Below are 60,948 nucleotides of genomic sequence, written 5' to 3'. Positions count from 1 at the left end.
GCAGTGCACACACCTGTTCCTAAGGCAGTTATTTTAATCCAGTAATGAATGATTAGACATTTGTGATGAAAATAAAAAGTATTTATTTATTGAAATTCTGTTGTAAAATCATAATCATAATCTGGTCTGTAATATTGGTCACAGCCTTCTCAAATTCAATATAACTGAAGGCAGAGAAAAAGAATTCCATGCCCATCTTCCCACCATAATATAACTTCAAACAGGAAAGTGCATACAGATGAACTTTTCTCAAAAGAAATTAGACGAGTTGTTTCAAAGGCTAAAATGCTTTCAGAAGACTATTAGAGGTATTAGCAAAAACTTCAGTTTTGGAACTTCTGTCCAAATGAGAACATAGAAAATTCTAGGAAAAGAAACATAGAAAAAATGAGAACATAGAAAATTAATTTTTAACTGTTATGAAACAAGCCCAAAATGTTGTTGAACATTGACTTGCTAAAAGCATTGACACAACTAATTACAGAATTTAAAATACAAAAGGAGGAAGGCTGACTGTAGTTCTGACAAAGTATCAAAGAAGCATTCAAGAAAGATTTAAACTAAAGAAAAAAAATCTTTTTCAAAGAACCTGAACTGAAGAGTGTGAGACTGAAATTCATTAGTGTATCTCAATTCTCTAGTGAGCAGATTAGCTGAAATGTAAAAAAAGACCAGAACAAGTATGTGACAGTGTTTTAATGTGTAATGATGGGGAAAAATCAGCAAAACTTGGCATTACATACTTGGATATTTAATAGTTGTCTTAACAACGATTAATAAAAAATAACCATTTTGGATATAAGTGGACATAAGTTTCTTCCTGAATTAGTAATATGTTAAAGAAAAGAGAAATAAAAAAGAATACGACAGGTGGTCATTTTCCAAAAGGTTTAGTAGGGGGATGAATGGAGCTGTCTGCTATTCAACATCTTAACATCTCTAAAAAAAGGGAGGAGATTAGGAAACAATTTTTCACTGATATAAAATTTCTCAAGATAGCCAAAACTTTCTGCAAAGAACTGCAGAAGGATTTTACTGCATAGAATGATTGGGTGAGAAATTAATGCAAAGCAATACTCCTGAGAAAAAAAACAATTGCAATTATGAAGCTCACAGTGGTGGATTCTAAATTAGCAAAGAAGATCTTGGAGCTATTCTGATTAATTCCCTAAAAACATCATCCCAGTTCTCAGCAGCTATCAAGAGACAAACAATATTCAGAAGTATTAGGAAAAGAGTAATAATAATAAAAAAGAAACAGAAAGCTTGATTATGTCCCTGCATATACAGATGAGAGTGCCACACAGTGAATGCTTTGTGGAACTGCTGGAGGATATGTAGACTCGGAAAGGGCAGAACAGCAGAGGGGAAGGTTGGAGGTATGAGGCAGCTTCTGTATCAGAATTGTACTTGTACTCTTCATCCTGGAAAGACACAACAAAAGGTGGGTGTGATAGAGGAATGTAAAATTATGAATGACACGAAGAAACTGAATAGGGAATGATTACTCACTGTGGGGTACCCAAGGAAACTATTAGGCAGCAGGTTTAAAACAAACATAAGAAAGACCTTTTCTGCTTAAGAATATTATATTTGAATATTATATTTTGAAATTCAATTTCATGGGATGCCAAAATTACAAAAAAGTTCCAAAGTGATTAAACAGTTCTATAAAGGAAAGACCATGAAAAGCTATTAAATACGAGGTCGATGATTTTAAACAGGAGTAGCTGGCAACTAGCACTCTACTTTCCCTCTTTCATATGTTCTTTTTTCTAAATATCAGCTTCTGGCCACTGGCTGAGAAAAATCTTTTAGTTTGATCTAGCATGTCTGTTTTTATGGAAAACAGCACAGAAAATAGGGTTTATTCAATAATAAATATGTAAGCTCGAATTCTGCTATCCTTTCCACCGGCCTATTCTTAGCATAAAAGCTAGCCAGGTATTCATTGGGGTTGCATGATTAAATTTCATGTAGCTTCCAATCAAAACCTTCAATCAAATGTTCCTTTTATGCATTTATCATATATCTAAGAACATACAAATATTTTAAATATTACTTTGAATAAGGAATGAAACAGAACACATAGATTGAGATTCAAAACAGTAAGTACAGTGTGGGTGAAGGGCAAATGAGAGACGTACCTACATGATCTAGCAAAAGATGTTAATTCAGTTTCTCTACAGTCTTGTTTCAGTAAAGCAAAAACAGGGAAGGAAGGAATGGTTCAGTATTTTCAATATCTTTGTATTTATAAAATAGCACCAGAAGAACAGTAATCCAGGTGGTTGTAGTCCTTTATTACTGTATGAATGCTGAGACTTCCATTCATTTCAAGGGCTGCCCCCACTAAATATGTGGTTTCTGTGGGAACAGAAAACAGTGTGGTCAGAGAACACGGGTGTCTTCACAGGTCTGCAGAGCTAATGTGACAATAATCCTTTCTCTGTCAAGGCCCAATATGAACAAAAACATAACTCTGGAATCAGCATGTGGAAGATCTGTGAAGTGTTAGAGGGGTATTCCTCCCCCCTTTCTGGGCAGAGAAAATTAGATTCTTTTGACTGCAAGGCTGAATGAGTTGAGAGTATTGTGCAAAAAAAGCCCTAAATATTTGAGGCAGAATCATACCCTTAGTACTTGTGAGATGGGAATAATGACAGAAAAGCAAAGATTGGCTGTTAATATTGACATCAGCCACTGAAATGTTGAGATGAACATCTGGAATCAAGTGTTCTGTTATATATTTAAAATTTATAGACAGGTACTACTGTACTGCCTGAATTTTTGAAAGATGAAGAATGAACGGCCCTGTCTGATGGGCACCCGGCTACTTGTGCAGCTTCCTAAGGTAGCTGGGACTTGTTCACTTGCTTCCAGCGTAAGGTGTCTGGCTATGTTAAACTCAGCCCCAGCTTCATATAAAACACCCATGTTGTGCATGACTCCAAGAGGTGTCCAGGAGGGCTCCAGCTGTATGAGTAGTAGGTCTGGTGCTGGACCTGGGAACACCACTGTGTAGAGGTACATCCAGCATTGGCTATATTGTACAACAGCAAATGGCTGAATAGTCCTTTCAGGTCATAAGACTGTGGCTTAAGACAGCACAGTCCTGAGGACCTTATCAACATTCCGGCCCTTGGGACTTAGACTCCAAGAACCCTGTCACTTTGTCCCTGAGTAGGGCTCAGGTGCTGTTGCACATGCTTTAGTGGCCAATTTTAGGTGCTTTGAGGAATTTGTGCCAAAAATTGAGATGCAAATTGGATGCAGGTATCAGTGAGGATTAGATTTCCAAATTACTCTCTTGATCTTAGCTTTTAAGTTCTCATCCACTCTGGCATGCTTAATGCATGTGGTCACTGCCAATTGCTTTTTGATTACATCTGATATGTTTGCAGCTGGTTGAACCAAGTAGTTATTTGCAGAAATATTCTGAACTCACTTCTTAAACTCCTGGAATGACAGTTCAATGAAACCAGAATAGAAATAGGATCTGCATTTTGGCCAGAGTAGGAATACTCAATGTGGAAAATTTGTAGTGTTGTTTGGATGACCCAATATCAGTGTAGGTTTGATATCTATGGGCTAGTGGAGAGAAAGTATTAGGTGAAAAGAACAGCATTCAGTTCCTGCTGTTATTCTGCATTTTTAAGTAAAACTTCTAAGGCTTTGTTATTTCACACTATTAAGATGCAGATAACAAAGTCTGGCTATATTCGTAAAGGATTTTGTACGTAAGGTAGATAATACTATTTGGGACCGGTGTGTATACATATATGTACCTATATATTTATATAGGTATAAATGTTTTTAAAATAAATCCATCTTCTTACTGACTGTTACCTCTGCAAATTTGTTGTGGACTCTAGAAATGAGGTTGCTTTTTGGATTGCCAAATACCAGCCCAGGGAGGTGAGTCTAATTTAAGGTGTGAATAATGGTTCCTCTTCTTCCCTAGGCATATGATACTGATAAAGTGATAATGGCATTAAGTGTATGCAGTTTGTAATCTCTGAAAATATTTATTCACTTTTTCTTAGCAACACAGGTTCTGCTGTTAGAATTATTGTCAAATAAACAGAGTTGACTGACTTTTTTTAAAAGGATTGATCCAAAATGAACATATTACACAACATGTTTGTTCCTTGTGTTTATTTGCAAAACCTAGTTCAGCAATTAAAAATAAATGCAGGATCTAGAGCTGTTGTACTACTTGCATGTAGTTATACTCATGATAACTAATAACTCAAGGGAGAATGGGAGGGAGCTGGCTTATTTCCTTTCTTTTGCTAGAATAAAAACTGTGGAGATAACGTGAAAAACATTTTTCATGTTAACACTAATTATGTTTTCCAAAACCTTTTCATGTATGGACCACAATTTAACTTGGATTATCCTCTATTATTTGCATGACATTTCTGTGGGGAGGTAGAGCAATAAGGGTGTTGGAGAATGTGACATGGAATGGTGCTGTTATATTTATTTTTTTTATCCCGCAGTACTGGCTGGCAAGGTCACTGTCTGAATGGATTGTCTGCTTATAACCTTTTGTATTGCACATATAAGAGCTTTTCTGCTGCAGTTCTCAGAAATTGTTAAGAAATTCAATTAAATATTCTAATTTTGAACACTGTCTTGTGGGCTTCCTTATATACTAGTATTTTTGATAGTCTTTAGACTACTTTCTTGATTTGAAAATGTGCTTTCAGTTATATTCCCTGTCTGGTCACATGTGGTAGTGCTATGTTTTCCTGAAGCTGTTGTTGTTTGTGATGAATAGGAACTATTGGAATAATCTGTAGTGATGCTAATTCACATTCACTTGTAGTGCTGCTGCCTAGATACGTAGTAATTGTTCCAGGAGCCTCCATTCTGATATGGACAAATATTCATGATGAAGACATCACTGATTTTTTAACTCATTTGTTCTATAAGCTCAGAAATAACTGTTTTGTTCTTGATTAAGAGAAGTAAAAGGATAGTTATATTGATAGAGGTTTTGTGGGCATATGTATATGACTTTAGTAATCCTAAAATACCATAACACGTTGAACAGACACAATGTGTGCTGTTTATACAGCTAATCTTATATGTCACAATATATTTAAAGTGTGAATGTCTTGGATAATGCCATGCCAACATATCTCCCATGTTTTGCAACCTTTCACATCCAACCCCAGTGTTAGGGCACTATTATATAAGAGGGAGGACTTTTCCTTAAGATAAAATCTGGAGCATTCCTTACTCAACTATTGATTTCATGTGGTACTGAACAATATTACGGTGCACAGAACTGCACTAACTGACACTTGTAAACTGTCATTAAGTTTTAAATGCCTTAGTTATACTGTATTCTATTGTGTTTTCAACCTTTAAAAACCCAAAGATAATTTATTTATTTCAGAGTGGTTTGGTATATGGCAGCATCAAAATATTTTTTATTAAAACATATATTCTAGTATATTATTCTAATTTATTTATTTATTTGTTTATTTATTTTTGCTTGTGAGTATGGGCATGTGTAACTATGCAGTTGTCTACTGTAAATGCAGTTGCCTGTTGCTGAGTGTTTTTTGTAATGGTTTTGCCTGGAAATCAGATTAAGAAACAGTGTTCTAGAGTGATCGTTTGCCAGAAGAAAGTGGTAGAAACATACAGATAGAAAAGAGCCTGTATAAAAAGACATGGAATGTCTTTTAATGCCAACAATTGATGCCAACAAATTTGAAACGATCATTTTTAACAGTGAAGATTAAGTGGTGTGATAAACATTACCTGACATCTTAAAATCAAGATAAACTATCTTTCAAAACTCTTTGAATGTTTAAAGTAATCAACCCTATTTTTGTCATATGTTCTGTTGGACTGCAAGTCAATACAGATTTTTCACCAGCTGTGGAGCTCAGGGCTTTGCTTTCAGAGTAGTAACCTCTGAGTTTCATCTCCAGCATTGCTGCTGAGCTCTAAGTGGCCACGGCATTCATGAGAATGACAACCAGAGTCTTAGAAAGCGAGGGGACCATTTCACCATATTAATAATACCATACTTAATTCATTTAACTGTACTGGAATTTGATAAAATGGTTATTTGATTGGGTTCAGCTCTTCATGAGCAATTTCACATGTTTATCTTGCTTAACTTCTCAGCTTCAGTCTCCTTGATTTAGTTGACAACTGTTAATTTGAACCAGACATTTGAAATTGCTGGAGAGCTTCTTTTGTAACAGAAGCTTGCTAATCTGACTTCTTTGTCCACAGAGAACTCAGGGAATTGGCTTCTCTTTGTTCTATCTATAGTGCCCTTTAAGGCCTTTTAAAAATGGTGGTCGTGAATTAACATACATCAAGTACAGAGAATACGTATGGAAGAAAGGAATGTAAGAGAAAATAAACTGCATTCCACAAAAAAAAAAAAAAAAAAAAAAAAAAAAAAGTTTATAAAACAGAATGGGAAACCAGGAAATGCTAAAATGCTACTGTCCTATTTATCTTTGAGGAAATAATTTTATAATCTTATAATCTTGGCTTTGCTCCTAGTTGTTATTTAAGCAATACTCTGTATGAAGATCAGTCAAGGTCAAATTAAATATATATTTGTAGACTATATGGATTTTAAAAGGCTTATTAATACCTGTGATAATTTAACATAATTCATTTATTTATAGATTACTGGAGTATGCTCAAAGTTTACTGGCCAACATTCCCCATATTAAACATTTCCCATTTAAATTAATTAATGAGAGGGGAAATTGGGAAATAATAAACAAACACTTGTCTATTCCTACATCAGCAATTGTTGACTGCTTGTTTTTTAAACTCATGTAAACTGTCACTGTTTACCTGCATTCCTCTATTAGAAACTCATTTTATAAAATATTGTTCTCTACACTTTATGATTTAACAATTGTTGCTCTTGGTAAAAAAACAAAACAAAACAGAAAACCAAACCAGCCAACCAATCAAATATCAACAAGCTTCTATGAGTTGTATATCTAAGAAACCAAACACATCTTTTCTATTTGAAGAATCTTTCTTCCTATGTTTCCCTTACCTTTGCTTCCCTTGCTTTACAAAAGTCCACTTGGCATAACCAAACCTATACTGTGGATTCATTCTTAAGGCTTTTGACAACCTACCTATCATCTTATCTGCAAGACACCAACTTCTATTTAGCCCACAAACACAGGCTTCTTCATCTACTTGAAGGTCTAGGCAGATACCTTAATAATTATATTTTAATATTTTTTATCTATTAATTAATATGCTTCTTAACTAGGACTAATACATGGGGCAGAATCAGCATGAGATTGAGATGACTCAGCTTTATTTCCCTCACTGATCTATTTGCATTAATTTCCTTTGTACTTGGAACAACTCATCTGGGGCAGACACAATAGCACAAACAATTTCAAAGTACTACAACAAATTGGTTGATCAGAAATTATTTTGGAAGGCTGGCTACAAGACGATGGCCTCTGGTAGGTGAAAGCTAAAGCATGTCTGCCTCCAGTTGAAAATGAGAGGATGTTATGGGATTTACTTTACATTTCCTTACTTCTCTAATAGGTTTATTTGTTTTCTAGAAATCTTTATTGTTTCTCAATGAAGTTATTTGTATATTAATGGTATCTTTGGATAGCACAGGATGATAAATATTGAAATGGGATGTGATTCATATTTCATGAACTCTGGTCCTGAACATTTTACAATTACCAGAACAAATTGCATTAATTGCACCAAATTATATGACAGGTGGAGGAAGTTTTCATTAGTATCCATTACACAAAGCAATATAGAAAGAAATTTCCTTTTATTTTTTTTCCCCTGTAATTGACTGTAAACATGACCAATCTTACATAATAGCAAAGCATATACGAAAGGTGATATTGGTTGACTTCTGCAGCTTTAGGACTTGTAATACCTTAGGGATTTGGGTTAATAATGATTACAGGAGGGGGAAAATAGATGCAAGAGAGATACTATGGTTACACAGATGTTTCTTAGGCAAAAAATGTTTTGTATGAAGATCAGCATCTAAAAATATGAACCTGAGAGCAATCTAGCAGTGTCAGATAGTATGGACCTTGGGACTGGCTGCCAAAGCATGAGACTACACTCCACCAGGAGTGTAACCAGCCTCTGCCACAGTGTAGACGTTGTACTTGTTTTTCCTTTCCAGTTACAGTGCAATGCTTCTGAGGTGAAAGACTGTGATGGAAAAGGAAGATACTCTAATATGTACAAGTATTCTTAATGTGCGCCATAGTGGAATTGTTTACTACTGGAAATCCTGGATATTCACATTTAATGAAATAAATATTTCCTTCATTTATTTTTTCAGTGGAAGAAAGAAATTAAAAGGTAGAGTTAAGATCTTGTTTCTCCTCTAATCTATTTGCCAAACTATTTTGCTCTGTTCTTTCCTGTAGAGTTTGTGGTGCAGGCTTTCTTTTTGCTCTTTTTTTGTGGTTCCATTACTCATCCACAAGGAAAATTGTATCCCTGATAAAATTAGTTTCTGTTAAGGAAGCTAATTTTACTTTAAACCTTTGTGGGTATTATTCCAGAAAGTAAGGGGAGTGATATGAAAGAGAACTGAACAACTCCCTTTTAACATTTTTTTTTTTGTTTTTAAATCTCTGATTGTGAAGAGTGTGGAGAATACAACTCTTAATTTGATGGAGACTGGTTTATTCCATTATCAAGTATTTTAGTCCTTTGGTAGACTGCTTTTAATCAGCAGAAAGGTTCAAGCAAATTAGAAGAAAAGAAATAAAAGAGACATCTTCTTTTTCTGGAGGTCTGAACAAAGTAGATTTTAAATACAATTTAACATTAATTTTTGAAATATTGGCACTTCCTTTCTTTAAAATATACAGCCAAATTTTTCATCTAACACCTAAGCTGATGGGCACTGAATCCATAAATAACTCTGAGGACTGGGTCCTGAGACACTGCTAAAGTGTAAAATAAACAGCCATTAAAAATGGATGGGTCTTATTTTAAAAAATGTGAATCACCTATATGAGTGATGAAGTGGTCATTATTTTCATATAAATGTTGTGTTTTCCAAAATGTAGTATAACCTCATAAACGAAGTTAAGAACATAATCAAGAAATGGCAATGTCCAGAATCTTGACAGAAAATTGTATATGTCATAGGGAACAGTGGAGAGGGAAAGGTGTGAATGCAGGTTTAAAAAAGAAAAAAATGAAGTCATCCTTAAGAATATGGTCAGAAAAGACAGATATCAGTTTCAGATTGTGTTCTCGAGACAATCCGGCTTGAGGAAAAGGTTAGAAATACCCATACAAGTTGTTCCTTGCTGAGCTGCCCTCTTGTTCAGACTTGGAAGTTAGCAAAGACATTTCTAATGGGTTGTTCTGTAGGGAAAAAATAGAAAAGAAAATTAAGATCAAAACTTAAAATACATAGCACTCCTCTTAGGTTTTCTTCTCTTCTGGGTTCTCAACAGTCAAAATGAGTTGCACATTTGCTTCTACACCTCTATGTCATTTTTCTCTCTCAGGAAAGCAGTGCATAAGCAGAGGAGCTGAATTGTTACTTTTGTGACAGAAGAGTGCCTCTTTATCTGGAGGTCATCATATTGGAAGAAAGTTGTAAATGCACAGCAGTGTCCGGTGCAGCAGTATTTGAGGGAATGGCATCTTACAAGAGTGTCTGTGACCTTCCAGCCCAGGTCCAGCCTCAGACTTGGGGTCCCGCAGGAGGGACACCGTAATTGCTCTATCATTGTTAGCTAGAGGGGATCTTTAAACAATTCCAAGTAGTGTATGACTAACAACCCTTCCCTTGCATTGTTTGACAAGATACTTCGGAATGATGGTCCAGCACTCTAGTGTGTGGAACAAGTAAGATATTTCTGCCATATGAGCACTTCATCAGTAAGATGAAGGGTGCTAAAAGATCCCTGAGGCTGGAGACAGTGGCATTGTGTATAATGCGATTTCTGCAAGTGTGGAATGTTTTACAGATCACAGGAGTGGAAATCCTGAAGAAAAGGGTAAGGTTTGTGCTTTGCCTTGCACTGACAGAAGCATGTTTTTGCAGGATTTGTACAGAGGAAGCTTTTCTTTTTGAGGCTGCCTGACACAATAGGAGGACTTGCCTTACAAGCGGAATCAGAATTTAGAAAGTTTTTTTTTTTTTTTTTTTTTTTTTTTTTTTTTTTTATGTTATAACAAGGAGACAGACCTGTTAAGCTACAGTGATGTGATCCAGACCTTTAGCAGCTTAGTCTGAAATGTAATCTGTACGTCAGCCCCAGATGCAGAAGGACTGGAATATATGGTGCGCAGGATTTAGCCATTTCACAGTAAATTAGATAGGACTTTTCAAACCTTTTGAAACTGTGTTTTCAAAATTTTGTGTTTTTTTAGCTTGCTTTATAGGTGTTAAGCCTTGTTGCCCTTTTCCTGGGAAGCTCTGACATTAAAAGAAAATTTACTTGTTTGGAATGTTATTATAATCTTTCTTCAAACCAGCTTTGAGCTTTAGTACTTAGTACCATTTAACACTATAATCATTTAAATCCACTTTAATGACTTTTGTAATATAAATGTTTTAAGTATAATAACAATTATTTTAACAAGTGTTTCCTGATTCCAGGCATGTGTAAAGAAGATGGGGTATGTAATATGTCTGACCAGATAACTGCTTTTACGAATTATATTCATTCTTCTTTATTTAGCTGCAAAATGAAGAGAGTTCAGTGTAGTTCAAGGAAAGCATTGTGGTAAACAGACAGCTTAAATGTGAGCAGTGTAAAGAGCAGCAGCTTGCAGAAATATTGCTATAGATACTAAGACCGTATCCTGCCTCACTATGGACCACACATAATTGAATCATGTTCAATAGAAGGCCATTACAAAACAGAGCTGATTTGCAATGCTAATGCAGTGAAGACAGCTGTCACTGGGAATTAAATATGATCATTCAAAGCCTGAATAAATGAGGTGCCCATTATCTTCTGGCTCTGCTGCAGCCTGCTTAAAGAACACAAATAAATGATACTGTCTCAATAACCAGCTCAGTTTTGTCTTCTAGCCATAGAAATATGAAGAAGACAGAGGGAAGAGGGAGGGCATGCAACAACATCAACAACAAAAAGCATAGTCAATTTACAAAGACAAGCAGAGAACCAGTGCCCTAGGACTCCATTTTCAACAGAACGGTGTTTGTGGAAAAATGGAAAAAAAAGCTCTATAACCAAGCTAACATGTTTTAGTGTAAAAAAGGCCTACTTATTTACAAAGAAACGGTGAAAAATAACAGGTGTCTAAAAAATCACGGTCAGTGATTTTCCAAAGGAAATCAGTCAGAGAATCCAAAACATCCAATGAACCAGCATGGAGTCTGCACAGAATGATAAAGGACAAGTTAAGGTAAATTTCTTTTCCTTTTGGCAGTGCTGTGAATGTAGTAAGGTATTGCTGTTCAATTTTAATGTGAACCATAATCTACACACAAGGAAAAGGCTGATCAAGGTGGAAGAACATGGCATTTGTTTGAAGAGGGAATGCATTGGAAGTTTGTGTCGTTTCACAGAGAGCATAAAAGCACACAGTTGGAAAAAGAAGAAAAAAGAAAAGTTACCATATACAAGGAGGCTGCTTCTGCTTCGAGTAGGAGTGGTACCCGATGCAGCTGGTTTGGTCCTAGGCAGAACAGGTCTGTGCTGTGCTGCAGCTGGGCGGTGATGTGAAGTAGAGGAGCCCCAGTGAGAGCAGCGCGATGCTTGGGAATCTGCCTTCCTTGGCTGGCACCCGCTGGCTGCGGCACTGGGTGCTGGCAGAGGGCAGGCAGAGGGAAGCACTGCCAGATGTGGTGACAAGCCCTGGCTTAGCTGGTGTCTGATTACCAGTTTGTGCCTGTAGAAAATACCATATAAAACGTGTACTTTAAAGAAAAGAAGGAGACAGAGGAGTTAACTTGCATAAATCATATTGCTAGTATGTGTGTGCAAACGTGTCCGTAAACATATGAAATCCATGAAGGATAACCATGTATCAAAGACTGCTTTTCTCTGATCAAACAAAGTATTTGCCTGTCTGCAGTCTCTTCACATTTTTTTCCATTTTCTGATAAGGAAATCAACTGGCAGAGCCTGGAAATTGTCAAAACAGGCTGGGAGAAGTGGGACAAAAGGTGTGAGGAATACCCCAGGCACCTGTCTCCTGTATTGCCAGGTCCCAGAGTAAGTGACCTGTCCGAGACCTTTGTCAGCCCTGTGTAAGTGTGCAATAGGCAATAGATTTCATGTTGGAGTTGCCTGCACACATGAGACAATGTGCTAATCCAGAAACAGCAAACTAAGGGCAAAGAAAACAGAAGTATTACCACAAGATTTGCACATTCACTGTGACAAAATCAGGAGAAAAATGAGAAGCTTGGAAAGTATATGACCGTGAAAAATTGCATCTGACATAATATTAAATACCAGCAAGTGTAAAGTATATGTAAAGTATAAAGTATATGTATATGTATAAAGTAAGTGTAAAGTAAAGTATAAAGTAAGTGTAAAGTATATGTATATATGTATATATACATATACATATAAAGTATATGTATATGGCACGTGAAAGCAGATAAACAGGTTGGATACAAACTGAGGATTATCTCTTCAGGTACCAGTAACTTTAGGAATGGGTAGAGTTTTAATGATATGAATATATGGATATACATAAATGGATATGAAATTACAGAGTGAAGGCCAGGATGCTTGTGGTGGAATGTATTGTGAGGCAGTACACAAACTCAAAGTAACAGTGTCTGCAAGACACACAGCATTAATGCATCCACACTTGAAATGCTGCATTTCCTTTAGGTCCTCACATGTACTGAAATTCTAATTCAAAAAGAAGGACCTTTAATACGGGGAAAAAATGGAGTACATATGGAATGACCAATAGCACCAATCTCCGTTCTTTAGAAATCAGAGGATTTGGGGACACAAATAAGTCAAGCTATCCATGAAGAAGTGGAATTATTTATATTTTGAAAGAAATCATGGACATAAGAGGTACCAGCATAAAGCAGGTGTGAGAGGAGTTTCAAGGCCAGAATTCTTTGATGTCTAAACATTTTGTAGGTAAACTCCTCTTGTGAAATAAAGTAGAGCAAGGCCAAAGAAATACTTATTTGAAATTACTATTTTAAATTCCTTCATCTATCATTTTCTTGATAACTATACAGTTTGCAAACGCCTTAGCTGTGAGCTGCTAAATAGAAAGCCTATTGTGCCCTACTGTGAGAATATCTTTAATGGATTCTCTATTTTCCCATTTTCACTTGGGTTTTAGTATTTTTCCTGTTTTAAAACCCAGGGAAGAAAAACCTTATATTCACTGTTTTGAAACTCTGTGGGTGCAGTGCAGCACCTGTACATTTAATATCAAAGCCTTTGATTATGTTAAGCCAGGGGGGGTTCTTCTTCCCTGCCCTATTCCTTCCTGTGACTCTTGCATTCCCTGTAGGTTTATGCCTTCTACCACTTCAAAAATTTCACAATACATTTTAATTGATAGGTAACCATGTCCGTAACACTCTGGTTGATAGTTGTGGATTTTTTAATTATTTATTTATCTATTTTAGTGAGTGGCAACACCACAGGTGATATACAGCCAGAGAATAAACTGTGGCACTGTATGATGCTGAAGCATTGTGCACCTGTGTATGACATCTCTCACAGATAATGGAAATATGCATGGCAAGGCCTTTCCAATGCTCTCCTCTGTTTTGGGTAACGTATATTGTCCTTTCCTGTGAGGCTTAGGACAGGATTCCTTACTGGGCTTTGGGCCAACCCTCCTATCAGTATCTTATTTGCTGCTATGGTAAGTTGGACAGCTCTGACACACCAAGCACACTGCTTCTTGCAGAGTTTGTGCAGATAAACACCATGCATCATGGCACGCACTCTGACATACTTACTGATGGCTTGAGACAGTCTAAGTGAGATATGCCAGGGTGCAGTGCCATCGGTGCTAGCAGTGGGGCATGTGGCGGGCTGCTGCTCTCAAATCCCTGCTGAGGCTTTTGTGTGATGCCCAGAGCATTTCATATGTTGTAACTGTAGCATTTAAAACTGCAGATGGGACAAATGTAGGACAATTTGCATGTTTACCAGATGGAAGTATAGCTCATCCACAAGGTACCCTGCTAGCACTGTGAGGGCAAATTTTAGTGTGGCTTAATAAATATCCTCTTGTGGCTAATTCTGCAATTATGGATGGTGTCGTCTTAGCACAGAGAGAAATAAAGATTCTTGAAGCACTTTATTAGAGAAAATAGCTTTAAGTTGGCTCTGCCATGTATGAGGAATAAAACACTTAAGGTGCTTCACAGAGCAAGTGCAGCTTGATTTCACAAATTTTTGGCCTTGTGCTTGAACTGCAATAGCCCTAGTTCCCTCCTCTGCAATAGCCCTAGTTCCCTCCTGTTTCCCTTATATTTCTCTACCTTGCTGAAAGAAAAGGGACAAAACAAGTATAATGACACGGTACCAAGCATTTGACTTGAAATCAAAGCATTTTCAAATAAAAGCCAGGGAAAGCAGGACAGAACTGGAGCAACGTGTAGTGTGCCCTGTCAGTAACTGGAGCACTTTCTGGGTACGAGAGGGCTGTGCTCCCTTTCCTTCTACCTGTGCAGATTTTATCCCATTACACTGAATTTTTCAAAGTCCACTGCCATGCAAAGGCACATATATTTCAGTTCTAAGCTAAACTGAATCCTCTTATGTTGTTGTCCCTAGCCTACTTGATTTCAAATTCCTTTTGAATGCTATATAAACCCAAGGGGAAATTCCTATTCATTTTCAGGCGTAGGCTGTATTTAGTTTCCTGTGTTGTGGTATTTAGTTACTAGAGTATACATTTCCTAATATATATTTTCTTCATCATGCCTGGATCTCATTTCATTTCCTATTTTATCTTGGTATCTATAGTGCTTTAGAAAGAAGAGTACAGATAATGATGGTTTTGTTTCCAAATAAGAATGGAGTAAAAGCCCATTTGGTTTGTTCTTAACATACTTAAGGAATGCAGCTTGTGTCCACTATATTTTGTTGGTTGGTTGTTTTGTTGTTGTTGATTGTTGTCTTTATTTTTTTTTTTTAAACTTGTACAATTCACAGATTAAGCCAGCATTTACCATAGTAAATGGTAAGTAACTGATGGAGACTAATTACAGTATCTTGTAAGCAATGACTGTTTGTAAATGTTGGCCTTAATCTTTGTGTAGCACAGCAGAACTCTCTGAGATTTCACTTGGTATGATAACACACCTTTCAGTTTTCTTAATTCCTGGCTGCATAGTGTCTTGTAGATCTGCACAGGGGCATCAGGTGCTGACTTGCTCATACTATCATGGTGTTTTCAGTTCTAAGAGATACACTCCAAAGTAGGCTGAACTTCATACAAACTTTGAAACCCTCAAGTTAGAGATAGCATAGATAGCTACGTATTCTCACAGTTTGTTTCAGCTATATGTAGATGAATGTAATTGGGCTGGTTAAAATCCAGCATCAAAACATTGAGTAGGTTTGATGTATTTGTTCGAACTTCCGCTGTTAATCCTGTGCATAAACTGTAATTTAATTCCTTTTCTTATTATGCATTAGCTTGAATAGAAATAAGTGTTGAGCTAAAGTGTTTGTGTCGTGTTGACAAGGTTGGGTATGCAGCTATGAGGCTGTTGCGCAGCAACAAAGTGTATTATCTTTACATTACGAGACCACTGTAATTTTTGTACGTTATGCTCAAAATATGAAAATAAACTGTAGAGGAAGGTCTTCAGTAGAGCTTTGTTCTCAGCTTGCATTTTTTCAGTCATTTTGTGTCTTTCCCAAATGGTCTAAACTGTATTACATTTCCTGTCAAATTTAATTAAAAAAAAAAACCAACAACTTCACACTAATTAGCTAATTAGGGGCCGTAAAATGTTCTTTCTGTCCCTCTCCATTTTTATTCTTGTTTATTTCTGAAGTGTGAATGGGGTGGAAAATCCATGCACTAAAAGGGAGATGGAGATAATTGAACTCTTTTCATACAGTCCCAGGTAGAAATCAAATCCAAGACCCAGGGTTAAAGGTGAGCTCTGTAACTACTATACCAAACTATTCTTGGTAATTATCAGCATGAGCATAATTATTAACATTTCAATTATACTCACAGTATTACATCTCTCCAAGGGGTTTAACTCCACTGATTTTCAACTTGTCTTGTTTTTTTGGTTGGAATCCAGTTGGAACAAAGTTGCTGGATAATATTTTTGACACAAAAGGGTAACATACTTTTCAGAATACGTGATCTATATGTTTTGTCCTCAATGACACTTGTGTGCTTCCAGATTTTGATTGCTTGGTAACACTACTTGGCATAGCGAGGTATCTAATTCAATAGATTTAAATAACTTATTACACAAGGAAGGAACAAAGCTCCAGGCTCTTCTCTCTTAAAATCCAAAGTTTGAAATTGCAACTTAGATGAATAATACTGCATCCTTTGATTTAAAGCAATATCCAATCTTTGTCTGCTCTCTAATAACTTTTTAAATAACTGTATCCTGTAATTTACTTAACCTAAGTATGAAGCGCAATATTTTTAAATAGTTGATATTTTTTTTAAATGTATTTTATTAACCATTTTTGAGTATTCAAATCTAAAATGCTTAATAAGATAAGGATTTATAAGTGGGAACCACATGAAACATTTCTGTGCCTTTATTAATTTTGTATAATAATCTCTACTGCTTGTAGAGATTATAATGTAGAATTATAATTATTATAATGTAGAACATTATGGTTGAGTTCTACCTACTTGATGTTTGCTATCCAAGTGAAGTTTCCACACTATTCTGCATTTGTAGGAGTGGTACTATCAGAAAATGTTCATGACAACAGTCTGTCTAGAAGAGGAATGGAAACTTCAGCTTGATGTCTGAGTATGATGCAAAAGTGACTCACCTAAACATATGTTAACTCTGCACAAGACAAATTAAATGAAAAAACATTAAACAGCAGCAGTGGTAGTATTGTATTTTCCTGCTCCTCAACACATGAGTGTGAAAGCAAATGTGTTTAAGAAATGTAAAATCCTTAAATCTTCATAAAAAATAACAAATTACCAACAGGGCCAGGCAAAAGAAGGCTGCGGTAAGCCTGGGAGATTATTAAGAAAATGCATCATATTTTTTTTCCCATTCTTGTGCTCTTTCATGGGCATCTGCTTCTGGCTATGGGATGCTGTATTAGACGAACCTTTGGACTGATGCTATATGGCCACTTAAAAGTTCTTCTGTAAGAACTGTCCTTTTAAGAGTTAAGGCTCTGTAAGAGAACTATCTGTAAGGGATAGTTCTGATGTGATATTGCTAACGTGTTTGTTTAACAGCATCTTGCTGAAGTCTAGGGCAGTCACATAACACTGACAGTGAAAAATATGGGCTGATTCTCCTTTCAAGTGAAAAAAAAAAAGTATAATAATTTTTCCTTTGTAACAAGTGACAATAGTTAACCATGCTCTCTGTCCTTCTGCTTTGTCAGAGCTTGCCACCATCGCAACTGAGAAAGATCATGCTGCAAATCTCAGCTGCTGCAGCTGACCACCAGCACTTTCTGTGTTCTCTACCACCTCTGCTATGAGAGCAGCAAATTCCTACAAAAAAATGGAGGTTTGTGATTGCACATGCAATTATAGTGTATGTATATACAACTTCTGTATGCTTTCTGCAGGATATTAACTTGAAGCTCATTAGCTGAGGTCACACTTTTCTGGCTCCACTACCAGTTTAGCAAACTAGTTGAGCATTTATTTAAAAACATTAAGATGTAATTTGTAACAATAATTTCAAAAATAAGTTAAATGGAAAGAAAGTAATGTTTGAGTAACAGTGAAGTATTAACGAGTCTAAAATAATGGGCTTAGAATATTTTATATAGACAAATAAACATTAACTTATGCAAAGCTGTTGAACTGTTGTGTTTGCCAGAAATACAGGTCAACTCACAGAGGTGTTCCTCATCATTGCAACAGAAAATTGTACTCTTTTGCAAAGTAATTATACCTTCATTCATGTAAGTTTGAAAAAAATATGTGTTAGCTCTAACTTCCCTAAAATAGCTTTACTAGAAAATATTGCAGCTAACCAAGAGATGATGTACCTCATGTCTATTGTCCCTTGTCATCACTAAGTCTATTGCCTGGTGACGAACCACACTGCTGTGGGCAGGGAGTCAAGCTGTTGGCAGCGCTCTGCAGCCTCAGATAGGTATTAGGTGCTTCTGACGGTTCTCAACCTAATTACACAGGGAAAACAGTGTACAAAATCGTATTTAAAATAGTGGCAGTCAGAACTCCTACTGTGCTTATCTCTGATTAAATTATGGCACTTTACCACTACAGCAGCAGTGAATTCAGCCTGAACCTGGTGGTAATGGGAGACAGAGGCTGTAGACCTGTTTGGCTGTGACTTTGCCATGAAATTTGGCTGTATATAAATTGTACTAGATCATGTTTATGGCTGTAGCCCTCTTTTCCCAGTGCCCAATAAATGCACGTGCATCTCTTGGAATTCACTGAGCCACTGTCCGTGCATGAATATAGTGTTACATGTCTCTGTGCCAGGGTGCTGTAGAGTTGCTGTACTTCAGATGGAGAAGCAGCACTGTCCCCAGAACTGACTAATGAGATGGAGGGGTAGGAAGGGTCTGCTTTATTTTATTTTATTTTATTTTATTTTATTTTATTTTATTTTATTTTATTTTATTTTATTTTATTTTATTTTATTTTATTTTATTTTATTTTATATTTTACTTTATATTATTTTTTATTTTATTTTATTTTATTTTATTTTATTTTATTTTAATGTAATTTTAATGTAATTTTAATGTAATTTTAATGTAATTTTAATGTAATTTTATTTTAGACCCAGAGAAGGCCTCCAGCACATGGTAGTGACAGCTACTTGAAACACAGGAGCCTGAGCATACCCTCCTAATAGTACTGAGGTAGGATGGGATGTGTTTGAGGGTTGGTTGTCCACAAGGCACCTCAAGGACTGTATTGAAAATTGTTAAGAAATTCAGTTGATAGTATAGATAGCTTAGTTATTTGTATCACATTCTCATCTTTTTTTCCTAAATGCTTTGTTTTGGCTCAGATGGGGAGTTCTGACCGTGGGAACATGACTCCAGTGTCTGCAGTTACAGAGGGCAAATGGTTCTGTGGAGTTCTGTTTAGTCACAGCTCACTAGAAATTGTCAAAGAATAAATCATATATTTTCACAAGAGCTGTAGTAAGAGACATGACTGAATAGCACAGGAGAACCTGGAGAAGAGCTGTTACATGGCCGTCAAATTGAGAGCAGGATTTTAAATTTAATGAAGCATCGGAGGGAGGCACAGGAGGAGTGATGTCTTAGCTGTTTGAATTTGGGCAGCACACAGAGGGGAGAGCTGAGAGGAAGATGTGCTAGAAGGGAAGATGCTGTATTAGCTTAGAGGAAAACAAAATCATGAAATGGGACTGTAATGATAAGAGGAACAGTGGCCTCATTTTCTTTGTGCAGCATGTGGAAATAGATGAAGTATGAATAAGGTCAGTCTTGAATGCGTTGCTTGAGTGAGAGTCTCATGAAAATGAGGAGTCTAATCCCAGGAACAAGCAGTGTAATTGAAGTACAGATGCTTTTACAGCATGCAGAATAGTGAATCTTTCAATCCTCCATAATCACACATCTGACCTTAAGTGATATATATGCATAGGTGAGCATATGTGTACAAGTGCGCATGCACAGTAGGGATGTGCATTGTCACAACTACTTGTTACCAAGCAAAAATTGTCACCCGATCATTTCACACAATAGGAACCTCCTGTGTCAACAATAGCTCCTACAGATTTAATTTAGTCAACAGGTTCTGCCTGTCCTGACACTGGCATCTGATGAAAGCTCCCGTCACACCCCTGTTGTATTCGACCCTGGAACATTTAGTTTTGAAAGGACACTGTTTTCCACCACACCTTTGAAATTAAGATAGTACTGCTTATTTAACCCATCTTTCTGCAAATACATTTTTACTTTTCGAACAGTTTGTTTCCTGTTTTTTGTTTTGTTTTGTTTTGTTTTGTTTTGTTTTTGTTTTCCCTCTAATGGTCAGAAATATTAGAGGATGTTAGAGGACACAAAGCTACATCTTTCCAATCCAATGTATCTAGGCAAAATGATTTTCCAATGCAGCCCTGAGCACTTGGAACCCTGAAAAACCAAACTAGTTCCCCTATAAGACTCCAAGCTCTTTCCAACGGTCTGCCAAAAACAAACAAACAACCAAAACTAAATTGAAAAAATAAAAATAGGGCTATAGACATATCAGACTTAAGAATGTGGAACTCCACTGCCCTGAGTCAAGCTGTGTTATTTTAAAGCATACGATGGTCTCACACTAGGACTCATAGCCTGAACATGTAAGGACATGTGCCTTCATCAGAAAGACTTCAGTTTTTTCAGTGGGTTTTACACTGATGGAGGATGTAGACAAGAACAGTAGTTTTCTCAGCGATAGCTCTAAAAATCTGCCTGCTGGTGGCAGCCGTCATAAAGAAGTTCAATATTTGCTCTAATTCTTCAGTTCCTTAGTTTAAAATCAACCAACCCAAACCCACAACAACAACAAAAACAACCAAAAAACCACACCAGTATTTATTTGCCTTTATCTGACATAACTTAGTGCATATTTTGACTACATTTTTCCTGCACAAAAATAAATAAATAAATAAAATATTGCAGTGGACATTTAAAGCATGTGCTGATGTTGGCTAGGCATACAGATATGTCTGTACCTGCTGCACTGGATGGTTTGATGATATGTCTGTGTGCAACATGGACTTTTATGACACTTAATGTACTTATGTGCTATATTTGATTATGAAGTAGTAATATATTAAGGGATGATAACAAGGGATATACCTGTAGAAAAAAAAAATAAAGGATAAAAACTGTATCCCTGGATGGCTGGAGAAACACAGAGAGATTTTGGGATTTGTTCTTAATTACAAAACAGTTAGAAGAGTTACTAAATGTGACATATAACTATTATACTGGATAAGAACATACAGCTAAATTGAATACATAATAGTTATCTTCATTTTTTTTTTCTAGTTTCAACTAATTTTTCTGTACAAATAGGTATTTAAATAACATAGGCTATAAAATCAGCAGCAACCAGCCAGAGTGTATGTGTATAGAAACTCTCTAATATAAATTAGTGCTTTTTAAAAATCACTGTAAACTCTGTTTTCTGTAATTATAACAAACCCTAGAGTTTTACCCATGTAATAGTAATTTTTTAGTGTCTTCACCATTATTTTCCTTTTGATTTATTTAACTACATCTAACTTGAGCAAACAATGTTAAGTGGGGAAACAGATGTGGTTAAATAGCCTATAATTACGCCTTTAGTCATCTGTTACCATCACAAGGCTCCTCCTGCTACTATGACCAGAAAAAGTGACCTAACTGATTTCACCAGCAGCCTTGCCAGTGCCTGATGCAGAATAGATGGCCCTATTAAGCAATCAGAAAAAAAAATAAATAAAAATCAACCATTACAGTGGAATAGTAATCAGCAGTGTTTATACTAGCCCCACAATGCACAATCAGAACCATGAATTCTACTAATTGGGTACCTTCTGCATCCAGAGGTGCCTGCAATAGGAAACAAAAGGGATTTGAAAATTAGTGTTTGTAGCAATTAGTTTCTGTCTGAAGGCTTAGCCCAGTTCATGGAAGCCATGATTCAAACAGGGATTATTATAGTAACTATGGTATTTAAATGTCCTCTGTCATTATTCAGCATCAAATTTAGCATAGCAAGACTAATTTGGATTTACTCTTTAAGACTAATTTGGATTTACTCTTTAAAATATGATTGTTGGGAATTTTTAAAGTCCTAAACTGCAAACCATGTATTTTATGCTTTTTTATATTTCCCACATCGGTTGTTTCCTTCTAAAGATTATGAGCCTGTTTCAGACTAACTGTAGAGGTGATTAAATGTCTTTGCTATTGAATAGCTGAGATTTAACAAATAGCACATTGGAGAGTGTTTGACTATTATTTTTCACAGAGTGATCTGTGCTATATTGGCATGTTGAGGGATTTCATGCTTCATGAAAATGTAAGGACTGGAAGTTTATTGTTTATAAACACAACTAGAAATTCATGCCAGTGAGCAGTGGTATACAAATGTTTAAGAAGAGAAATTTAGGCATGCAATTTTCTGAGTAAACTGCTGGTGCATTTACGGATGGGCCTCGGTGAAAGCTCAGTGGATTATATTAAATTGGATACAAAAAGCCTTTTGCCCTTTTCTTTCCTTTGAATCTTTAGCATTTCTGACGTAATAATCTGATAGACAAATCTCTGTGCTTCAGTTCTTACCATTATAGACTCCCCGCTGTAGGTGCTTAAAGGACAAATTAACAGTAGTACAATTCAAGTAACCTCTTCACCTTTTCTATCAAAGCATCAGCTGCATGTTCTTGCTTTGCTAAAGCTCCCCATATGGTTACAGCAGGACTGTGACAATAGCTTACAAAAAAAGCTTAGAATTCATGAAAAAAAAACTCAAGAAGAGATAGGAAAAGGGAGGCAAAAAGTCTTTAAGTCAGCCCTCAGTCTTAGCTCTGCTCTTTAAAGGTTACACTGAGTAACGGAAATGTATCATCTGCAATTTATTAATAAGTTGCTGTCCTCATTAGTTAACTGCTGTTTAATCTATATGTGATTAACTGTGTGACCTTAAAGAGATTGTTATTAATACAAAATATTACATTATGAAACCATTAAGTTATAGGAAAATATTGGTACTTCGAAGACAATCAGAATGATAAGTGTGATAGTTTTTAGAGATACTGTACCAACACTTCCTCTGACTGATTGCATTACATATTGATATTAGCAAGTATCAGTCTGTAGTGCAATCAGTCAGTGGAAAATGAGTGAAATGTGAACTAATGAGAGCTAATTGTCTCATATAATAGCAAGGACAGAGAATTCTATCAATTAAATTAGTCTGAGTTGAAACAACTATCAGTGTAATAATGTTGATAATATCAACCAAATTAGATGTAATGAAATAAATGGTATGCTAAAGATCAAGGATACCCATCGGCTCCGACCCCCACCTTGTGCTGACTAGTGAGAGTGCCTCATGACTTTGGGCTCAGGTCCTGCCTGAAGCACAGCCTGAAACATGTGGCTGTGCTCCCAGGGGACAGGTACAGAGGGATTTTGAATTAGTGTAATTTGGATTTGGCAAATAGAAGGTGAGGCAGTGAATATCACGTAGTACAGATATACCACTCTTGCTAGCTCCAGCACGCTTCTCAGTGACAGCAGAGATGTGGTAAGTGAGAAACGGTGGCTTGAGAAGTCCATGTAAATTTGCCCAGGTGTCTGTCGGGGCTTTTCTTTTTTCCTCTTCATTTATTTTCTTTCTTTCTTTCTTTCTTTCTTTCTTTCTTTCTTTCTTTCTTTCTTTCTTTCTTTCTTTCTTTCTTTCTTTCTTTCTTTCTTTCTTTCTTTCTTTCTTTCTTTCTTTCTTTCTTTCTTTCTTTCTTTCCCCTTTTCCCCTTTTCCCCTTTTTCTTTCTTTTCTTTAGAAACTACTACAATTGAACATCTGTGTGGAATGACCAGATGCCACTTAAAAGACCTACTCACAATATGGGATGGCAGAAACACAGAAAAACATCTGGGCCATCAGTTTCACTAGGGATGTGTTGCATGCTAATCTGAAAATGCAGCTTGGGAAATCACTACAGGAAGATGATGCCTTGGCAAAATTGCAAAATTTGACTGGCAGCTGCCATATTCATCTTGTAGAAAATCTGCAATTGTGTATGAATGTTTAGAAACTGACCATACAACTGAAAGTGTTGAATTTTTCTATTTGTATCAGAGAAAGTGGACATAAGAGTTCTCTCATTGATACCACTTCCAAATAAAATTAATTTCCTTGTAACACAGGATCAAAGGAAGCAAAAACTAGAAATATCAGCATCCTACAGGAAGCTTGAGTCTGAGAAGGGTGACAAATAATTCATCCACAGTGCTGAAACCACATCACCTAAAAACCACAATCGCCTACTAATTGCACAGTTTACATATTATTTAGAAAGCATTTGACATTTGACTTTCCACCTCACATGCTTAAGATGCAGAGATTCAACAAGCACATACACTGACATAAGTAGTAAAGATAAAATATTTCTATTTATTTATAGATAAAATATTTCTATTAAAAAAGAAAAAAAAGGCCGACAATCTTACTTACAGTTGTACATGGATAGAAAAAAAATCAGGAAAGCAATGAAAGCAGTGGAATAACACAGGGGAGGCTAGACAACTTAAAGATCAGACAGATGATGGGTAGATGATGGGCAAGGCCACAAAGATACCATCTAAGAAAGCACCTGGAAACTTTGATATGACATCAGTACGAGTCATGCATGAATATGTAGATGTACTTACCGAAGTTATAGTAAGCAGTGATTGAATAAATTTGTTAGCTAATTCTCTTAATACATGAGGATAAATGAAATATTTAACGTGGAGTCTTAGATGTGATAACCAATGGTTATTTTCAGTGGACCTTCTAGCTCCTTATTGTTCCTTCTACTTTTCATTTAGCAAGGCTATTTTCTCACCCATTTTTGAGTTGCCATTAATTTCATCCCCTCATCTGTTAATGGACTTTCTTTCTCTTTAGTATTTACTTCCCTAGCCATAAAAGCCTTTTTAATCCTCCGAGCCCCTTTTATTCATTCTGAGCTTGATTGTAATGCTACACTCTGCCCTGGCTAAGTAGCTATGTTGCCCCAGGAGCGGGCTAGAGAATTAAGTAAGACTTGGAGCTCTGGTCTCTCCCTGTGCTCTACTTCAGAAGCCAAGGCTGGGCTGTGGCAGTGTGACTTCCAGTAAAACCAGTAACCCTAGCTGACAAACCAGAAGGAAAAGCATTTTGCAGATACTGTGACTTCTGTCCCTGCTGACCTGCTTGCAGGCAGTGGGTCCTGCACTCCATGACAAAGCTTTTGCTGCGCAAGAGAGCAACATGCAGCAGGTAATGTAATATTTTGCTCTCTCCATTAGTCTTAGCTTCAGCTTCTTAATTTTTCATAGGCTTGAGGTAGACAAGGAGATCTTAAAGCAGTGCTGGCCAGCAGGCTCAGAAGCACTGTCAAAATGTCATGGACAGCCAGTCTGGGTAGGGAAACAGCATCATGTCTTGGTGCAGAATCAGTGGAGCAACACCTGGGACAGTTCAGCCTTCCTTTTTTTGGTTCCCTACATCAGCTTTCTCTAGCTCACTCTGGATATTTTCAGCCTGGTTTTCTAAGGAAATAGCCCTTACACCGTTTTACTGCATGTGTTTGTGTATACTTCTGTCCTCCTACCTCTTAGTTATGTCTTCTCTCCTTTTTTCTCCTTTCCTCTCCTGCATAACTTTTAGCCTATTTTTCTAACCCAATCACATAGAAATAGAGATCCCAAAGCTGCTAGCTAAACAGGAGGTCAGGTAAGGAAAATTATTCCTATGAATCCCATCTCAGGAAAATAATGTAACCTGTGCTTATCCCCCACTAGGCACTAGAGAGTACACAGCTCCGTGAAGTTTTACCTCTCATTGTGTTCTCTAAAGTCTAATCACGGTAAACTTCTGGCTGAAGCATTTCCAATGCTGGGTCACTTATATATGTACCTTCTTTAATGATGAGTAAGCTCATGCTTGTGCTCCTTAAAACTTCAGATATTTGAGTAATAGTTCATCAAGCCAGTGTTTAGGTTTTGCATTAATCCCCATTTTGTTTTTCACAGGAACACTCTGCAGCATATACATTAATTCAAACAACATTCTGCTTTTTTTTTTTTTGAGGTTTCCCTTGTCATCCTTAGTATGTTTGTCTCCATGAAATCAGAAACCCTTTAATTTAATTTCTGCCTCACTGTTTGTTTTTTTTTTTTTTTTTTTTTTTTATAAAAAATTCTTTATTTTTCTCTAAGAACTAACATGGTTTCTTGTTCTTGGTAGTAAAAGTTTGTAATTTTATACCCTCCTTAATACATGTGCGATTGTATTTGTTATCCAACAGAGATATGAGAAGTCAGGATTTCTCCGTAATGGTTTTTACAGGCTTGTGAAATAATTATCCTTCCTTGGGTATGTATGCTTTGTAGTCAGAGCTGTTCTTCCCTCTAGGCTTGCTCCTTGTGCGTCATTGCACACTCTCTGTGGGGCAGGAGGGTTGCCATATGTGTCTAGCAGTCTGCCTTGTATAAAATCCAGACGGTATTGCCATAAAAACCTAAAGCACTGTCCACACAGCTGAATGAAACTTGGAGGGGAAATCAGTGGGAACAGTTAAACTGTAGAAGGAAAGAGAAGAAACTAGTCAAATATTATCTCCATGGTTATTACCAATCAAAAATGATGTTATGAAAATGCATCAGAATATTTGTGTAATATATGAAGACATGGGATAAAATTCCTGCCTTGTGTTTCATTGGTTATTTCTACATTTTTGCCTTCCACCTTCTGATGCTGACAGTCCTGAATCCTCCTGTGAAATAAACAGTGGTTATGACATCTGAACATGATGAATTTAATGACCTAAAAAATATGCTGTTTTCCACAAGTGTAACCGCTTTCAAGTAACCTTCACATTTGGCTGCTGCTATGTTTTATCATGTATATTGTGGCTCTTTTTTTTTTCTCCCTTTGCTTTTGTATTGCTTTAAAAAGACAACAGAACATGCTGTGAGTTAATGTTTCACTTGTAAAAGGTTATGGATTAAGCTCAGCTGGTTTCTCAGGCTGACACAGGGTTCATGATTAGAAGAATGAAAACAAACATGAATTGAAAATGTCACTAACCTTTATTGGGCCCTGAAAATCCCTGAGCCTGCATGACAGGAGGCTTTCCTGTTTTCAACAGGATAAAGAAGATTGAAACAAAACAGCACGGATCTTGGCTATTTACATCTTTTAATGAATGCTCTTCACGTTTGGGTCCCTTTGTCAATCTCCCAGTTTTCAAGGGTTTAGCTGTGAAAAGTGCGGATGGTATCACATACTCTTATAAACCATGGAGTAGACATCTGTCTAGGATGCTTTTTCCTCCAAATTATGCTTAGGGTAAAGGACCACGTTTTAAGCTTCACTTACGACTATGCATGTATAAGGTAGCCAATTATCCAGTCTGAGCACTCAGTAGCAGAAAGGCTGAATGAAACCACCTCTAAATAATACCACCAATTTAATTTTACTAAATTAAATTTGAAAAAGCATTGTCATAAATTCCATATGATAGTGCGGTTTGAACTTCAGAACTGTTTAATGAAAAAAAAAAACAAACACAACAAACTTTGCACTTTGAAAAAAACAGTTCTTGCTCTGACTGCTGTGGAGAATGTCTTGCCAAGACAGGTAGAACTCAACAAAGACTCAAACAGGCCAAAGAGGAAACCAAAAATGCCCCTGACTTGGGAAGCTTTGCTCTGTTAAGAGCACAGGTTTGGACCCAGTATCTTGGTCTTCCTTATATTGAAGGAGTATATTGCATGGTATGACTGCACTTCCTCTGCTTTAACTGTTCCCATGCATTGGGGAAGAATTAGGTACAGCACTTGGCCTTACAGACTCACATATTCCCTGCTTTCCCATTACTTTACACAACTGATTTTTCCTGGTCAAATTACTGAAAACACAAAAGAATTATCAAATGTTTTTAATCTAGGCTGTAAAGAAACAAAGCATGCGTTTTCCTTCATTTAAAAATGTTTAGCTGCATGTTTTAGTAACAGCTGTGCCACTGCTTCACTGATTTCATAGGTAACCTGAGAAAATACTTTATGGAGGAAGAACACCGGGGGATCCTTCAACCAAATGTATTTCCTTCTCCTGATCTATAAATGTCTGGTGGATATGGAATTTTTGCCTCACAAAATCACATTTACTTTTTTCATGAAGTGAAGTGAGGCAATATAGACCCATGCTTACTACATAATTATTTAACATATCCTACTATTTCATGGTGCAACTCTGACCTGTAACTGAGATTTAATGAAGTGCTTTGGCAGAGAATTAATATTAGGGGGAACACAAACCTGCAATTTTTTAGTCTCACTTCATCCAATTATAGTTTGTCCTTATGTTACATAATCTATTTTACAGTTTTTGGTGTAGGAGCAGAGTGATCTCTCACAGCATTTTAATGAGGACCATTTTTTTAAATCTCTAGCTGCTTCAGTCTTTTGCAAATATTGAGGAATATCATATTTGATAAAATTTCATAGGGTCTCTTAATGATATAGGACCCTAACCCACAGTTTCAAAATCAGCTGTCCCTGAAGTTATGTGGACATGTGAACCCCATTCATTGAAAGTGATAAATTTAACCAACTAGCTGAAAATCAAATAAGTGGCTGTTAGGTGCTCTAAAACTAGAGAGTTCCTTAAACAGCTCAGCTTAGGGTGACAAAAGAGGCTCTGCAAGGCAGCATACAACTTCCAGAGGTCTTGTCACACACTGGACTCACATCTCTGATTGCACACTCAGTGATCTGAGAGAGCAGGGGACGGATGAGAAATACATAGATTGCCCATGGGAAGAAATAATGAGGAGTACTGGGGTCGTGAGTGCACATCTCATACTGTCAGCTGAGTATTCTGCCTTGTCCCTTACTGAATTTCCTCTCACCTCTCCACCAAAGTTAGCTTGGAGAGAGAGTGATCCCCTTCTCTGCAACACTGTAAATCCATCAGTGTGTATGAATCGTGAGGTTTCCTTCTACAAAACAACAGTTTTGACAACCTGCAGTTTAATAGTGAAGACACTCACGTGGAGAACCGTTCAAGGGGAATTTGATCCTGCATCCCACGGAAATACTTCTAATAGTGACTGGAATGAGCAAGGAATGGATGGCTTCTCCACTTGGCTGCAATTTGCCCAAGATTAGACGTGCTTGAGGTACATCTAACATGACAGTTCCTGAAGATCAGGCAGGTGGTAGAAAGACTTGTTTGGGAATGTCGGTTGGTTGAAGTGTGGGACAAACACTGCGTTCCCAAGTGCTTTCAGGACCTGAACACTTCTGCTCATTCCTAGTGCAGAACTTGGTCTCCTGGGAGATTTCACTTGTGGAAACTTGAGAAGGCTCTGAGAATCTGAATTTGTGATTTGGGTGCCTATAGTGGCATTGAGATGCCTAGATTCTCCTCTTGAATCTAACTCATGGAGGCAACTTCTTAATGATACATAGTGTGAAAGTGCATTTAAGCTCTTTATTTTGATTTATCAAAAATGCATAGGAAGTTCACTTTATTTTGGTACTGTTTGTCCGGGATTTTCAGCAGAAAATCTGTTCAAATTAGATTCTTAGGCTCTTAAATGCCTTTATCTACCTTTTTGTCTGCCTATCTATCTATCTTTGTATGTGTTTAGGCCCTGATTACATTTGTGGAGTTAACCATTAAAGCCCAACAAGCTAAGGCTCCAGAGGCACTTATGTATCTTTGGAAATGTTTCTTATGGCATTCTGCTGATGCATTATCTGTTCTGTGGTAATAGAAAATATGGAGAAGAAAAGAGTAAGTGCTGTTCTTCTCATTTTGTCTCAAGCTATAATAGTTAAAATCCCATGTTATTTCTCTGGAAAAAAAAGAAAAGAACCATGCTGAGAGCATTTGGAGCAATGTAACAACGCTTAGTTTAATTTGCTAAGCTCTTGAGAGCCGTTTCACATAATATATGGTGCTATATAAAGAATTGGCTGTGTGAGAGTTGATCATGAACTCAGGCATAACTCAGTGACTGTTGTTTTCAGTTTTGAAAATACATGGGCACACCTGATTTATAATAAAAGCTAGGAACTAGTGACACTTGGCATGTGGAAGTTACAGTTTAGTTCAGTGCCAGTTTCTGTTAAACTCTTCCAATGTACTTTTGTCTGGCGGTGAGTGCTTTTGACTGCTCAAGCAGAAAGGTTCCCTTCAGTGGAGAATTGAGCCAACTGTTTAGAGGGTGTTTTTTTCCCTAATAAAACTTTACAGCATTTTTATGTGAAGTTAGTGTTTGTGAAAGGCCCTGCACTGACAGCCCAGGGAACAGAGGCCTTAAGTTCACTCACAGACCATGCGCAGTGCAAGCAGCACTGGCAGTGGTGCTCCTGCCCTGCTGCACTGATATGCCTTCATCACAATCCGAAAATGATCACCCTGAAGGATTGATTTGGTCTCTAATGCTCTTCTGCTATTTGCTTATTATCAGAGACGGTCACTGGGCTGCAGTTTGATTTAAGCCCATCATGCATGAGGGCCACAGGTTCACAGCAACCAACGCATCGAGTGCCAAGACACCTACCCCAGCTGGTACCAAATGCCAAGGACATGGTGATAGACATGCCCTCTTGCTTAGGCTGGACAGCCTGACTCAATGACACCCCATCCTGATCCGTGGATGTCGCATCACTCTTTCTCTGAAATGAGAGGATGATGATGGCTGCTCTTTATTGAGCAGCCTGGTGCTGGGAGCAATGCCCGGAAACAAAGGTATTGCCACCATACTGGGCTCTGCAGAGAAAGAAGCATGAGTACCTCAGGCAGTCTTAAGCAGGAAATGAGTACGCAGGTGGTTCAGCAAAGACATGGTATGTTTCAGTACCTAGGACACTTTTTTTTACAGGTTTAGAGGAACCTTCATCTTGAAGGTTTAAGCATTGAGAACCTGAGGAAATTATGGCTGAGTTTCCCAGACTACTTTTAGGAAGTTAAGAAGATAAATTCTGCCATTTTAGGCTTTGTCCAGTCTTCTCTGTGATCAATGTTGAATACCCAAATTATGGTCTGTGAAACAGTTATGGTGAGGTAATTAATGTTTTTGCCAGGGTTTTAAAACATTGGCGGAACTAACACGTTTCTCCAAGTCTGGCATGGGCTTTTTTGGAGGCTGCAGGAATGCTTTCTAAGGAAAAAAAACACACACACACACATATATACATCATGTTCTTTGTCTCTTTTTGAGAGATGTAACTGGTTCTCTTGGGGAACTGTCTCATTGTGACCTGAGATTAAATGCCTCACTTTGTATTTCCCTGGTGATTCACCTCAGAAAGGTTTGTGTCTTCATTGCTAATTTCCTTTAAAGAATCATTTAAAACTATTAAACCTCCGTTAATTTGAAGCTTAATTCTGTACAGATGACTGTGTTATGAATTAAATGCCCTCAATTAAATTCAAAGATAAAAAACCTCTCCTCATAATGGTGGTGTATTTTGTGATCCTGCTATTTCAAAGTATTCACAAAAAACATGGCTGAATATTTCCTTAATTTTTCTATACTCTGTGTTTCTTAAAGACATACTGAAATCCTGTATAAATTTTTATGCTTAATTTTGCATATTGAGAAATGGGAGGCAGAAGAGTTTGAGCGACTTAAGCAGATATGTCTCATTCACTTCTCCACCAAAATCCCACCTACAAAGCATTCTTCCTCTACGGTACTGAAATCTCTACATGTTTCCAAGCTGCAGCTTGTCCCTGAGAAGCTTATTTCATTGCATTTCATTTCATGGTTCCCTCCAGATGCCTTGTACACAATAGTCCTATACGTTTTCTCATTTAGAAAGACCTGCCAGGGGAAGTTAAGATATTTCAAGTAATTCTGTTCGTGATCCACAGCAGGATTATTGTAGATTGATGCGTGACGGTATCTTGGATTCCTGACGGAAAAACCTACTTAGGATCTGAACCTGCATACACACAAAATGCAGGGAGGCTAATTGTATTTGGTTTAACAACACTAATTTAATGAAGCAGGCTTATTATCTGGCCCATAATTTACAACCTGAGTTTAATAAGAACCTTTTCTCTTGTTTCTCATTATCTTTTCTCTGATATCTCCATTCTGCCCGCCCTTTTCTCCCTCCTTCTCTTTCTCTTCCCCTCATCCATTCCCTCTTTGTGTCTTTTCCTCCTTGTGTCTCCCTCCATGAAAGCATGGGGCAGTAACAGAAGGCTCAGCCCATATCCTTGCTACAGGTTGAAAGATGAGCATATGTAGGTACCACACTCCTTTACAGTATCATTAGTGGCTTTTGAGGTCTCTATGGTACAGACCATCCTTGGAATACTGTAACTGAGATGATGGAGAACTCTCACAAATCTGGGCTACCCAAAACCAGGGCAGCTAATGGGTAACCAAGGGCTCACCATGCTTTAATCCTCAGAGGGAAAGCTGCTCAGGAATATTTGGTCCAGCAAAAAAACATGTGAACTACTTACGAGATTCAAAATATATCTTATTTCACCTGTCAGTGCCTCCAAAGGCTTTGGGCCTCTGTGCTGGAATGAGCGTGGTGCAGCACGTGTGCAATGACTGCCTCCTGCTCAGGAGTGGTGTCATCTGATGCAAAACAACAAGGGAGCAAACCACACGCAGGAAGGCCCTTGCTTGCTGCAACAGCTGCTCCCATTGCTAATTGATGCTGTGTTTCTGTGGCATCATCCCAGTGACTATTTTAGTTTGTTTCCAGCTGTGAAGGTTTTTGTCTCACAGCTAGTGGTATCTGTGCAGCTGGCAGAGTGAGGTAAAAATAAACACAACTAATTCAGCACAGCAAAGAGGGAAATGTACAAAGAAATTCAAAAATAATACGATCCAAGGTTATTTGGGAGAGACATCTGAGTCTGTGTGGAGCAAAGGCTGATTTTGCATGGAAAAGGGTTGATCACCTACCCGTGGCTGCCAAGAAAATGAAAATATTTTAATGTGAATATTTGTCTTATGAAATGTGTTGAATGCTGAATTTTTCCAAAGACCAAACTCTGGTGGCATTATTGACAGTTCCTCTACAATGTCCCACACATATCTTTAAATATTTACTGCAAGGGAGTTATTTATTTATTTATTTTTAAGAATGAAAATATATTTATTCATTTAAGATTTTTCATAAACTCCCTGCCTCTTTCTGAAGCAATAGTTCAGTAACTACTGCTGGTTAGAGGTTTTTTAATTCCTGCCTTAGTTTGGGTATTTCTCTTTTAGATACAAAACTTTAACCACTGTGGTCATTTCTCCCAATTCCCTAGTTTCTTCCAGTAATACCTGTGTTATCCTTGCTTAAACTTCAAGCAGCACCAGGGATGGCTTTGCAGATTCTAGTGCACTGTTTAAAATCCTTATAGATTTTTATAGTTTTATGAAAAATGTAGATCATGTGCTTGTTAATGCCTAAAATACCATGTAGTTTCAGTATCTTAGAAAATTAATTTTAGTTTTTCAGAAAGAAAATTTTGATTACAACACAGAAAAAATATTTTTATTTCTCTGGTGACTATCTGTTCTTCCTTCTTTGTTTCCATGCTTTCAAATATTTATTTTTACTGTTTTGCCTTAGAGTTTTGGATACAACTGCATGACCTGTGCATCAGTATCACAGGTAGGGAGTCTGCTAGAACAATGCCTACATTCTAGCTTGGAAATATTGACCTCTGCTCATTCAAAATATGTAATAAATTCCTTTCTGCCTGAACTTAGGAAACTGGCATTCACAAGTCAGTCACATTACCTTGAATGCAAACACATGCTACTTGTAGTAGCAAGGCATGAACTAACAGAAAGTTAAAATTAATGAACCTCGCTTTCTTTTATCAAATTGGCCTTGCTCAACATTTACAGTGTCATCAAGTGTTTATTCAATACATTCTGATCTATTCTATTTTGTAAGGAGAAATGGTACCTAGAGACATAGAAACAAACATTGCGACATAAATGAAATAAGTTCATAGAACAATATTTGGTTAATCTGCAACGATAGATTAGTCCCTACTTTACCTCCTCCCCCCCCCACTCTCGATATCCATTTCCTGAAGGAAAAAAAAGGTATAATTTACACAACTTCTAAAAATCTGAATTCTCTTCTACAGTACTTTCTAAATCCTATATCTGATGGAGCTGGATTTCATCTGTTTGTGTAGAATAACTCAGGTACTATCTGGCCAAAATCCTATGGAGAGATATGCAGTTTTTGCCCCCAAACCTGAAATTGCTGTAGTGGAATGAGCACTGCTGAAAGAGAGGTCTCCTCATTGCTAAAATACTACCCTTAATGTATCCCCTCTCAAAAAAAATCCCTTAAGATGATTTTCATGAATGTCCTTTGCAAAGATACGGTGAGACAAGGAGAAAAAAGTCTGAGAGTTAGGAGATGAAAAACTTTGGGGGGATAAACAAGAATTTGTAGTGTTTTTATTTTTTTTTCTTTTTTCTTTCTTTTCCCCTCAGAGCATCCCATTCCTTTTATCAAGCCACCTAGGTAGATTCTTGAATCCACCTCCTGGAAAGGAGGCATAAACCTGCTGCCTGAGCTGTCTTAAGAGCTTGATCAAGCAGTGAGGTAAGTGCCTTTTACTACATGGAAACTACAAGGTCAGAAGGGGAAAAAGTACTGACGAGATGGTGATTATGAGCATTAATCAAAATAATATCGAGTTCTTATATAGCACTTTTCATCAGGAGATTTTAAAGCGCTGTACAAAAGAGACGAGTCTCATTATCTCCATATTTTAGATCTAAAATGTGACCTCCACTACCTTAAGGCTGTTTTCTGAGGGAAAAAAAGACTTTTGGAATCAACAATACTCATTCTCTGTTAAATTTCTAATCACCACAATGAAGATTTTAAAAATTTACTTGTTCTGTGTTCTCTGTAATGGAATTTTAATTGCTTTATGTGCAGCTTGGGATATAATGAATGAATAAATACGATTCTTAGCAGCATGCTGACATCAGCTGATTGAGCTGACACATTGGCACTCTTAGGGCACATTCAGACTCTTATGTTAACATGTCCAGCTCTGTCGGCCTGCTAGTTGGGAAATGGTAAGTGATTATGTTGGTGTTGCAATGCACAGTGAAATGGATCAGCGTAAACCACCGTCAGCAAGGGTTTAAGGGAATCCTTTGCTTCTGTATTTGCAGAGGACTAGACCTTTCAGAGCATCCTAGCTGAGAGCACACTATCAAGCAGCTGCAGGGTGGTCTTTTTTTTAAAGAAGGCTAACAGTACCACAATAACTGACTAAATACCCCACAAAATAGTTATGCTATGCAGAACAGCAAAATTACTATAAGCTGTTACTGAAGGGTGAATTTTTACCTTTTGCCCTCAGGAAAATATTTGTTACACTGTGCTCGAAGATGGACCTTGACATCTATCAGCACAATTCTATTGTAGGAGAAAAGACTTATGTCCGCAGAACAGCAAAGGACAAAACTGGGTGCTTGCCTTTCTACAATGTCCTCGGTGCAGAAAGGCTCAAGCATTTGATGGGGATTTTGTTCTGGGTGGTTCCTCTCTGAGGCCAAGGTTGATCTGCATGTGCAAGTCCTACTGAGGAAAGAGAGAGTTGTGAGGAGTTTGAAACATCAAAGAGGAAATTCAGAAAAAATAACAAAAATATTTTTTGTTCAGATGAATGGGAATATGTTTTGGGAAGGCTTACAGGGCACCCTATACAGTTTTGAGACCCTGCCCCTTGGAAACTATTTTATGAAATAATTGTTTTCAAAAGGAGATTAAACACTGATGAGGACACCGTGTTTAGTGTGGACACTAAAGAACCTGCTTCTAGTGAAAGCTTGCCCCATTTTCACTTAAGCAAAGAAGATTTGAGATATAAAACAGGAAAAAAAGTGAAACTACTGGAATATACTGTGTTTCAGAGAATTATCTGTCTTTCTGCAAAGGATGAGACCATTTTGTCTAGGAACTGAAAACATTTTTTTTTGTCTAATAGCAAACTAACACTAAACTAACTAATGGTATTCTCCATTTGGCTAAAAATAAAACTAGGCCTGAAGTACCATCTGCTCTATTTTATGTAGAATTTCTCTTTTCATTTGGTCTTTTTTGTTTGTTTGTTTGTTTGTTTGTTCGCAATAATGATAAGGAATAAATAAGACTGATCACTTAAAGCTCTATTCATCAGGCTTGTCAGCTCCATGGGAGCTAATGATAGACTTTATAGATCCTGCACCAGCTGAACTTCATGAACTTTAAGTTTCCTGGCACTGATGAAATGAAATTGCTTTTCTTTGGGCTTTAGCTCAAAAGGGTCTTACCTATGTGACAGATAAATGATATTCAAAACCCCATACCAAAAAACCTGCAGATGTTGGACCAAGATCAGTTCCAGTTCCATAAAGTTTTATGGTATAAAAAAGAAAATTCTGGCTAACACTTCTAACATCTATCTAACATGCCAAAACAAATTTGAATTTGCCACAAAATTATTTAACTTATTTATTTATTTATTTATTTATTTATTTATTTATTTATTTTTATTTTTATTTTTTGCTTTTGGCTTCTATTTTTCGTCATGTACTGTGTGCGAATAATCTTTCAAACATACTCATTCTTCTAAAGTAGTTGCAGAAAATCTAATACTTTTCATTCTTCAGTACATTTTTGATATTAAAAGTCTGATCCATTTTGACAAAATTTTCTGATTACTTATTTGGATTCCCAGATGGATAATTGAGATTTAAAAGAACAAAGCTTCTTATTAAAAGTCTCTTTATTTAATTTTATTTTTCATTTTTGTGTGGCTATACTTTCTGCAGAATTAATTTACTGAGATCTTTGCAAGTTTGTTCATACTGGATATACAACATCAAAGTGAATGTCTTTTAAAGGTTTTACAAATCTTTCCCAGATTTTTGCAGTCTTCTATCCCTATAATAATATCTATATACAAGATGGGATTTGCTTAACATGTGAGATTTCATTTCCAAGCAGAAAGATTATGAGGACAAAGCACTCACTGAAACAGCTTTGCATTCCTGGAGTAAGTAGGTGAGACATTTATATCAAAAGACTTGGTGCAAAAATAACAGTTTATGGCTTACTAGTCTAATGTGCTGGGTGCTGTCAGCTTTCAGTAGTCAAAGTGAACTAAGAAAGTCAGCCTTTCCTAGGATCCAGCCCCAGATGAATGCCACTGTTCTGATTATACTTGTTTCCTTCCAGCCTCTCCAAACTGTTTACAAATTTGCTATTCATCGAGATAAATAAAATAATATCAACACCTGTATAGCAGATGGAAACAGGAAAGACAAACTGCTTTGCACTGTGTCAAAAAACACACACACACACCCCAGCCTTCAAAGACCCTTCAAGCAGGAATCCTGTGGTTTGAAGTTGCTGCGGAGTCAAGAGGTCCATGGAGGTTTCTCGGTGTCATTGTAGAGCCCGTGTTTCTATTTCAGAGACTGCACACAAGGCAAGAGGAAAAACTGCAGAAGATGCCAGAAAACTGCAGAAGAGGTAGAGAGGATGAAAGGATTAAATGCAAGAAACAAGAGCCAAAATAAGCGAGGCAAAGGGAGCACTAGTGTTTTTGTTAGCAAAGCAAACAAAGTTCTAGTGCTTCAGCTTCTTGTTCTACTTAATTACAGAGGTAAGGACTGCGTTACTGGTGGGAACTGGGATGTCCTCCAGGTGGGCATGTCAGAATTCACTTAATTGCAAATGTTGTTTTGAAATCTGTTTTTGCCTAAGAAACCATGAAAACAAACTGGAAATATCCTTTTTGTTTTGTTTTGTTTTGTTAGTTTTTTCCTTTTGAGGAAGAATCGAAAACAAGTGATATGGAATAACAGAGCCCACAGATTTTGTGCTCTTATTCTAGCTATACAGGTTATCGTATCTGATGGCAGTCAAGTTTCAACACTACTTGCACCTTCCAGCTTGAACAGTTCACTTTTTGGCCTTTGGTTCTATTACTATTTTCCACCTCTTTACAGAGTTTTATAATGCACCTTCAGCTACAGTTCATAAGTGAATACACAAGAAAATATATTTACTCTGGGAGGCTTCCATGCAATTTATTTAAGCCCAATGGGTAATGACTTTGCCCTTGTTTCAAGGCAGTACTAGCTTCCTCTCAAACTGTGAGAATTAACTGCTGTGAGTATTTAACAACCGATTTTCTAAGTTGGTGACCTTGGTCATAAAGTTACAACACTGTGTTTTCTTGACTAATTTAGTGTGTCTTTCCTTTTGTTGTCTGATCTGAATGACAGTTACAGGGTAAATGCTCTATTTTAGTATAGCAAATTATGTTCTTGCTATTTTTCACATCACTAATTTTTGTGAATACATATCATTGATAAAAAGCTACTTAGCAAGTAAGACGATTTGTGAATGAAATAAACTTATCCCGGAGAGAATCTAGTGTTGTTGTTATTTTCTGCCAGATCACTGGATGGAATATGTTAAAGAAGATTATTTTCTTCTCCTGTGGTGCATTACTTTAACAAGACATTGATAACTTTGTATCTAAGGACAAAGGTACAGCCAGATTTGCATGAACAATGAAAAATGAAACATTCAGAGCCTCTAATTTTCCCTTTGTTATTAATAATCTCACTAAGAATAGGGATGCATTTTCTTCAAAAACTATTTTGTAAAAATCACTTAAATTGAAGGAAAGTTTCAGTTCTAAGACAAAAGTGCCAAGAAATAAGTATTTTTATTGATAATGTATTGGTGGATATTAAAGATGCTTCTGAATATTTTTCCTCCTGTTTCTGTGCTTTCCATGGTTCCCCATCTCTTAGCAGGCAATAGACTGCTCAAATATCTGATTGCTTTGCTACTTCCAGGAAAATCAGGTAGATTGCTTTTCTGTATGCTGAAGAAACGTGATGCAAGTTTTCACACCACTAAAACTCCTTCTGTGAGTCAATCCATTTCTTGAGAGCATGTCTGAGCACCCCAGTTAATTCACTCCAATTGCTACTACTGGCATTTTGCCTTTCTACATCTTCTCTCCAATTGTAATCAGCTGCTCTGTAATCATTTGTTTCAAAGTGAAATGGATGTAGATATTATTATTATTATTATTTATTACTATTTATTTATTTATTTATCTATCTATCTCTGTGTGCTACCATTCAAAACACCAGCAAAATACACGGCAGTGCGACAGAGGCATTTTGACTATTCTTTCTTTAAAGGAAGAAAGAAGATACTAGGCTTTATATATATATAAATAAATATAATATAATATAATATAATATAATATAATATAATATAATATAATATAATATAATATAATATAATATTATAATATATATTATTTATATGTTATTATAATCATCACTAAAGGAAAAAAAAACAACACAACTTTATTATTTTGACAGTTTTTAATTAACATATTTACGATCTAAAACAAATGAACAGAAACCTACATTATTGCAGTGCTGACTATGTTGAGATAAAATATGTATAGAAATTGTTTTAAAAAGTTAAGCCTACTAAATTACAGAAGGAAGTGTAGGGTAGGGTACGGTACAGTAGGGTATGGTAATGCAGTGCAGTGCAGCAGTGAAAATATTAGAGAAAGTGTCTAAAGGAGCAAATGGTTCTCCATACTCCTGCCACACCAAGAAATATTGAGTACTGAAGGAATAAAAACATTCCAAACAGTCCTACCACACCTGTGATATCATATAACACTGAAGGCATTACATTGCTGTTTCATGAGCTTATATGGAGGATCATGACATCCCATCATTTTTGGTTCCATGAAACAATTGTTCAGCACCTGAAATAAAAAGCCATCAGGTATGTGGAGTCCTTGGCAAATTTGTTTCTGTGGTAATCAGACAATTTTCTGTCATTTCCCAGCATATCCCATTATACCCATTCAACATCTGATAGAATGAGAGACACTCTAAGGAGGTGTTGATCACTCAAATTATGCTGAGTTGTCTAGTTGTCTGAATTTTCTTCTGACAATTCAAATACTCTGATGCAATTATTCTGTGGAAAAATATTCACCAGTTTTCTCTGCCACTGATCACTGTCGTGGTTGATGTGATCTGGAAAGTCAATCCTTTCTAGGAATATACTTGGATCTAAAGTAATAGCTGTTTTGATTATCAGTGAAGGCTCTTGAAAGCTCAAGACTGTTTGGAAGATGAACATATAATAATTAGGTTATAACCATGTTATAAATTAGGTTATAAAATTAGGTCATAAATTAGTTTATAACCATGTTAGAAAGCCTATTCTAGGCTTTTATTTTATTTTATTTTATTTTATTTTATTTTATTTTATTTTATTTTATTTTATTTTATTTTATTTTATTTTATTTTATTTTATTTTATTTTATTTTATTTATTTTATTTTGAAGTTTTCACTCCAAAGTGCTTAGCCAGCCAAAAACATGGAATTGAGCTAACCAAAATGGAGCTACCTTCAGCTAGAGCTAGGCAATTTGTACCAGGTGAGATGTGGTGGACTTCAGTCGACTTAGGGCCATGCCAGCAGGTACAGGCACCTCCTACAGTTCTATCTGCCTTCCCTAGGATGCCTGGAATACCTGATGGTTTCTAAAATAGCACTGGACTCCTACGAGAACTGACTGGTGCACTGGTGCTCAGAAAGTTTTGTACTCAGATCTTTGAATGTGTGTACCTGCTTAAGAGAAAAGGGCAGTGGAAAATGGCCAAAATTTTCATTTTACAGCAGTTCTGTTCTGGTTAAATCAAAGAAAATGAGAAAATGAGAAAAACAGAAAATGCAGAGGGCACACTATGTATCTCTTCCTTTAAAGTTTAATGCAAAGGCTACAAGACCCTCTGTCAGATTTTAGCTTAGGCAAAACTGACATTACAACTTTAAATAAGGGTAAGTCACTTGAGTATATATGTATCTCCAAATACGCTGAATAAATACATTCAGGAGATGGAACTCATATCGTTCCATCATCTGCAACAGGCACATCAATAGTTTGCCTGCTATCAGGTGGAATTCAAAGTTGTAATTGTTTGACTTGGGAAATGCCATCTTTCTCTTTAAGTTCATCCTTAAATTTTAAAGCATAATTTGTTTTGATTGAATTTCTAATGTTAATTAGTGAGGCTTGCACAATTAAAGACATCAAGAACATATAATTATGTTCCTTATAATTATACCATAATTGTTTTGGTATGTTAAATGATCTAATAGATTTTTCCTGTTTCAACAGCAGCATTACAACCATCTCTGTTTTATGAAATAACTGGCAAACATTCAGGAGGTACTTTCAAGCATTTCAAGGAAAGTTTTGATGGGTATTCATCTACTAATGAAATATTCATGCATTATATTTTTCTCTATTACAAGTGACTTTCACTGAAGCGCCTAATGCTTGGTTTGCTTAGACAGATATAACATTCAATCAAACTAATGGAAACTGTGGAGTACTGTTATACTGGATATTATTAAATCAAATGCTCTTGATAAATATTGAGTCTCTGATGTTAAATAGCATTTCTAGCATGATGCATGGATTGTAAAACAATACTCTCACCCCTTGTTAATAATGTTAATATTACAACTGTCATCATTTGACAACTAATATGATTTCCCATTTGTATAAATGCTTTAGTCTTCAAAAAATAATCTTCGTATGCAGTTTAAGATTTTCCATAGTGTGCATGCATTCACTCCCATTGTGGGACAATTGGACAAATTGGTATTACCAGCAAAGTATGTATCCTTTGTCAGCTTAAAATTTAATATCTCCTTCAAATAGCATAACTTGTACCCATGTCAATACAAAGACATCAGTTTTGGTAATTTCACAGGCAGGAAGCTAATGATCCTCTTAAAAAGCAATTGCTAAAGGCCTTTGGAGAATTGTCTGGGCATACTGATGCTCCCTCTCTTACTTGTTTTCTGGATGATAAATTTCATTAAATTAAACTAAAATAGATCAAATGTTTTCCTGCAATACTTTTGCACGGGAGATCTTTTGATAGTTTTTACAAGAAAAACAGGGTGAAAATGTGAAGTGGTTGACAAAACAATGAATAAAACATGCTTCATGCTTGGTTTTTAATGAATAAAATTAAAGTTCGGAGCTTAATACTATGCCTAGTTTTACCATTTCTGCATATATGAAAGTTGTGACTCCATCATCTTAATATATCCCTAGTCAACATGAACTTTGAGTTCATTTACTTTCAGATGACACTGTATCGGCTTCTTCCAGGGATCAGAAAGGACTCAGTTAAGTCAGAGCAAGAGCCAGCTCAGCAGGTAAAGTGCCAGAGAAATAATGAGAAAAAAGATGCAGAGAAGATCAGTAATGAAAGACTGTTACCTATTTTTCCAAGTGAATATGGAATGAGTCTGTATGACTTTTGGCAGGATATGTTAAAAAAACAAAAGATTCTCCCCACACCCTGTTAAACGTAGGTGGTGATAGTTCTCCTGGATTCATGCTGTGTAATCCTATTGTCAACGACCAGGGCTATTGGAGAACAGGGCATTATTCTGGGAACAGGGTACCATTCACCCTCACAATGACAGGAACTCAGTAGCCCTCCTAGCCCTGTTCTTGAAGTCAGCATTAACCTCTTTTTGCATTGAGGACAGGAACCTGCACTGTTTGACACCAATTAAAGGAGTGACTGGGCATTTAAAAATATTTCACCCAATATTTCACCTGTTCAGCAAGTGACCAAGTCACCCAGAAAACAGATGCCTTAAGTCACACTTGCTGTAAACACATACAATTCCCTGGCCCTGGTGAAAAGACTGCATCTCCTCATGCACTGGTGTGGCCACATGACTGTCCTCAGAAAAGAGTTTATGGCACGAGGATGTTTTGCACATGCAGTGCACGACATTCTGGGGCCAGGCAACTCCTGCACAAAGGTAAAAATAAGAAGCAGATGTACTCTGAGGTCTATATGAATGATTTTGGAAAAGTGCCTAAAATCTAAGCTAACCCAGTGAGTGAGTCACCAGCATGTAGTAGCCTCCTTCGCCACCCTGCTGGCTGCTGAAATGGTGAAAAGGCATCAACACCACGACTGAAGCTTCCTTCTTCTGGGTGCAATTCTGCCACTTCTACATTGATTTGTTTGGTTTAAAATACTACTATACAGTATTCAGGGATCAGCTGAATAGTTCTTTTGAGACTGCTGTTTTATTTTACTTTTTTACAGTTGATTTTAGAAGGGCGAAGCACGGTGCTAGGAAAATTAGGAAATGTGTATAAAATTACGGAGCAGTAACTCTGTGGGGAAAATGTTTACCCTGCAGGCTTTTCTCTTTAAAACACAACTGTTAGAAAGTATCACATTAAATACTAATGTGTGTGTATTTAAAGAAGGTACAATATATGTGAGGAAAAAAGCCTATGAAGTGTGTAAGGTGGGGCTGCTGTGGCTAAGCACTCCTTCTCACAGAATACTGCCGTAGTGCCGTGAAATCCCACGTAAGTGGTCAGAACACAAGTAAGAGCTGCCTGTGGGTAGTCCCAACCTATTCACAAGCCCTTTTGAACAATTTTCCTACTTTTTTAAATACTGTTTTTGGCAAACATTTGATACTTGAAATACAAAATGCATGAGTCACCTACTGGGACAGGCACAGTATGTGGTTTATTGAATTTAGCTAAATTGTGAGTCATCTATCAATAGTCCTCATAGTGAACATACTTGTAATAATTTCTCACATTACAAACAAGAGTAGGTATGATTTTTCAAGATTTTTTGAAGTATTTTTCACTTGGAGTTTTTACTCTTTTCACTGTGCTTCGTTTTATTTTGTAGGAAATTGTTAACTTTTTAGCGATGGAGACTAAAAACAAAAGGTGGTTATTGTTTCTCAGTTTAAACAACAAAGGTCAGAAATACAAAACCTGACATATTATAAAGTCCTGTCATACAAAGCAAAGTCCTCAACGTGGGATTGAATGAATACAAATTCTTCTTGTGCGGCTATTGAGATTTTTTCTTCTACCAGCATACCAATTTCTGTCGAGACAAGTAGTGTTAAAATTCAGAGGTAGCAGTTCTGAAGGACAGAGATGAAAATTACCCGATTCTGACTTGCCAAAACCACGGCAGTTTTGCATGCGTATAAGGGCTGTTTGGGGCAGGGGCTGGTTTTGTTTTTTTTGTGGTGTAGGTGAAAGGGGAAAACTCATGCGTAGAAGCTGAAGGGGTTAAAAACAGACGTGTCGAAACCAGAGTCTGTTGCATACAGAGGACAGCACCTCCGTTTTCACTACAGAAAAGCACAAACAGCCCAGAGACGAGGGCTCAGGAAGCACTGAGGGGGCTCTCCGAGCAAACTCCTGCGCGGCGTGGGCCTTCACGTTCCCCACGACGAAGGTGGCCGAGAGGCCGGCCCCGAGACCCCTTCACTTCGCCGGCGGGACCCTTCCCCCGGCCGCTCCTCACGGGCAGGCGAGTCGCCGCGGTGCCCCCTGCTCCACTCCCCAGCAGCCGCGAGGCTCTCCCGGCCCCCGCCATCCATTACAGCTGCGGGAACAGCTCTCTCCTGTCCCGCTCCTCCGCTGCCAGGGGAAGTCAACGCTCCCGCTGGGGGCCCCGCGGGGCCTGGCCGCCATCGCGGGCTGCGGGGCCGGGCCGGGCCGGGCCGCCGGGTGGCGCCGTTGCCCAAGGCACTCCGCCCGCCTCCGGGACCGGGGCCGAGGCTGGGGCCGGGGCCGGGGCCGGGGCCTGGGCCGCGGAGTTTCCCTTCCAGCCCCCCCAGCGGAGCTTCGCTTCCGAGCAGCCTCCGCGGCCTGTCCCCCGTTTGCAGATCAATGCCATCTTTTCGTTGCAAAATTCCGGGATACTTCTCGGTGCGGAGGAGGAGCGAACTGACGGGGGGGGGCTGAAAATGAGAAAATGTGTATAAATTAGCCAAAGAGCACTGATGATTCATAAATGAGAAACGTCCATAACAGGAGGCACAAGCCATGTTCAGGATATGGTAGTCGTGAAGGGGGCACCTGTGCATACACTCATTCACTGTGGTCATGCAGAGCTTCTTGTTTTATTACATTTAAATAAAAACTTTCTTTTACTCACTGTAAAAAGTAAGATGTTATTATTTATTAGTGAGTCTTCTGCCCAGAATATTACTGCTGAAAAGACAATATTTTTTATTCTTTCTCTACCTTTTTAAATCATCATATTCAACTTTAGGTTATAATGTGAACCAAATTAATTTGATAGTTGGTCGGTTTATTTATTTGTTTAAAGACTGGATAATGGCTGTTCGGTGTTCAGAATGAAAGAAGGGGCTACTAGCATGGCTAATACGTACACATAAATATGTGTGCATTTAAACTACAGAGAAACTCGAGCAGATGTGGATATTTCTGCTGGTCCTGTAGCCAGCAGCAGTAAAACTTGCTTATGATGCAAGTAGATGGAAGAAAAGCAACATAGACTCTTTATTATTATTATTATTATTGTTATTATTATTATTTTTTTTTCCTTATTAGTCTCATCTATGAATTTTACTGAATTCTTCCATACATTTTTAGGCAGGAGTTATCTGGACGAGGCACTTCGCCACCCTTTATTAAGCAGTGTGGAGGTCTTAGTGGATGTGAAGATAGTGTAGGAGTCTGGAAAATATTAAACATGCTTTAAAAAAAAAAAACAAAACAATTTTAAGAATTAGGTGAAACTTTTTTTTTTTTTTTTTTTTTTTAATGTTTGTGAGCATTGCTCTTTGTGTCTTATTTCATTATGTTTATGAGTTGCAATGAAGTAGTGCTTTAGGAGACAGAAAATTGTTTTCTGTTAAATCTTAGAAAATTGCTAAATCAAAACATAAAATAGGAATATTGTGGTGTTAAAGGTACGGGTTTCTGGTTTACTTATGTGGACTTATGTCAGTAATTAAAATTCTGGCTGAAAAATGTTTTGAATTTTTTATTGTGGAAAATTGGAGAGGACAGATATGGAAACATTTAAAGAAACCATAGCAACAAATGGTTCAGTAGATCTATATAGGTAAGAAATGCATAAAATGTATTCGTAAGAGAAAGAGGTTTAGGAAAAGAAAACTGCCACAACAGGGAAGCAGTTAATGCCTGGCAGATAAGATGAAGAGATAAGAAAATCACCTTCCCTAAGAAAACTTAACACAGTTATAAAAAAAATAAAAATCCACACCATCTCTTTCCCAATAATGGTTTATACCTGAGATGTTTTGGGTGTGTTGTGAAAGCTTTATGAGTCAGAGCTTGCATTGCTGGTCAGAACATCAGAGCAAAGAGGTAAATCAGTACCAATGCCCCAGCCTTTCCCAGATCTATGGAGCAAGAAGAGTCTGGAGGACAAGTGCTGGAGTTTATTAAACAGACAGTGATTCATCCTTCTGAAGAACACGACCATTCTGAAGGACTCTTACAATGATTCCTTGACCTTTAATTCATCAGCTGTGCTTAAGGGAACAGTAGTCCTTAAAATTTGTCAACGATGTTTTAAATCAGAATGTATGTGGCATAGAATATCTTGGCATAGATTCTGGATTGTCTGGTGTGAATTGTTTTTTGACCATATTTTCTTTCTGGAGAATGTATTGTCTTCACTGAGTACTTGCCAATGTGGATCTAATGGCACACATATGCATTGTGCATGACAAACCAAAAACTTCTGAATAGCAGGGCCTTTTGGGAATGTGTATGTAATCCCTGACTTTTTTCTCTCTGTGTGAGGCTATAAAGAACACAGAATTCATGTCTCTTCTCCAGGTGTTTTAAGACGCAGTCCAATGACTGCTCAACCCATCCTTTGAAGTTGATATATTTTTAAAAAAGGTTGTATCTGTCTTTGAGGCCTGTCCAACAGGATTTATTGTTTGGCACCCATGGCAGCTTCTAAGCCAAATTCTAAATGTTTGGGATTCACGTATAGGCATGGCCTGTCCTACCTGAAGAAAGCCAGGTCCCATAGAAATGTTCAGCAAGTTCATCTTCTGTCTGAAAATGCAAAAATGTGGTTATACTTGACTTAAGGTCCTTAACACTAGTCATCTCAATATTTTTAAATGTAATACTAAGATCTGCTGTGCTGACAATGTCAGATCAGTACCCAGTCTCATGACACTGAAGTGCAGTGGTATGAGAGAATGGTGGAAAATAAACTTAATTCCAAAAATCTACATGTAATCCTACAAAAAGAAGACTAAGAATGTTACATCACTCTAAAACTAAAGATTCTACATCCTTTCCTTGCTCCCTTACATGGGGATACAGAATACACTGCTACGTGGTGGATGCAAAGGGAAACTTGGTACTAATCCCAGCATCACTTACTGATCCTTACTGATAAATCTATTAAGAACATAAATGCATCCAGATAGAGGATTTAACATCTTGTCCAACAATGTCCTCTGAAGGGAATCAGCAGCTAACACTGGTCCTTGTGGCAGTTGGGCCACTTCAAAAGCCCATGCTGCATCAACCCCAACCACTTGTTTTTGCTGGTTTCAGTTAAGAAACCTTCCTTCTTTGTGGAAAGGAACACCAAGAAAATATCCAGTTGGATCCCATTGGGGCAGTAACTATCATTCTGGCTGTTGAAGGTTCATAATCATTGCTGTGTACCAAGGAAGAGATCTTACTCTCCACCAGCATCTTCAGCCAGATGACCTGTGCTAGATCTAAGCACCACCCCGTCTCATGTGGACCGGATGAGTTGTGCTTGTCAGTTGTCTGTGGTGGGATCTATTCTGGTATGCACATGGAGAAGGCAGAGCAATCATTTATCCTGTGGTGGTGATTTCAGATATTGCAGGGAGGCTAGACCACTCTCTTGTATACGCATACATCATGCCCCACTTGGTGTTCTCTGTTTTGAAGGATTTTCAGGAACTTGCTGTGAGACAGAGACCCTTGGGTGCATCCCAGTTAATGTTGGCCTTGAAAAGACCCCATTGTCCCAATCATCTCCAAGGAGCACAGGCATATGTGCTATGAGAGCCCAAGGAGCACTTGGGGCAGCCCTTTCCACAAGGGAGAGCAATATATACCTGTGCACAGCCGCCTCTGTATTGCCTTAGCTACACCTGGGAGCTGGAAAAGACAGAAGAAATGGAAGGTGTTCATCAGTTGAAATTGTGCCAGCAGAGGCTGATCGCTGTTGTCACAAGTGCTGTGTGTAGCTCAGAAATATGGCCTGAGACCATGGAAAATGCAATTGAAAACTTGGGAAGAAGAAAACAAGCTTAAACGAGCTAAAGGCTGCAAAACCACAGGAAAAAGAAAACAGTACTTCTTGACACTGGATGCTAATCTGAATAAAAACAGAGTTCAAGGCTTGCTACAAAGGATCAAAGAGATCAGATGACTAACTGGCAAGAATGAAAATGAGGATTAGAAGTGGCAGACGGGAACCTGAACTGGAAAGCAAACCAAGGCTTTCTGCAGCTGAAGAGGCTCAACAAAAAAAGGATCAAACCAACATGGAGAATGAGAGCTTCAGACACAATAAAAATGAAATAATGCTTGCAAAGTCTTAGGTCCTGATAAAGGAAAGTGATTACCTAAAACCATATCTAAAATGCTCGTCTCTACTATTTGGCTTACGTGGAATATTTCTGATGAATTAAGGTTTGGTTAGTATACAGTACTGAAATTTAGAAAATGAACTAAATGATAAATTTCCTTGGAATTTAAATGATTTAAACTGTGACTATGTTAGAAGCAGTTCCAGCAGGTACAACGTCTCCACGGGGCTGGTGGCAAGTGAGGGGGTGGGCAGCAAGACTACGTGGAGCTGTATCTTGTTTGCTGACTGCTCAGCTACTCCTACCCAGATTTGTCAGTTGGACTATGGCCAATGTATTTATCTCAGGACTCAAACAGACCACCACAGATTCAGTGGAGGACCTCCCTGCTTCTGGAGTCATTAGTAGGCCTAAAGTGTGTGGGATGACCAAAATGTCTGCAAAGTGTTTGAATTACAGCTTTCTTCGGCTTTGAGCTCTCTTCTAGCTGTTCAGACAATCAGCCCAACCTCCAGATTGCTGTGTTTTAATAGCCATGGCATGTGCTGGGACCTGCAGCACTGGTGGACTTTGGAGCTCTTTTGCAAGTGCTAGTGGCTGCTCTGTCTTTCTGGCATTGTCCTCTCATTCTTTCTGGGATCATGTAGGAAGCTTCCACTTGTAGCTGGAATCATGAATAAGCAGGAGAATGTGCCATTACCAGGGACAGCAAGGAGGAAATACAGTAGCACCATGAGAGGGTTTGGGGGCACCTCTAGTTGTGCAGAAGATGTCAGTAGTAACAGGACCTGCAAGTACCTGTTTTCTTTGCAGAAATAGTTAAGTGCTGCTGCTTATCCTCAAGATACCATTGCAGTGGTACAGCCTACTACAGAAAAAAAACAGGAGCTTGACCTTCTGGGATGCCCAGGCATACCTTTGACCCTCTCTGCAGGACTATACATGTATAATGTTTGTTGTCCCTCCTGTGGATACCTTGCCTGGTCTTGGCATTCCTCACCAATTCCTTTTGTGTCTGGCATGCTGCGGTGGGGAGAGCTGAGTTCAGACTCCTTCTCTGCTTTGCCTGCCCGCTGTTGATGGAGCAGCCTTCTGAGGCTCACTGCAGATAAATAATTCAGAAAAAAACTCTGAATTGTCCTGAGGACTGAATTAGCTCCTTGCTCTTTACTGTGTGAGAGATGTGGATGGATAACAAGGGTGACAGAAAATTACCTTTTTCTTATCCCTTGATCTGGTCCTGAGTACAGCTTGGCTGTAACTGTGCAATAAAGCTGGAGTTGGGTTTGATTGCAACTTATCACATGGTCTTTCTGTAAAAAGATTTCTGAGGTGAACATCATAGATTGGAGAAGCCAGGTGTGCTGGGAGAGGAGGGAATGGAAGAAAGGTGTTCTTTTTCTTAGGGGGTTCATTTTTATATCTGAAGTATCTTAAAACACCATTGCAGAGACTGGTCCTTGAATTCTGCCATCAGGTGCAAATATAAACTGGTGTGAATAACACAGTGAGTGTAAATAAATATTCTTTGCATGCTGGTTGAAAATTTTTGCATGAAATAATTCTTCAGTGCCGCATCAGAGAATCAATAATATATATTTTTCCTATTCTTTTATGTACTTTCCTTAAAGATGTTGAGATTTCTTTGGAAAACCTGAACATGTGGAAAGTATGCAAAATGTGGTTTGATTATCCAATTTTCTCTCTAAGCTGGACTCCCCTGGCTGGCACACTTCTGTAGGGTACACGTTATCAAGGTGATGGACATTTCAGCCAGAAGGGAAAGCACCAAACTGAGGCCAGCAAGCTTCAGTCCCAGTGGTGAGTGACGACATGAGACACAGTACCAACATCTGCAAACTGGAATTTTCTGTATTTGTCCAAAAGTACATAATTAAAGTATTTTTTTTCTCTTCTGTTGAAATTGAAAAATGCTCCAGAGAAAGAGCATTTAACTGTGTTGTTTTTTTTTTCTTCTTATCTTAGTATTTCAGTGAATCTTCCCCCCCTCCCCCCCCCCCAATCTTTTTCAAGGATTTCTCTACTTGTTACAACTAAAGTGTCTGTCCTTTTCCACTACAAAGCAAGAAATGAGAGGAAATGCTGCCAAATGGCCACGGTGTGCTTTGTTCTGGCTGCCGCTGCTGTGTGCTGATCTCCTGGAAGTTGTGGCACCAGCACATCCTCTCAGCTGGTCCCACTGGCCGAGTCTCCACAGCCTGAGAGCAGCTCTCTGGGACCACAAAGTGAAGCAGAACCACATAAAAATAACTTATCTTGGAGGTTTCATCTTGTATTGTTGCATCACTCCACTAGTAAGACAGCAAGGCACTTTGTCCTCGCTGTTTGTTGCTCAGTCTGTTTTTGAGGCTAGCTGGTCTTGCTCTTTGTTCAGAGCCACAGCACAATTTTATGGCAGGATAAGTTCCTCCTTGGATCTAGGAACTTCCTTTAGTGAGAGCACGTTTTTGTCTTCCTCCAGATATCCATCCATACAAGGGTACTTTCTTCTGCTTGAGGTATCATTGGACATCTCATCCTGATTATTTTTTTCAATGACTTTTTGGGTCCTTAATTTGACCTCTGGGGTTTTGTTTGATTTTGGTTTATAAATATATGTGCTGTACTATCCCAGATGAAATATATGTGGCATGGAAAGAGCTAAACTTTCAGTATATGTTGTGGTATGGAAAGAATCTTTATACCTCCCAGAATACCTGAGCCATTTCAAATGGTTCAGCTGACTTCCAAACCAAATACGGGTATGCAAAAGAAGAAAAACAAGGAAGAATTGTTCATGGGTTAACAGAGCCATACAGGCTTACATGTTTCATGATTTGAATAGGGAAAGCGTGGTCTGATAGCCAGAGCAGTAAGACTCACTTATTTTTTTCTTTTCCCCCAATTTTGATGATGACTTGCTAGGTGCCATTGGGTAAGTCACTTTCTCAGGTTCTTTCCCTTTCTACTTTTCTTTTGCTATTTGCAGGCTCTCTGTGGAAATGGTGTCTGTCCGCTGACATATCTGTACAGCACTGAACTCAGTAGAATGGTGTTCCTAATTAGTGTTCAGATATGAATGTACTACCAGTAATAATAATAATTAATTAGGCATTTAGTCATAATCAGTATTTACATAACATTGCTGGTGTTTCAGGCAAATGTTTTATCCAAATAGTTTGTGGGAATTTTCTCACAAATTTTGTGGGAATTTTTATAACAGCAGTGCTACACATCTCCAGCTTTTCACATGGTTTGTTTAAAAAGTCATTTTACTTCATTTTATTAAGATCAGAGGTAAAGCACATGGAATCTGCAGGCATGGTAACAAATATGATAGACAAGAGAAGACAATTTGAGACTGCTTATCAAACAAGCTCCTTTTTTTGCAGCAGCTTCAACATCTCAGCTAGCTTGACAGACTGGCTATTTTCTCCATTCTGTTCCAGGGAGGTGCTGGGAGTTCCTGTGACTACATGCTTCCTCTTCCTACTTTCACTCTGCCAGGGCATCTTTTCACCAAAACAACTACTGACCAAAACTGGGCAGTACAATATCACCACTTGTTGTGGATTGACCTCTTTCTCAAGCTTTACAAAAGAAATCTATTGTGTTGCTTACTTTGTACGCCTTTCCTTGTCTGACTGTCTTTTCCTGTTATAATTTCCTAAAAGCAGAGGTAAAACCTCCTGATTTCTGTACCTTGAAAAATGCCTCTTTTTAGATTTATTCACTTTGGTGTGGGTGTCACTAAAAGATGAAATGTCATTGAAGAGGATATTTGGTCTGAGGAGAAAGTACATACTTTTAATTCAATGGGGATAAATCAGAGGTGTGTTCTACAAGGAATCTCTGTTCTGTATTCTACCTGGGCAGTGAACAGGTTTGTAGCATTGAAGCTGAAGCTATGTGGCACACTGGGTCTCAAATTTAACTGACCAGGAAGTGCAGTCAAGATCCTTTACACAAGAGATTCCTCTGTCTGAAATGTTAGATATCAGCAAACCAACCAACCAACCAACCAACCAACCAACCAACCAACCTTCCATATTTGAAAGAATAAGGTGGTATTTTTGCAGGGGGCTAAGGGGAGCTTACCATTTTTTGACAGTGCAGAAGCAGAGAGGCAAGGGCTGCAGGAGAGGCAGGAGCACTCAGAGTAGCATTACATTGGTAACGTGGCCCTGAGAAGAAGCAAAGACTGAGCTTCTTTAGAGCAGACTGCTGTATGAAAAGGCAAGCTTGGAAATGTGCCCAGGTGAACTACTTCTTGTCTGTTCCTATTGTGTTCAGAGAAGCAGATGGATATGTACATTCTTTGTATATAAAAAGAGTTGTAGTGAAGAAATATCTGACTCGAATCACAAACTTCTTCATCCAATGGAAACAATTCAGCAAATTCCAAACATTGTCTTTTACAACTAGGAGAGAAAACAGTACAATAAATAGATGTAGATAGGTATGTAATTTCCATTGGGATGATCTACTACTGGAAAACACAGCTTCTACACAGAAATGTTTTCATTAGAAATCCCTTCTTTGTGGATGTTTTTAATTTAACTGAAAGGTTTAAGTGGAGTCGGTTTGACCCTAGGTGCAATTTTCTGTTTCTTGTTGACTCAAAAAATATAAAGCTATTAAAATATACTGCTATTTGCATGGCCGTGAATTGCCTTCAGGAGTCAAAGTTCAGGTCCCCACTATCTGTCTATTGCACTGGCTTGCAGGAGGACTGCATCTCTCTTCAGGTTTTCTCCCTGTGTGTTGCAAGACTTTCAGGGCACACACTCCTCCTGTTCTCTCTCTACTCCCCATGAGAAAAGAAAGGCTGACTTGCAAGGTCTCTTTCCTGGACAGCAACGTGTGCAAAGCAATTTAAGTTGAGCTGAGGCACTGGGAACTACTTCTAAGGCATTTGCAATGGAATTTTAAGACTGTAGTAATATTTCCTTCAATTAGAACTTTCAAAATTTTTGGCATTTCAAATACAATATTTTCTAGAGATTCAATTCAAGTTGTCCTAGATTTGGAAAAAAACAAATCTAATCTCTTCCTTCTGGACTGACATTTCATGTTGCAATCAAGTGCTTAAATTCTAATGATCCCCACCTCTGGTCTTCCCAATGCATCTTGTATGTTCTCTTTTGGTTCTGGGAATGCCTCTTTTTCCCTATCATGCACACAACTGTCTTTTATATTAGCTTCTAATAGATCACTAAAATTGCTCAAGAAGGCATTTTGTGCAGGAGACAGAACACAAATGCTAAAAACATAAGTGAATAAGATCAAATTTGATTAATATATTGGACAAAAAAAAAAAAAAAAGAAAAGAAAGAAAAGAAAAAGGAGGGGGAGAGAAGGTGAAATACTCCAGCATTTTCTGAGAATGAACTTGTTATCTCATTTTGAAATTGATTTTAGATTTTGAAATTGATAAATTTCTAGAAATTCATTAGAAAACATTGAATGGCCCAAAAGATTAAAATAAAATTACATTCTCATGTGTTGTGTCTTTGGATATCTAATTTTATAACTTAGTTGCTCTTTATAAAAATATTTATAAAAAATGTGCTGAGATTTTTTCTTCTTTAGATCCAGAATTTTAAGCAATCCACATTCCCACAAGATAAGTTTGGGTTGATAAGTTTGGGTGATAAGTTTGGTCAAGGAGAAGTTGGAATTCTTTTGATATTTTATTTTGCTGAGCCTGAAAGTTGTTATTTATTTATTTATTTAATACATAGGTTAGAAAATGCGAGTTTTTAAAAACTGTTTTGCCCTTGATTTTCAGTTCAGCTGTTGAACTGGAAGACCAGGATTCATGCTGGTTGTCTGCCTGGCATTCTCCTGCCTCTGAAAGTGGCAGGCAACCTTAGCAGGTATTTCTTATGCTCTGACCTGGCAAATCTGGCAAAATAGATGAGTAATAATTATTCATTTTCACATTTACCCACATTTAAACTTGATAATAAATCAAGTCTCAGCACATGTCTCAGCACAATCTCCCACATGTCTCAGCTGCACCAGGCTAGCAGGAGCTTCATCGGTGTAGGTGAGATTTCCTTTTCTCCACTTCCCAGTGCCCAGATGGGCATCACTGTGCCCAGATCTAAAGCCCTGCCAATGGCTTTAGTTAATGAAGTGTTTCTTCCTGCTCCATTCTTTAAAATAAAGATGAGAGCTGTTTCTAATGCTGCTTCTTTAAGTGTCATGTTTCCAAATATTGCAAGGACATCTCAGAACGATCCTGGTGATGTAAGCACTTGCTCTGGGGAAGCAGGTGGAGTTAAATTAGATCTTTTGTGCTGTTCAGGTTAAAGATTTTGTTGTTTTGATGGGTTTAACATCCTCAACAGCTGATGAAAAAGCTATAAACAATTAAAAGCTGATTCCATTAAAACCTCTTGTATGCCTGTTAATGTTAAGTTCCTATTTCAAATTGAGGTGAAAAGAGCCTTTGTAACGAAGTTCAGTTTTTATGCTGCTTGCTGTAAAGGGGGCTGTGCTAGCAGTGATACTTTTTACTAATGGCACTGCCAGTTGCTCCTTATGGTGATTTGCTTGTTCTAGGATGAACTAGAGTTTACTCATTTATTTCTCATGGTTACCCTAAGAATTTTGATCTGAAAAAAATCCATTTACAACTAAGAGTTAAAGTAGGTTTATCCATTGCATCACAAGAATGCCTTTCTTCAGGTGGGTCAGTGATAGTCTCTGCATAAACCCAAAAGGCTGAAGGGTAACCAGAACAATAATTGCTAGTGATTTACCTGCTTTTTCAGCTTCTCCATACTGGATTAAACTTATTAGTTGACCGTCTTACCATTTTATCTTCCTTACTTTTGTAACAACCACTTTTATTTGTAACATTTTAATTATTTCTATTGTTAGTCACAATATGAATATTCATCCTCACCCAAGACATGTTGGAAAGGTTTCTTAGTCTCATCCAGATCACTGGAAGCCATGTCATTATTCTCATCTTAGGGCAGCACTCATGAAACTACTTAAAGTGATTCTGTGCACTTCAGAAATGTTGTCAGCATGCTGGGAATGGAGGGGAGGTGTTTGGGATGCCCAGTAACATCTATTTCTGGTTGAAGATGGACACCCAGGAGAGAATGGAGCTGTTCTGCAAGTAAATGTATGACTACACAGACAGCATTGGCAGGAGAACTTTGGCCAGACAAACTGCATGAAGTTTTGCTGACATTGCCTGGAGGTGGGAGATGGACTAGGACACCTTGTCGATTCCCTTCTATCTTCAGCAGGAGGAGAGGCCTTGATTCTTTGTCCCACTGCCTCCCTGTGAAATCAGCCCAGATAGCTGCATTTTTAGAGTGGATGCTGTGTACTTGTTCTTCCTGACCCTAAGGGTTTTGGTGCTCTGACCACACAGCCATCATACAGGTGTTGGACACCACTTCTTTTCAGACTGGTTCTGTCACTGCATGGTAGGCAACGGTTTGTGCTGTGTGAACCAGAGCATCACAGCACCATCGTTCCTACAGCTCTGACTCAGGTGGGTAGAGATGGGTGCTTGGGACCCTCCTGTGTGGAGCAATAGTGGTCAAGATGTGCAGAGCAACTGTGACATTCAGCAAGATTTTTGGTTGGGCCACGAGCCCCCAGATCGGCTAGGTACTCTCAGTATCAGCTGCTGAGCAGGGATTGTTTTTATCTGTGATTTTGGAGGCTGGCACAACATTTTGGAGCCTGGTTGCCTGAGTTTTGTATCAGGGTCTGACTTCTGCTACAAACCTGGCTGTAAATGTTGGGCAACAATAGTTTTAACAGAATCACAGGTGGTGCTTTTGGGGACATCCATGTGACAAGATTATAAGCATTTATCCCAAGAGTAAGATTTCATGTACCTTTTAATTTTATTTGAGGATCAATCATGTTTAATATTTCCCACAGTAATATTCCATGTTGTAATTACTTGCATATGCCCTCTTAATTAAAATGTAAAGAAAATAAAAATGTTTTCTCCATGAAATTAATACAAGAAAAATGAATTACAAGTGATACTATAGCTGATTTTTCTTTTTTTTTTTTTTCTTTTTTTTTTTCTTTCTTTTTTTTGGAGGTGATAAATCCTATGTGAATAGGCTGCGTGTGGACTGTGAAGACAATACTGAAAGTTAAATAATAACTTTGTTAAAAAGGTTGGTTGGAATTTTTATTAAAAAAAAAAAAAAGAAAACTGAAAAAATGACAGTAAATTCTGTGGAACAAAATGACTTCATTCATGTCAATGAAAATCTTGTAGTTTGCATCAGTGAAGCCAGGTTTTATCTGGCATTTCACCTCACATTATCTTATAATGTGAAAATAAGTTTCTGCTACCTATAAAACTGGAGAGATAGAGTACAAGATAATCTTCTCTGTAAAATGGCAGGCTTTTGTTCAAAATGTCTACATTCGTCGATTTTATCTGCCTTATCATCTCTTTTTCTCTCTGATTAGTGCAAAACGTTTGGGTAATTTGATTTGACCAGATTTGTCTGTGAGATCTTAAGTGGAAAAACTATTTGCATACTCAAGAATCCTGAGCACAGAGAGTGGCATTAGAGTTGGGGATTTGGCTGTTTTTTTTTCACCCATGTGCTGGGCCAAGAGAGACACTTTACATTTATATGTAGCAATTACCATTCCTAATTTTTGTAATTAAACTGTCTTGTGAAAAATTTAATGTGCAAAATGGAGGCTGCAAGGCTAATCTTCATCACTCTTTGCCTTATTTGTGTTTAACACACTAGCCCACAGAAGTTTAGGTATCTGTTTCTTGCTTCTACCTTTCTCTGACTTTTTTTAAAGTTGTTTTGGGAAGTATCTTCTCCCAAAAAGTGTGTCTCCCTAGAAAAAACAGTTCACTGGAAATGATAAACTTAAATGCTCAGGGGTTGCTTCCCTTAGTTTTTCTAAATTATTAAGAGAAATTGGTCATTTCATCAAAAAAAAAAAAAAAAAAAAAAAAGCAAAAAAAAGCAACAATTAAAATTGCAGCTGATTCCTTGTGTCATTTTTTTTTTTTTTTTTTTTTTTGATGGAAAATAGCAGTGTCAGTTAAGAACACTGTGAAAGAAGTTACTGACAAAAAATAATTTTACACAAAAATAAATGCCCTGACAGAACTTGCTGAACTGAACTGTCCAGAAGTGTGAATGTGTTTGGCAAAATGCACCCATCTGCTTGCAGGCAAGACCACCATCCAGATGGCAAGGGCAACGTGTTAAATAAAGCCCACCACTGTAGTTACACCAATACAGACAAGTCCTTAGAAAATGACCACCCTCTCTTTTGCCTATGAAAATTTTCATTTGAGAACAAATCAAAACTAACATGTAGTGTTAGCAATTTTTTCTTCATTTGTATTTAATCATCCAAGTGCAATTCAGAAACTGAAAGAGCAGCAATGTTAATTGGAAGTATTCACTCAACAAAGACTGCAAAGCAGAGAGTAATAAATTGGAAGTAGCAGGATGTTTTTGCTGATAACTCTTGTGCATATTTCATTATGCTTTCTGACCCTGGTAGTAGGTAAAATGTAAAACTTATGATTAAAAATATATATTTTTTTGCATATTAAATACATTTTATGTCTGATGCTGATAAGAACTGAAACAAATGCATTAGCTTCCACTAACAGTTTCTGACTTTTTCACAGGGCTGCAGTGGGCTTGAAGGAGTGTGGAAATAAAACACATTTCTTCTTGACTTCTCTGGTTGAGTTTCAGATAATTTACATAGAAATATATTTTAAATAATGTTTTAATCTTATGTTGCTACTGTTGCTCAGGAGTGAGATAACAGAGTTCTACCATTTCAGGATGAAATAATTGAAAAATTATTGCATTATAGATTATAATTGCATTTAGTTAGAAACTAAAAAATTGCATGATGTAGAAATATTTAATAGTTAACTCCCATTTTCAGTTGTATAGCATCTTCCTTATGTAGTCTTATGACACTGATAGTCATGACACTGACACAGATATTAATTTCACAGACCTTTGATTTTGAGAATTTCACTAAAAGTGCTATATTCTGCATGAACTTTCAGGAGCATTAATTCTCTTGTATTGCTCAGACTCACGAGAAAGTATTTGCTTGCTGGTCCTATGAAACGGCACTGGCTGTAATGGTAAGATAATGAGATCTTACGTCCAGTTGCTTTATAATTTCTATCTGTTTTTTTTGAACTATTGAAAAAGTGCAGCCTGTGGGCAGAGAAATCTCCCTGCTTGAAATCTGCACTGCAAGTGAATTTAAAGTTGTACAAATGGATTTGAAGTTTGATGATAAGGAAATTGATTGGAGATTGTACATTGTGAATACATTAGGTTTATAAAGACAAAACATGCATGAAGTGCAATTACTGCTAGTGTTGCTATATTAGTATGAATGTTAATAGCATGTTTGTTTTTGAAATGGGTTATGCATTCTGGTAAATGTCTGCTTGAATCTAGTCATCTGTGTATCACTTGTCTAAGTACTCTCATTTAAGATGCCATATCCCTTCTTGTAGCAATAAAGGGGTAAAGCAACATTAATATTAAATAATTAGAAAAACAAAAGGGGAATGATTAAACATATTTACATAATTGAAATAACACTGAGTCGCAGTGGGAAATCGGGACAATGTTGTCTCCTTTCAAAGTAATTCATAATTCAGATTTTTAATTATGGCATATTCATTCATTTAAAGATGATTCTGGATGAGAGGGCCACTAATGAAATACAATCATTAGCATCTAAACAAAGTAATTTAGAAAGTCTCCTTTCGGGGAAAAGATTTCTAGAACATCATCAATCACACAAGATATGCAAAAACAAGCAATTAAACCACACACAAGAACTACAACAACCTTATATATTAGTAATGTACACATGAAAACATAACTGATTACAATGATTAGAGTAGGGTAGTGTGGTTAATTTGTATGTTATGTAGCAATTTCATGGAAGAATGTACCAGGACAGACGCATCACACAACAAATGAATGCCATGTCACTGATATATGCTTTAAATATATTAATGTCGTTTCAGTCAGTGCCAAGTTATCAATAAAAAAATCCAGTGATGAGAATCTGGAACCACATCCTTCAAAGAAGCATAAATACCCTAGTATGAATTCTGAGCTATGGTTTTGTTTTGGCTTTTGTCTGTTTGTTTCTTTTTTTTTCCTTTTTTTTTTTTTTTTTTTTTTCTTCTTTCTCTCTCTCTTTCTCTCTCTTTTTTTTTTTTTTTTTTTTTTTTTCCTTTTTCTTTTAGTATTTGCATTGTATTTGATTTTGTTAAATTGGCAAAATATAGGCATAGGAAGATATTTCATGAGAGAAGCAGGTGCTGCATTAGTTTCTCATTAACTACTCAAATCCTGCTTTGGGCTTATAGCAACAAAGTGCTCATAGACCTAAATGGGTCAGTGATTTACAGGGTCTTTCCATATACACAATTACAATTCATTAAACATGCAGCAGCATTAAATGGATAGAGTAATTCTGCATGACTTTTAATGTCTGTGTGCAGTGTCCTGTTAAAGAGACACAAAAAGCTGGCTTTAAACACCTTATTCTTTCAGTTAAATTATAATCTTGTTGGAAACCTGCACCATTTCCTCCTCTTGTTTAAAGAAAAGGCAGAAATAGTCGTGCGTATGTGCATGCAGGGAGCATCTTTCTGTGGAGAGAAAGGAGCTGCTGGTATAGCCGCGCTGCCTTTGATAACCACCAGGCTTAGAAGCCAAAATATGTTCTATTGGGTACTCAGCGGATAAAAATACTGGTTAATTTTCAGCAGTGCTCCTTCATTTGACTTTACAATTTATAGCAGTGAACATTAATGCAAGAATAGCTTGGTCGAGGAGGAGTTTAAAATTAGAGCACCTCTTCTCATTAGCCCCAGCAGCCTGACCCAGGGTGAACTGAGAAGTAATTTGCCGCCAGATCCTCATTTTGCTTCTGTTATCACTCCTTGTAAATGAAGCGCAGCAATTTATTGTAGCACCTCAAGGAGTCAAGAACATAATGTGTAAAACACATACAAAAAAAATCTTTCTTCACATTCATTAACACCCAGCACATAGAGGCTGTTCACTTTTCACTCTAATGAAGGAGGGGGATCTTAAATCTAAAGCTTTCCAGCCTGTGAAGAAGGCCTCTTCAGGTCATTAGACAGAAGCTGAGTTGGACTGAAGAAAGGTCATTGACAAAAAAGGGAGAATGGCAATATGATGAAAAATAGAAAATGGGTAAAAGAAGAGACTTTAGAAAGCTCAGAGAATGGAAAGTACATTTTTGGCATCGGTGATCAACCCTTCTTGTCTCTATGTTCATTTTCTGTTGTCAGTGAAGAAAAGAATATCTGGCTTTTTATTTAGCTGGGAATTGCTCTCGTGTTTGGTCAATTCTCATTTCATCACCCTTGATCTGACCTTGCAGAAAGCATTAATAGGCTTATTTTTAAGGGAGCTTTGTCTGCTGTCTATAAATTCAGCCCTTCATTTTGCTCTTTTTTATTAAAAACATGC

The 60,948-nt window shown here is 37.4% G+C and overlaps 1 long non-coding RNA gene across 1 annotated transcript; it reads right to left on the bottom strand.

Moving 5' to 3' along the window:
- Positions 1-680: 680 nt before the first annotated feature.
- On the bottom strand, positions 681-46,883 carry LOC311438245. Its single transcript, XR_014694026.1, has 5 exons — positions 46,835-46,883; positions 11,624-11,898; positions 9,314-9,390; positions 2,148-2,367; positions 681-1,424 (listed from the first exon to the last, which is right to left on the bottom strand). It is a non-coding gene; the product is annotated as an uncharacterized lncRNA (long non-coding RNA).
- Between the last annotated feature and the right edge of the window lie 14,065 nt (positions 46,884-60,948).

The sequence above is a fragment of the Aythya ferina genome, assembly GCF_964211825.1.
Source record: "Aythya ferina genome assembly, chromosome: 5".
Lineage (NCBI taxonomy): Eukaryota > Metazoa > Chordata > Aves > Anseriformes > Anatidae > Aythya > Aythya ferina.
The sequence above is the reverse complement of the archived record's forward strand: the minus strand, read 5'-3'. Positions and strand labels throughout refer to the sequence as shown.